Source organism: Quercus lobata, chromosome 2 (genome assembly GCF_001633185.2).
Source record: "Quercus lobata isolate SW786 chromosome 2, ValleyOak3.0 Primary Assembly, whole genome shotgun sequence".
Classification (NCBI taxonomy): Eukaryota; Viridiplantae; Streptophyta; class Magnoliopsida; order Fagales; family Fagaceae; genus Quercus; species Quercus lobata.
Genome location: NC_044905.1, coordinates 95712467 through 95784555, shown reverse-complemented (window position 1 = coordinate 95784555; position 72089 = coordinate 95712467). Strand labels below are relative to the sequence as shown.

The window sequence follows — 72089 nt, the reverse complement described above, 5'->3', positions numbered from 1 at the left end:
AACAACCATATGTATAAATATGAATAGTTATTTTACTACACCTTTTATTTCCTAATAATGAATATTACTATTTCTAACGTAATCTCCATTCAATGTGTCAAATAGCCCTTAGTATTTCACAATCACCTAAGTTCTTTTTTGAGACAAACAACAAAAATTTTATTACTAAGACAAAAGCAAATCTAAGGATAAGGAATAAAAAGAAAAAAAAAATTGCAGTATAAATTGGAACTCTCAAGGACAAACATAAAACCAAATCTGTATTTAAAATAAAAAATAAAAAATAAAAAATAAAAAATAAAATAAAATAAAAAAACCTAAGGAGATTCATCAATACAAATTTAGAAAATAGATAGCCATGTTCTCCACAAGTCTACCACAAAGCCCCCAAAAAAACTTAAGAAAGCAACTAATCTAGGAGAGAGCCCAACCCACAATAGAGGCTTACGTCGAAGCAGAGCTCATAGCAGAGCTGAGAGTCATTCCAAAAATTCGCCAACCAAAACAAGTGAAGGTCAATTACAATTCTTAAAGTATCTAATTAAGAAAAAAAAAAAAAAAAAAACTCTACAACCTTAATGGATCAACCCTCTTAGGAAAAAGTTTACCTTCAAACTGGTTCGAAGAAAACTTCTTCCAACCCATTATATGAAGGATAAAAAGACCATCCACATGTACTTTTAGTCACATGATATTTTTAATAAGTTATGTGACTTATTTATAATACATGTGGATAATTTTATAAATCACCACATATTGATTTGGAAGAGATTCCTTAAAACCGGTTGGGAGGAAAACCTTGTCCATTATCTTATCAACCATTTTATGAAGGTCACCCATCAGCCATCCCTTAAAGCACCAACATGATCCACACAATCTTCTCTACCATCATCGGCTTTTTCAGCTCTACTCCTATTCATTCTCATAATGTCACCACCACATGTAAATTTTGATTGAGTTTGTTGGTGGATATAGAACTTTACCTTAAGTTTTTTTTTAAATTTATTTTTTAATTGATAATTTAATATTACTGATGATGCACAAAAATAGTCAATGAGTTAATCGTTCACGAACGTGCCAATGGGTGTACTTGAAGAACAAAAGAGAAAAACCAAACAGAGAGCACCGGTGAGGTGCCAGCCAAAGGCCCTTCGAAGGTTAAGTTAGTGATGGAAGAATCTCCAAGAACTCAAGAGTGCCAAAGCTAGGGATAAGTCAAGTACCTAAAAAAGGTTAGGGTTTGCTATTTATATAGTAGTGGAGAGCTGACTTGAGTCCCTTGATACAGGGAGATTTTCATTATAGGGAGAAGGATCCCAAGATATTGGGGATCGCCTTTCCATTTAAGGGAGATTTGACTGCGCAGTAGGATCTTTGGTCGTGGTGTGCAAGTTATTTCCATGGATCGTCGAGATGGAGGGTTGGATTGGCATCTGACCAGACCCAACAACCCATGGGGTCGGTCATCCCCTTGAGATTGGTTTAGGCACAAGGCCGAAGATTAGGTGAGAAAGGATCGGCACCCCGTGTCAATTGATCAAAAATTATCATCATCAGTTACAAAAAAGGGAAAAGGGAATCTAAACCTTGGACGTCAATGTTGGAATCACTAGAAATTGATGATTGAGTTACTAGGCTCTTGGCACATTAACCTTAAGTTTAAATATCTTACCTAGATGTTCCTATTTTATTGTTTACTAGTCACATTAATGATTTGTTTTTTTGTTAATTGAAAAATGAAAATAGTAGATGAGACTTATAAGTGTTAGTTCCAAGATCTTCTCAAAATGATGTGATTATTTTCTAACAAAGTATAATTGATAAAATATATTAGATTTTCTAAATTAAGCAATTTATATTTTTTATTTGAAAATGTTTTAAATTATGAAAGTTTTTCTCCTCACAAGGAAACATAATGAATTTTACATTCAATTATTATATAATTTGATATATTTTTTAAATAATGTAATATGTGGTTGAAATTTGTTTCTAGTACTCTTTACATATGCTTCATCATCTATATGTCTTGAATGACATAAAGATGAATCATATATAAATAAATCCATCATTTATATTAGAAAAACAACACAAGACTTTAATAATATAAGAAAAATATAATTTTATAGAGAACCTACCAACATTACACTGAGAAAGTGACATAATTATCAATGAAGCAGTTTATCTTTCGACACAAACCTTTCCTCACAATGCAACTTTGAAGTGGACCAAATGGAGCGAATTAAGAACTTACCAACATTACGTTGAGAATGTGACATAATTGTTAATGAAGCAACTCATCTTTCTACACAAATCTCTCCTCACACATCACTGAAGTGGAGCGAAATGAACTGAAAGGATTGAAGTGGACCGAGTGGACCGAGTGGACCAAAGTGGACCAAATAGACCGAATGGACCAAAGTGGAATGAATGGACCTAAATGAACTGTAGTGGACCAAACTGGACCGCAGTGGACCAAATAAACCAAAGTGGACCAAATGGATTGAAATGCAATAAAATGGAACAAGTGGACTGCAGTGGACTTAATAGACCAAAATGAATCGAAATGGACTGCAATAGACCAAATAAACCAAAATCCTATGCTGATGTAGTGTATCTATACCATTCTCAAATTCTAATATATGGGAATTATTTAGTTTGGAAGAAAAGAATAGCATAGGATATAGTATGAAATTAATCATGTCATCGTATTTTTTTAAAAACCGTTTTAATCTATAACATTTCATATGTATGTATCAATTAGCTAAATTGTTGCATATAAAAATACTCACAAATGTAAGGAGTTGTATAGTAAGTGGCAATCCCCAGTGCAGCATTTGCAACTGAGGTGAGATATATGGTGAAGGGCACTATGATCAAATCACAAATAACCACTCCCATTTTTAATTAGAAAAACTCTATACTGAATTATTGATATTATAACACTTCTACTTTGTGATTCTGTGGTGGAAAGAAGTAGATTTGCCTCCAAATTATAGAACCTAAAAATTTGAACAACAGAAGAGCTAATTAAGTAACTTTAGTCGAGTAAGATCAATGAGTTAGTAAATTATTAAAAATGAAATAAAAACATGCCAAGGAGGAAGATTAGGATTAGAATAATGCATGCTAGATATAGGTTTTTACGTTGTGATGTGTAAAGTTGTGATTTCCAACTATCTTGTGTTGGCTTTAATTCCATGTCAAATTTGATTGTAATTTCTTCAATCATTTTCCTTGTATGTATGTGAGTGTATTTGTAAGGGATGAGTGTGAGAGATCGGTGAAAAATCAAGCTTCAAAAGATGAATTAGTGGAATTCGTGACTAGCTTGCAAGAAGCAACCTGTGAAAAGGTCATGTATGAAGCACATGACTGGAAGCTCAAGAGTCATACTAAGTTGTGAAGTTCACGAGTGTTTTGTGAGAATGGCCATCTTGCGAAGTACCCGTGAAACTCTCTGTTTGGCAAAAAGTTAAGTTGCTTTCCCAAATTCTTTATCCACATTATATATATATATATATATATATATATATATATCCTCATTACCCACGAATTGTAAGGAATGCTTTTCTAAGAGAAAACCCTAGCAAATACACTTGAGAGTTAGAGATTGTTATACCCACAATCATCTACACATTTCCTTATAGTTTTCCTCAAACTCTTACCTCTCCATCACTAGATCCTTGAGCGGTTGTTAGCCCAAACACTTACCACACCCATTCTGAGCGTTAAGTGAGAATTTGGTGCTATTGGGAAGCATTGGAAGGAGCCATTCATTGGCGGATGCAATCGGACTGAATTACGGGATCCGGAAAGTTAGGGTCCGTTTGGAAGGAGGGAATGGAATGGAAAAAAAAAGAATATTTTTAGAATATTCTTCCCTCCTCTTGTTTGGGAGTTTTAACGGAGGGAATGGAAAGTACATTCCCTTGTTTGGGAGTTTAAGTGGGAGGGAATGTTCATTCCTCCCTTTTCCCTCCAAACCTCAAATTTTTGTTCCCCTCAAAATTGGGAGGAATGGGAGGGAATGGGTTTAGGTTTAATGAAATTTTTGTTAAAACCCCTAAAAACCCCTTTAATATCAACCATTCTTTTCTCAATCAACCGTAAGAAAAAAAACATAGCTACACGTTATTGCTTATTTGCTACAAAGTGAAGCTATTGCTGTTTCGTGAGACACCATCTACTGCTGTTTATTCTTTGACTGCTGCAAGTTTTGGTTACTGCTCACAAGTAAGTCTTTCTTTTTCTTATGTTTCTACCGGTTCTGTTATGTTTGCTTCCTACTTCATGTCTTGTCATATATTTTCTATCTTTGTTATGTGTGAGGAACTATTTTTCATTAATGTCTTGGGATTGTGGATTGAGATTGATTCATTAAAAAAAAAAAAATTTCAAAACCCGTAGAAACACGTTATGCCAATGTATACAACTTATTGGATAATCTTATTTTTGGTCTGACCCTTAAAATTCAATTTGCTATTGCTTTTATGTGTTCCAATGAATCATTGATTCTTCTCCACACCCCGTTCCCCAATGAATAATTGATTCTGTGTGCATGTGTTTGGACTTGATAGAAAACAAGATAGGGTGGATGTCTTGGGATTGTGGATTGAGAATGATTCATTAAAAAAAAAAAAATCAAAACCCGTAGAAACATGTCAGTGGTGTAGGAAGATCTATTCTTTATCAAGTCTTTGGAAGATAGAAATTAGTTTAGAGCATGTGGAAACCGAAGTTGCTGGAAGGGATTTTTTTATTTTATTATGGTACTATAAATTAGCCACCGTTTATTTTGTTTTTGTCGGGGACTCTAGACGTGGCATAATCATGGAGACTCAATGGTACGTATATTGTTTTTAGAAGTTAATGTGCTGGCAAGAGTTTTGTGGGCTGGACTTCAAAGCGTAATTAAAATAATTGTTGCTGATAAAGATATAAGCATAACATGTTAGTGAGTAAGAGAGGAAAGGTTTTAGTTAGTTTACAAATTTTACACTCGTTTGGGGCTATCCAAATAGTGCTATTTGCCTTTCATGTTAGGGGATATGCTCTGTTTTTTGGTCAAGAAACAGAGTATTTTTAAGTCAGCCATATTTTCATTAGACGAGGGTGAGGATTAGAGAGAGGGTTTTTGTTAGATGATATTCCTCTCAGGTTAATGAATTTAGTTTAAGCTAATATATGTCCAACACTCATAATACCAGCAATCAAAGAGCACACAACATGTCAATTCAAAGTTAACATGCAATGGGATGAATGTTAAAATCTTCTACCAAACCAAGTTTAAAATTTTCTCACCACTTCAGCTCAAAGCAGTAGGTCTGCAGCCATTGACCCAACGAGTCATTATACAACTTTTCAAATATGTTGTTATATTTTTTACACTTTTTCATTGAGTTAATCTCATAGTTTATTTTGAGTACATTGATTAATTTCTTGAATTGTAAATAAATACACTGATTAATGTCTTCAATTAATTTTTATTTAATATGAATTAATTATCTTTATTTTTTATTTTTTATTATATAGTTTTTTATTTATTGATGCAAACTAATATTTTTTAGATTAATTTTGTTTTCAATCTTATCTTGTAACCTTGCCACCCCGAACTAAAATCCTTACTCATAATTAGTTAGGCTAATAACGTAACTATTTTTTAGAACATGTACCCATTATTTTCTAAGTTGGACTGATAATATAACTATTTTTTTACTTAGATGGACTTGAATGATGAGGTACTTAAGACCATAATTTTTTCGAACTTTATGCGGAAACTAGCCTTGGTTCATGCTGCATGCCGTTATTTGTGTTACATTATCCATCAAAGGCAACGACTAAAAAGAAGTCGTGTTCCCCACATTCCTGCACAATCAACCATAGAAAGACAAAAAGTTCGTGATGAACTAATGTCTCGACTTAGGAATAGTGAAAAATGCTATGATGTAATAAGCATGGGTCCACAAGCTTTTCAAGGTTTGTGTGACATTTTGCGGAGAGACGGTGATCTTCAAGACACACAACGTGCCACGGTTGAAGAGCAAGTTGGGAAGTTTCTTCACATGCTAGCACATAATCAGACGACTCGTACAATGTCCTTCTTTTTTTGTCGTTCTAGTGAGACCATTAGTCGTCATTTTCATAACGTGTTAAGATCAATAATTATGTTAGAGGATCAATTCCTTCGACAACCTGATGGAACCCAAGTGCCACTTGAAATACTACAAAGTAGTAGGTTCAACCCATATTTTAAGGTAAATATATCATGCATATAATTTATATTTGATAGTATTTTAGTACAAATATATTTTAAGGTAAATGTTTTTGGGAGATAATGTTAATCTCAGGATTGTATTGGGGCACTTGATGGAACACATGTTCGTGTCAAGGTGCCTAATGAGGATGCACCAAGATATCGGGGTAGAAAGGGTTACACAACACAAAATGTGTTGGCGGCATGCTCATTTGATTTAAAATTCACATACGTATTACCGGGTTGGGAAGGAACTGCTTCAGATTCAAGAATAATAAAGAATGCTTTAACTAGAAACGATAACTTGAAAATCCCACAAGGTAAATTTAATTCAAATACGTATTAGGGTGTATTCTTTATAATTAAAAAATTTGTAGTATATAATTAATGGTTGTTATTGTTTATTAGGTAAATATTATCTTGTTGATGCGGGATACATGAATAGAAGTCGTCTGATTGCACCTTATAGGGGAGTGCGTTATCATTTAAAAGAGTACTCTGTTCGTCCTCCTGAAAATGCTAAAGAATTGTTTAATTTGCGACATGCGTCATTGCGCACTGCTATTGAAAGAGCATTTGGTGTACTTAAAAAAAGATTTCCTATCATAGCAAGTACTACAGAGCCCAATTATTGTGTTGACACCCAAAATGAAATCATTTTAGCATATTGCATACTTCATAATTATTTAATGGGTGTCGATCCTGATGAAAGTCTTATTGCTGAAGTTGATGAAGAGGTTTTGCATTCTCATCGTGAACGTGTAGCCCCTACTCCAAGAGAAGATGATGAGGATGCTAGGCAAGGAGATATTATAAGAGATTCTATAGCATTAGCCATGTGGCAAAATTATGTCCAAATGTGATAGCTTTTGAGTTTATTGTTGTCATGTCGTTTAAGAATATGCTATGTTTCAATTACTTAGACCTAAATGTTATGCAAATTTCTCTTTTCATTTTAATATTGCTCTCTATCTTTTGATAATTAATATTAATATTTACACAATATTTTACATGTGTTTTTTGTTCTATTAATTATAGTATGGGTAAGATATCAAAAAAGAATGGTGGAGATCCAAGCAAAGAAGTACAATGGAGTAGTGTTATGGATGATGCTTTAGTGGATGCTTTTTTACATCAGGTGATCATAGGTGGTAGAGTTAATGGAACTTTTACCTCTAAGGCATATGATGATATAGTGAAAGAGTTGGTTGAAAAATTTGACATGGAAATTAACAAGGAAAAGGTGAAAAATCGACAGAAGACATTGAAGAAGAATTTTCATGAATGCTATGACATATTTAAAGATGGATTGAGTGGTTTTGGATGGAATGATTCTTTAAATATGTGGACAGCTGAACCAGAAGTTTGGGAGCCACTCATAGCGGTAAATTACCATTTTTTGTGAGTTTAATTTTGTATTTCGTAATTATATCTGTTGTTTAACCATTTGTCTTGGTTTGTAACAGTCTAAACCTGCAGCCAAAAAGTGGATGACAACACCTATACCCAACTACTCTAAGATGGCACAAATTTGGGCTAAAGATAGAGCAAAAGGTGATCATGCTGAAACTGCAAAGGAGAAACGTGCTAGGCATGCTGCATCGACCACTATTGATGAGATTGATAGTTTGATATCTCAAAATGAAGTTTCTTTGGAGAACTTTGAAGTGGAAGATGATCAGAGGTCACCAGAAATTAATGTTGCACGTTCTCGAGTGTCATCACAAGATGCAATGTCTTCTAAAAGCAAGAAAAGACGATTGACAGAAGATGATGAACTCGGAAATGTAATTTCCCAGTCATTTGATAATGTATCAAAGGCAATTGATAGGGCGACTGAGGTTATGGCAAAGTGCTTTTCAAAGTCATATGGAGCAGAAGTTCACGCAGCTTTGGGCCTATTGGACTTAGATCCAATATCAAAGACGGAGGCCTACATATTTTTGATGGAAAATCCAACATATAAGGAGATGTTCTTTGGTTGCCCAGATCATGAGCGCAAATGTGTCTTATTGACACTAATGTCTAGGCCTAAAAATTAAAAAAGTGTGGGATTTTTTGGCCAATCTTAGTTTTGGAATGGATTATATTTTTTTGTTTTGTTTTGGCAAGACTCATTACCGGAGTTTTTTTTTTTTTTTTTTTAAGATATTTGTTTGCATTGTTAGACAATATTTATTTTGTTGAGAATAAATATGTGATGCGTGAATTGCTTTACAATATAGAAATATACATAACTTGTTTTTTAGCTACAACAAAATTTTCTTTTTTCTTTAAAGAAATTGGGAGATAGAGATGTATTAAATTATCAAATCTATTGTAAAGCACACTAGCCAAGAAAGATTCAATCTAAAACTAGCAGCCCCTAAAAAAAATTTTCAAATTGAAATAAAGAAATTGTGCTATTGTCAAATTTTTATGCCTTTATCTTCATTTGTTAAATTATTGATTAGCGTGATTATTTCTATTCACCTTGACAAAACTATATTGTAATTCAATAATCTAATACAGACCCAATTGTGGCTAACTAGTTTCACATCATCCACTAAATACTAAACATTTCAAAACAATTATAAGTTCTCATTGATTATTTTTTATGTTCTTTAAAATGAGGGGTACAATAGTAATGTTATTATAAAATGATTCCATTCCATTCCTTCCAATGTCACTTCCAAACGGTGTTACTTACTTTCCATTCCATTCCATTCCATTCCTTTCCATTCATTTATTTTATAACATCCAAACAAGATTTTTAAATTCCATTCCATTCCATTCATTTCCCTACTAAATCCATTCCATTCCATTCTATTCCATTCCATTCTTTTAATGATCATTCCATTCCATTCCATTCCATTCCATTCCTTTATAAACTCCCAAACGGACCCTTAGAGAAAACAAGATTCCGAGAAGTCCGTTTATGGCAAGAGCTTGGAGGGCTCAAGTACATGGGGTAGACTAGGCTTGAAGGGTTTTTTAGTACTCGTGTACTCAAACTTTATTCTCTAGTGGATCGATTTCGAATTGGAGGGTCGCGGAGAGGTTTTTTGTCGAGTTCTTCGATTTCCTCTTCGATAACATGTCTTGGTGTTATCTTGTGTTTGCATCTCTCTTCCCTACTCTTTAAGCTTTCATTTTATTGTTGATGATGGATGAATATGGCTTAGGGTATTGTTATCGATTCATTACGCTCATTTACTCTTGTTCCACACTTTGTTTAAGTTAGAGTAAAAGCAATCTAGCCGTAACTTTTAATTGGGGATTTGAACACGCTCTTGTATTTTTGCAAAAATCTAAGCTTTCATGATGGAACAATTTCTCGGAATTTAGGCGGTAGAGAAAGATGCAGAATGGTGTTTTTGGGTGAGGCAAGGCTGTTTACCTTATTATTACTGATGTTCTTCTCGTACAAGTCCTCCTTGTTATAGAGCTTATTGGATTGTCTATGCCGAGAGTTTAAGACTAATCTACTAGCCCTTTAGAGGCAGGGCAGAGGATTTGCATGTGTTTAGTGGCTGACTATAGTCCGTTCCCGCATTAGAACCTTAATTAGGCTTGAGTTATATAGTTTTAGCTGTAAGGTGTGTTATTGAATTGGCCAGTGTTAAGGAAAGTTAGGAAGAGAAAGTCAAAGGCACAAAAAAAAAAAAATATCACAACATTTTCACAACACCCTTATTTATGATTATCGTGGATCCAGGTATAATATTTTAGTATTTTATTCAATGGTGAGCTAACGCTTCAGCTTATTGTGAAAATGATATGTAATTTTGTTATGGCCATGAAAGATTTTAATTAAATTAATGTAAATGGCCTTTAAAGGAATAAGGTATAAGCGTTTACTCGATTTTGGACCAATTAATTCTATAAATCAAGATAAATAATAAGGACTTGGTCCTTAGATTTTTTTTTCTATCTCTTTCTTTTTACCTATAATAGGTATTGGTCTTTATCTAGGTTTCGTTTTCTTACTATCACTTGACAAGGTCAAAACTCTTATTTCTAATTATTTTTATAAATAAAATTTTTTTCTGAATAAAATAAAAAATCAAAGAGCAAGACTATACTATAACTAGAATAATATGTTAAAAAAAAAAATTGTACAATTCAAAAATGATTTTATTTTTTTATGGCCCTAAAGGAGTTGTATGAGGTGTGGCATTTATGTTTGTATATAGTAACATTTATACTTTTTATTTTAGTGAAGACCAAATAAAAATATTGATTATTGTAGAAAAACATAGGATCAGAAGAATCAAAGTCTTCTAGGGTTTATAGGAAATTATACTACATAGAATTATTTTAATTTAAATATTTTTTTGACCATAAAAGTTTGAGATTATGTCATGACATTAGCAAACTAAAAAGAACCCCTAAAATATTGGTTTTAATAAGACTTAGGTTAAATTGCAAACTACACTCCTGGAGTTTACGGTTATTTGGATTTTACATCTTGATATTTTAAATTTTGGATTTTAATCCCTAAATTTTAGGAGTATTTGGATTTGATTCTCCAGAATTTGGGGATATAAACTCTAAACACCCCCAAACTTTAGGGGGTAAAATCTAAATTCTGAAATTTCCTGGTATAAAATCTAAACACTCTCAAATTTCAGGGAGTAAAATCTAAATTCTAAAATTTCAAAATGTAAAATCCAAATACCCCCAAATTTTAGAGGTGTAATTTGCAATTTAGCCTAAGACTTAAAACCAGACCATAGCAAAAGCGTTGTTATATATATTGAATGAATTTTGCAAAGAAGAAAGAAGAATTTTTAATGGTTTATAGTTCTGTTCGTTTTAAAAAAGAGTTTTTTCATTTAAAAAAATAATAATAATAAAAGGAAGCCGTAGCAGTCATCCCCTACCCCTCCGATCCTCTTCTTATAACTCTCTTTAAATTGTTTTTATTTATTATATGTAATTAAGTATATTCCTTATATGATAATTAGAATCTCACAACAAAAACTCAACTCTCTGTTGTGTTGTCAGGATGTTCCGTTCTGGTGTTTGCCTCCAATGAAAACAAATCCCACACCCCCCCCCCCCCCTCTCAACAACAGGACCAATTTTGTCTAGCTTTCACTCTCCAGCGACTTTGCCGCCCTTTGCAGACCATTATTGTATTCTAAAAGGCAGGCTTTTAGAAATTTATCATAGCCCAATGATTCTCTGTCTTCAACTGCTTGAGGGCTTTGAGTCAATTAGAAAATAAGTAAGTGTGAGGTCGGTGGAATTTGTGAAAAATAGCACACATTTGAAGTTGGTGTTTACTGGAAACGTTTTATAAATAGTGAAAGGTCAAGACGTTTCTTGCAGGCCAAAGCCAGGGTTATCACTTATCAATTTTGATGGAATTCATAATCAAGTAAAACATGGGGGATATGGTTTGGGACCCTTGAAAGACATGATTTTGTCCTTTAAAAAAAGGGAAGGGCATGATTTTGAAAATGGCCACATCGCAGTCATGCGACCCAATTAATGTCACTTTAAAGGGAATAAGATCTGCACCATCCTACCCAAATGTGTGTTTCACTTAAATTTCACCTAAAAATTATCTTGTTTTTCCAATCACCAAAACAAGTATAAATTACTTCACATACATATACACTTAGTATTAGAGTAGAATTTCTATTTTATATGTAAAAAAAAAAAAAATTACTTCCTCCAAAAAAAAATTTATTAATTACTCAAACTCTTGATGCGTCTGAGAAGTGTTTGTTAGGTTGTTAATTTTTTGTAATTAATGTTGGCTTTATTTTGTGATCAAGTTTGGTTGTATTTCTACTTAAATTCTTGTATTCTTGGGTTTGGTTGTATTTGGGTAGGGCATGTGGCTCATTTTGTAACTTCTCTCTCTCTCAACACCCACGTCCTATCTTTTTCACTCATTTTCAATCAAATTTTAATCCTAAAACAATTCCAAGTAACATCTAATCCTCTTTCTCGTTTGTGGATTAGGGTTTGAAATTGGGGTTTTTGGGTACAAACTTCAATTTCTTCCAACTTTGTTTGATTATTTTGGTTGCATTTCATTATATGATGATTGTGTTGGCCCCTTGTGGCAAAATCCAATGTATTAAGACACATTTTTGGCATGCTATCTCCTAAACCCATGCCTAAATCTCAAGGTTCCTCTTTCTTTTCTAATATGAGCATGAGTAAGTTGAGGAGAATCATGGGGCTGCAAGGCCTTAAAAGAAGAGAAAACCCAAATCTTAAATTCACCATAACCTGTGAGTTCAGAATTCAGATTCAATATGGTGTTAAAAATTGGTGATCAAATGCTAAAGCCACAAAACTACCCCAACACATTTGGTGTGTGGAGATCAAAACCTTCAGGATGGTCTTATAGCTGATCCTAGGACCATGTCAATAAGTTTTCTATTGGGTAGATTCTAGAATCATAAATATGATTTAGATTGTAAACTTAGATTCTATATAGTAAATTTCTTCTTAGGTTAGGGAACCCTTGTAGTGGCTTTTAATCAATTTGCTTTCCACTTTGTTGCCAATATCATGTGTTGTTTGTTTTTATTGGTTATCGCTGTAATTTTACTGACTTGCATGCTCATGGTAATTAACGGGTAACAATTTTATATATATAATTGGTTAATTTGTTAAGTTGATTAATTTCCCTATAAATAACTAAGGTGTCTAAATTTACTTTTCTCATTTGTCAATCAAACTCACAATATAGAAAAGGCTAGAACTGAGAAGAAGAATGCACCCCAATCTGTAGCCATTTCGAGCAACGAGTCCAGGAAGTAAAAGAGAGATAAGGAAAATGATTTTGAGGAATATTCTCTAGTTCCTTGCACACAAGAAAAGATTAATGTCATCATTGACAAATGGATAGCTGATAAATAAAACACCGTATTTCAATCCATTTCATAGGCATGCCTATCATAGCATGACTGATTGCCATTCTCTTTGGAGGATTTTTCATCGAATGTGCGGATCGACATGGAGGTCCGTTACCTAGATCGTAGAAGAGTCCTCTATCACTCTTCTTTGTTAAATGTTCTTCACATATTCGATAGGCCTTTGTTGACACTGGATATTTGTTGAATCTTATCCACGTGAATACTTTAGAAGCTTTTGGAATACACAAACAAAAAAAACATAGGACCCCCTGTGGAAGTAATAGCTTTCTGAATATATTATAGGCCCTATACAACTTGAACTAAGAGCATGGCCGATTCTTGCATTAACGAAATTTCACTCTATTGATTCAATACTTCCTTTTCACACTTTTCTAAGATATCATGTGTTAAATTACCAATTATCCCAAAAACTTAAGCTATTAGGATATGGTAAATTTAATCATTTAACCATATAAATCTAATACACATTTCCTCTCACGCATGGTCCGAACCTATATTTTTAATAAGTGAGGCCTAACACATGGGATTTTGAACCCAATTGCTTCCAACAAGAGGGTTCCTCTTGTTAGCATAAAAATGCATTAACACCTATCAATTCATTATTATATGAACAACAAGGCCAGAGATTAACATTTCATTCTTGAATTAATTTGTCGCTAGCTTTTTCCCAGTTTAACATAGTTTCAAGTAGAAAATAAGATACAAATTAAGATAAAGGCCTTTTCTTATTCAAGTTCAAACATCAATTTTCACACTTTTCTAAGATGTCATGTGTTAAATTACCGATTATCCCAAAAACTTAAACTATTAGGATATGGTAAATTTAATCATTTAACCATATGAATCTAATACACATTTCCTCTTACGTGTGGCCCGAAACTATATTTTTAATAAGTGAGGCCTAACACATGGGATTTTGAACCCAATTGCTTCCAACAAGAGGGCTCCTCTTGTTAGCGTAAAAATGCATTAACACCTATCAATTCATTATTATATGAACAACGAGGCCAGAGATTAACATTTCATTCTTGAATTAATTCGTCGCTAGCTTTTTCCCAGTTTAACATAGTTTCAAGTAGAAAATAAGATACAAATTAAGATAAAGGCCTCTTCTTATTCAAGTTCAAATATCAAGTTGGCAACATGATTGACAATAGAAACATACGAGTTACAATGTCTTGCTTCAAAGAAGATATTTTTTATTTTAATCATGAGCTGCTTATTTAAATATTATCATAACTTCCCATGCTCGAAACATTCAAGTTTCCATCATGAGCTGCTTATTTCATATTAACACAAAGTCGTCATTACGAGGCCATAGTCTAGGAGAACTTCAAACCCTGCAAATAACAAGCACAAAAGCAAACTTGAATTATGTTCTTCTCATAATTTATACACCTTAAGCAGTAGAAACACTAGATTGGGCATTTGGGCTTACTGAGTATACTCAATTTTGATTTTTCCTGCATCTGGATTAGCTATAACAGAGAAAGCCTCTTTAGAGAGATCTATGGTTCCTTGACATCCTGGGGGACAATAATCGACGATTTTAACCACAACGCTGGTACTCTTGCAAGGTTGTGGCACGCCCTGATTGGTAGGCCCAGTGCATCTGACTCTATACATTCTCCCACATGCTGCCCTATTGCCCCATATTGCATCACTTGCCGCAGCTATCATGACACCATTGTTTTGATATCCATAGCACGAAGAGGCTGTCAATAGACAACAAAGATTAAATGCAAGGGTTAGGGTATTTTATTTTCAGGTATTCCTGGTTAGCGTTTTACAATCACCTAAGAGTATTGTAACTCAATTGACATTTTCTGAAATTTCTAGCAAGCATTTAGAGTTCAAATCCCTCTTTTCCATTGAAACTATCAAAATAAATAAATAAATATATATATATATATATAGGACCATGAAAACGGATCAAAATTTTTTTTTTGAGCAGTTCATTAGTGCCACCATTGGCCACTCCTTAAGCACCAATGTCACCACCCATGGCATGATCCATCTGATTTCATTCTCCATCATCCAATTTTCATTTAAAATCTATTTTTCTTACTTTTGAGATGCAATATTACTAATTAAGTTTATTTTTAGGTTTTGCTCACATCTATTTTCCAATTGATAATATAACAAATTCACTTTATTTTCTTGTGACATTAAAAACCTTCATCTTGTAGATATAATCAGAACAATTATTTTCAGTAAAATTTTGTAAATGAACCTTGCATTTGGAAAAAAACAGGTAAAATTTTTATATAATATAAACCCACCCACAACACCTTCTCTTTTTTTTTTTTTTTTTGTATTATAATATTCACATCTATCTCCCTCTTGTTTTTTGTATTATATAATATATAATAATCACATTTGAAAAAAATATATTTTTATATAATACAAACCCACCCCTCCAGCCGCACCTTCTCTTGCTTCACAAACCCACCCACAACACTGTGACCCATCTATCTCACTCTTGTTGGGACCCATCTATCTCACTCATTGTGATTTTCATTATATTTTATGAAATCAAAATGAGTTTATATTATATATTGTAAAATAAATTTTTTTACTAAAAACATTTTTAGTTAGAAATATTTTACGCTTAGAAATTATTTTATGTGGAAACAAACGTCGTAGCATTAATTAATTTTTATATTCCTTTCTCATTTTTTTTTAAATTTTCATATCTAGATTGATATTTTCTTTAGATAATTTATAATTATAAAATATTTACAGATAAAAGAAATATTATCTAAAATAAAAATTTTGTATCTAGAATGCAAAATTCACTTTAAAAGGATTTAGGAGAGATATTTGGTAGGGAGCCTCACCTCCAATTTTTGAAGAGTGTAATTATCCAACTTGAATATAAAATTATAATATGACAAGAATAAAATGATTTCTAGTCCAAAAAAAATAGAATCTAATTTATCAAAGTCACTATTATAACTTTTGATAGTCACCCACCCAACAACCTTAACCTTCCCAAACAAAGATAAATTTAACACATACTTAGATGGAAAAAGATTAATTATATAGGAATAGAATATCATGGTTTCAAACTTTAAAAAATGATTTTTTTTTTTTTTTATAAGCTTTCTATTAGATTGAATTTTCAATGGTCAACAATTTTGAGGGCTTCATGGGTGCAAAGCTTTTCCATGTTTTTTTAAAATAATTTTTTCATTTAAGTTTTATTGCCTCCAAATTTTGGGGGCCTTTTTAAAAAAATGGGTCTTACGTAAAAATAATTGATGTGCCAAATTGTTAACGGTAAGTTAAAAATTGAAGTCAATGAATGGTAGGTTCAGATGAGAACCAATAAAAGTTTGTCAACTTAATAATTGTGAAATTATTTATTTATTTAATATTTGTAGCATTGCTAGATGGTCTAAATGACCAAGCCTAGGAGTTGGCCCTAACTGTGTCCCACCACCACTACATAGATTTTGATTGACAATGTTGATCTATGTAGATATAAAATAAAATTGGCAATAAGTTTTGTTGTTGTTGTTGTTGGTGTTGCTGAAAATTATATAGTTACGTTAGGGGTGGAGGATTTGAATTTTAAATGTGTCTCCATTGAAAATACTAGGAGGTTGCAGTTTAACTACAAAGCTCTTGGCCACCTTAAGTTTTGAACATCATACGTACATGGATGTTTCTATTTTATTATTTACATAGTACATATATCCCTATGATTTTCAAATTCCAACATATTGATAAGGAAAGGCAAGTCCAAATCCTGTAAGAAATCGTGAAACCCAACACAAGAAGAAAAGTACAAAAAAATGTCTAATTTATAGAAACTTAAGGAATGAGTATATGAAAGGTAAGTACTTAGATTAGCAAGAGATATGAAGAACACTGGCGTGGTTGTACACACACAGTCCTTGTTAATAAATACATATAGGTAATATTTTCTTCGTCAACATATAAAAAATAAAAAAATAATAATAATTACCACCATGCACGTTTGGTGCGGTGGTCACTCCATAAGTATAAATGTTTGCGGGGTGTGGTGGGTAAGGGCCGGAGTTCAATTCTCCAGAAGGGAACTTCACATACATATACACTTAGATTAAGCTAGAGTAAAAATTCTATCTTGTAAAAAATAAAAAATAAAATCTATTGTTTGGAAAAAAAGACATATAGTAAGAAATTGATCATGTCATTGTATATTGTTAAATCCATTATATAATCTATAACATTCTTTGTATTTATAAATTAATGAAAAATTTGCATATAAAAATACTCACGAACATAAGGAGGTGTATAGAAAGTGGCAGTCCCCTGCGCAGCATTTGCAACTGAGATGAGACACATTGCCATGGTCACCATGATCAAATCACGAATAATCACTCCCATTTTTGCTTAGAGAAATTCTGTAATAATATTATAGTACTTCTAATTTGTGATGCAAATATGTAAATTTGCCTCCAATTTATAAAGGAGCCATAGCAAACTGTACCTCTTATAATCTACGTCATTTTCCAGACTATGAATGGTTCAAATTTTCCTTCTTAGGTAATTGTCTTGAAGCGTAATTATTATTCTCATTTGGACCACCTCTCTCCTTGACTTTACATTTGGAAAAAAAAAAATTTGTACTCAGCACCTATGAGCATTCACATCACGTTTGTATCACTACTATTACTGTATATTTTAGAATAAAAACCCAGTTCTTTTTATTTTAACTAATTATTTTCAAAACACCTACATCTAATTTTCTAGTATTTATACTCTATTTCATTATAATATCAACCTTTCTTGATTATTTAAAAAATAATAATAATTTCTCCCTATTTACAGAGAATAACCAATGTTTACTCTTTTCCTTTACCCGTGGGTGAAACCAAGAACTAATAAAAAAAAAAATTTACGTTGAGTTCGAATTTGGTAAGGATGTAATGTAAAACTCACGTATGAATTTTACACAATCTAATAAAAGATTATCACATTAGCTTTTTACTCAAAACTTAATACGTTCTATCACACATAATAATATCTCAATAAACTCACAGTTAAATTGGATTTCAAATGGGTATTAGAATTGATTGAATGTGATTGTGCCTATTCTTTAATATGTAATGTGATAATGTGGTATGCTGAGATTGGAGGGGTAAAACTTGAGTTTTACACCACATCCTTATAGAATTTAATCTCTTTTGCATAAGCTACGATTCCTCTTAAATTTGGATGTTAGGTTCTAAAAGTTTAGAACAATTGGTAAATCATGAATACAAACTTGTCTAGATATAAATCTTAGAGTCTATAGGTATTATTAGACAATGCTAAAGGTGATTCAAGCTACAAAAAGAAGATTTCAGAATTTGCTTGGTTCGACCGATCGAAAAACAAGCTCGACCGATTGAAATACATATCTGTAGAATTTTAAGTTTGGCCCAACAGCAATTCAAGCCCAAAAAAGATTAAGGTTTCAAATCTACTTCTTCTAGTATATAAAGAAAACTCTAAGCACGTATTAATATGGCTTTTCAGAAAGAGAAGAGTATGTCTCTTTTGTATCTAGGGTTGTGTACCTAAAAAGCTCTCTCATGACTTCTATCGGTGTTATTCCTTGAAGAATCTCAAAATCTGGTGTTGTAAAAGTTGCTACCTTCTCTAGTCATCAAATATGCTAATGATCTAAACTTTCAAGGGTGATCTTGGAGTTACAAACATGAGAGTTTGTGTTGCTAAACCTTTAAGAGGAGTCTCAAAGTCACAAGTGTTAGTACTTGTGTTGCAAAGGCCAAGGAAAGAAGTAGTCTGTGGACTCGGAACTATCATAGGGTTGTGGTAGTAAGTTCTACATGTAGTAGCAATAGAATGTTAGTGGTCTAAGTTCTTTTGTAAAACTTCAATTCTTTCTAGTGGATTTGGTTTTTACCTTAAGGATAGTTAGGTTAAATCTCCCCCATGTTTTTTACCGATTTGATTTTCCTAAGTTATCATATCATTGTATTATTTACTTTTCTATTACTTTACATGATATGATTGTTTTGTTTTAACCTAGATCTAAATAATAAACCTAAGTATTTACTGGGTTAACTAAATTGTTTTGTTTTAACCTATATCTAAATAATAAACCTAAGTATTCTCTTATTTGATTAATTAGGCTAAACAATTTAATTTACAGGGATCTAAAAACCTAACATTGGACAATTACTATAGCAAGATCTTATTTTGCATAATTAATACATGAGCTAATATAAGTGATTTTTTGAGTTCATTGGGCAAATGTAAGGGCTTATGTTAATTTAACCAAACTAATATAAAAATACATATAATGTTGTTTAAATACTAAAAACTGTTATTTAAACAACAGTAACAAACTACCTACAATTTTTGTGTGTTGAGTTAATATAAAAAGTTGTGTCTATTACCTACAGTTGGCCACTTTAATGAGTTGTGGCCTAATTTGTTTACCCGGCGGCTTAAAATTGTCTACCCGGCGGCTTAGCATTCTCTTTATCTCTACATGTGGAAATTTATCTGTCCTTGGACCTTAGCTAATTATCACATCAAGGTTACGTCATTCCCATATGGAAATTTCTAGATTCCCTGCGCCATATGACCATTGCCAAGGTTACCTAAATTTTATTGAATATGGATGAAAGTTGACTTTTTTTTTTTTTACTTTATACTTGTTTCATCTTCGATAAATTATCATGTTAATAGTTTTGTAGTTAATGGCCGGATATAATATATTTGGCCAATTCTATTTTACTCTTTCTCTCACATTTTAAATCTAAACATATTAATAAGTGACAATGTTTGGTAACCTTTGAGGGTTGTTCAGGTAATACTTAAGACTTCAAAAGATTTATGAGATCTTATGTTTAAAATTCTTAAAAAATTATCACCGCACATTTTTGGTGTAGTGATCACTCTATAAATATAAATTTTTGCAAAGTGTGGGGGTAAAACCCGAGATACAAATTTTCAAAAGATAATTTCATACACATATACACTTATATTATATTACAATAAAATTTTTATCTTGTATAGGAAAAAAAAAAAAATCTTAGGTAATTTTTGGTTCAATTGATCAACATAAACGAAAAGTAAAAGAGAGAGTCAACACAGTCATTAATGACCCAATTATGGTTCGACAATAGGCCAGGCTAGGGTGGGCTAATTTTCTTTATTGTACTCATTAGTCACTCATTTTTTTCTTAAAAAATAAAATGTTGAAATTTGTCAAGTGGTGTAATCTGTTTCCCTAGCTTACATGACATCGTATTTATTAATTGTGGATTGAACCATAACAAGATTCAAATTTTCAGTTGTTTTTGCAAAAGATGGAGAGATATTGCGGGCATTTGTAGGCTCACAACGACATTGTTAGGCACATTCATGGTCAATGAATTTATCCGCCTAATTAATTATTCGGGTTTTGGGGTCTCGTAATTTATATCCATCCAGTACACATGGACCACCTCTCTTGCCATCCTTATCCTTAATTTTGACTTGAGTTATTGACATTTACATAAAAGAATCGAAAATGATGATAATATTATAACGAGGATGTCAAACTCCATGCTCTAACATAACCTAGGTGCCATGGGTATAGAAGATGGGTCCATATTATCTGCTATGCATTGATTTACAATCTGTGTGCGGAAGATAAGGAAATTAATTGGTGCGGAAGACCATGAGTGAGCTTCTTTGAAGAGGGGTTTGGTAGATTTTTGGGGTCGAAAGATTACTCGTGATTATGTGTTGAGAGTTTAGTTGAGTTTATGTTGTGAAAGACTTATTGGGTGCGTTGGGGCTTTGGGTTTGTGAGTTTATGTTGGTTAGGTTTTGTGAGTATTTTTTGTGTGAGTTGTGAGTGTTGATCAATGTCAATATAATCCATATAGTTGATAGTGAATATTTTGGCTGGCGTATGGGCTTAGTTATGGAGTTGGCCAATATTGTTGTCTCATGTTGTTTTATTTTCTTATTCATATGAGTGCACTAGCTCCAAATCATAATAATTGACATTAGAGTTTCCACTATTGCACAAGAAGTGGTTTAATTAATTTTTTTTTTAAATTTGCTAGCTCAATAAAAAAAAATAATAATAATAATGCAACACTAACGAAATCCCAAAAAAGTCTCTTTCCTCTCCCTTAACCCACATTTTATTTATTTATTTGTTATTTGTGTTCACTTTGTTTTCATTTTCTCAATTGAAAATCTCTCCTGGCTAGCCTAACTAACAAGGCTAGCATTGGAGACATGTACCCTACAATTATACTCGCTGCCGTGTGAGCGATGTATCGTCTTTGTCCTGTGTGGTGAGTCTGTTCTCTCTCGAGGCCATGTGATTGAAGGATACACTCATACACCACTATGTTTCATTTAACGCCCTCATGGTCATGGACCAATGTATATATATTAGCATAAATGAGAATATGCCATGAAAGCGTGGACATTGGAAAATTCCATTTAGGTGAAATTTGTGGCGAAGGATTTTCCGCTACAAATTAGTTTAAAAATTTGTCAAAAAAAAAGAAAATTACGTTTAAAAGTTTCATGGAAATTTGAGTTTTCATTTTTAATTTGTAAAACTTGAAATTACGTACAGACAAAAGATATTAAAAATATGAACTCCACCCCGAATTCTAGCTAAAATTACCAATAGTACTCAAATTTATTATTTTCTTTTGAGAAAATAACCTGTAACAAATTTATATTTGCTTTCTCTTTTAGCCATTCAACTGTTTGTAAAGAGTTCTAGAAACATATGTCAACCACACATTACATCATTTACAAAAATATATCTCATTATATAATAGTTGAATGTAAAATATATTATCTTTGCTTTTAAAAAAACAAAACAAAACTTACCGAAGTTAAAATATTTTTAAATAACAAATATAGACAACTTAATTTGAAAAATCTAATATATTGTATCAACTATATTTTATTAGAAATTAATCACATCATTTAAAAAAGGGTTTGAGACTAACATTTTTAAGTCTCATCTACTATTTTTATTTTTCACTTAATAAAAAAAAAATCATCAAAATTTTGCGCGCAATGCACATGTCTGTATTTATTTATTTTTTATTTTTTTTGGCTAAACTCCAAATTCATTAAGAAGAAGAAGAACAAACAACAAAATCTATCTTCCAATCTTCCCTGACAGCAGCTGGGATGGAAGATATCTTACAACCATAAGAAATATTAACACCTAAGGAGTTTCATTCATGAAAATAGTAGGAGATGTTTAACATTAACCTAAGAAGGTTAATGTAATTTATCTATTATAAAAAAAATAAAAATAAAAAATCTTCTAGTATATCCATTTGTACCACAGGTCAATAACATATATAGAGGTTTTTTTCGAGAATTAGGCTATATGGAATACTTAGAATTAGGCCATATGGATATACATTCAATCACATTATGATATTTTATGCTTTGAATGTGGAAAATTGTCACATGCTTATTCGTCCTTGCCTACCTAACTAAAGTGACAAGTCTTATTATGTGGATGGAATCATGGTACATTTTCCTTTTTCTTCATTTCCTATCCGTAATTAATTTTCGTTTACTTGTTATTACAAAACCAGTTTTTTGAGCCGTTCGTGCTAATTTTGGTAGATCTTATAAACTAAAAAGTTAAAAATAAAAATGATCTTATTCTTTTACAGTACTTTCAGAAGATAAGTAATCTGCAAAAGATGTATCGAGCTGAATATTTATCTTCTCACTTAGGTTGGAGATTGAGATTCGAACTTGTGTGGTTTCTTAGGAAGGATTTATAATTTTATAATGTTAAATTAAATTCACAAATTTTTAACAACTTAAGATGTTGGGATAGATGGTAATTTAATATGGTATCATATCTAAGTCATTCAATCTCTTGTCTCCATATGTCTCCACATGTTGGACACTATATGTGAAGGAGAATTGTTACATTAAAGGATTAAACCTTTTTCTAATAGTTTAAGGTTACAGGACAATCGGTGATTTAACAATATAAATTAAAGATTCTTCTATCAAATGAAAGAAATGTGTTACAATACGAACCAAAGGATCCCACGATGTAAAGAAGTACAAAAATTTATATGGCCAGCAAACAGCACACTGCACCCTAATTTTCTATACAAAAATGGAAAAGTTTTATTTTATTTTTTATTGTACAAGAAACAACCAAATCTTTCCATATCTGTCATGTTTTGTTTTTTGTTGGCTTATATTCGTGTCAAAATTGCTTGTAATTATTCAAATACATTGTATTTTTGTGGACTATTTGTAATTGGGTGGAAGTTTAAGAGCTAAAAGTGGAATTGTTGCGAAGTCAGCTTTGCTCGAGCGAAGTTGCATCTTGCTACTGCGAGATGGACACGTGGAAACTAGTTTGAATTTCTATTGAGATAAGATCACAAGATTGTCGTGGGAGTCCTACTCGAGGAAAATGCATGAGAAAAATTAGTTACGTTCCTCTCTGGTGTACTAGCTTATACCCATCATATATATTCATCATTTCCCACAAATTTCAACCCTAATTCCCATCTGAGGGTTGAGACAAAAATACCCATTTGAGATGAAACACTTATCCATTTTATTTAGTGAATTTGTTGATCTAAGGGTTGTTTAGGTTAAATCCTCTCCAGATTTTTTACCTTGAAATTAAACGGTTTCATTGGTTTTCTTGGGTTATCATATCACTTATCTTCTTTACTTTTTCACACTTAATGATATGATTTTTTGTGTTTAACCAAGATTTGTTTAAATGAATTAAGTAACAACTTGATATCTAATTAAGTTAAAAAATCTGAGTATACATGGGTCTAAATAATCTAACAAAATTATAAATAAATAATAAAAAAGTCTATAAAATTAATAAAAAAAATTTATAGATTTTTTATTTGAGAATTTTTTTAAATTTTTTTCATTGGTTAATTGCACACTTAACAACAAATTTTCAACGGAATTTGACAAAAAGCCTTAATTGAATAGATTTAAACTTTAGAGTACTCAATTGAACGAAACTAAAATTAGATAACTAAAATGAATTTTAGTCAAACTTAGAATGTGCAATTTGCATTTTAGGCATCATTTTATCAACCACTTTCCTAGCATTGGCCGCTCCATTAGCACTACCACAATCGACAATTCCACGCTATCACCTCCATGTTCATCTAGTTTTTCAACATTACTTGTATTCACTTGTAGGTATACATGCTTGTAATATTTTCTTCATCAAGACATAAACATAAATGAAATTCTACTGTTTGGAGAAAAAAAAAAAGCAAAATATATAAAAAGAAATTAATCAAGTCATTGTATTTTGTCAAACCCATTTCAATCTATTACATTCTATGGATGTATCAATTAACTAAAATTGTTGCATAAATAAAATTCATTTTGTCTTTTTTGGAAAAAAATATTAGCAAAAGATATAGAAATAAATTAAATATGTCATTTCAACTATAAAAAATCATGTCATTACATCTTCCATGTTACTGTATTAATTAACTAAATAATTGCATAAAAAATACTCACTAACATAAGTATGTGAATAGAAAGTTGCAGTCCCTTCTAGAGCATTTGCAACAAAGGTTAGACATATGGCCATGGTCACCATGAACAAATAACGAATAATAATACCCATTTTTCTTTTTAGAAAAAAAAAATATGCATTGATATTATAACATTTCTACTTTGTGATTTCAATAAGTAGATCTCCCTCCTATTTATAGAAGCACCTTCAATTGTATTATTTTTTTTTTTTTCTAGACTAGGTATGATTCAAGTTTTAATGTCGTAATAATGATACACCTTAACAAAATAACAAATTATGTTGATAATAAGAGTATTGAGGTTCAAACTAATTGAAATATATTTGTGTGTATGTATAATATGGGAAACGTTTAGTACATCTTCTAATTGTTTTCAGACTTTTTTTTTTAATATGAAAATATATATAATATACAGTATAATGCATTTTCTTTTCAAACTATTTATTTCTAACTTTTTGCACTTTTTTTTTCTATTCAACGGGAGCTAATTATTTTATTTTTTAAAAGAGATTTTTAATTTGTAGCGTCCGCTCCTGATGATAACTCTTTATCATCAGAACAAGTTACCAATTGATTTTTTGTGTAAATGAAAATTGAATCTCAGATCTTTTATTCAACCATTAAAAACTTTACCAGTTGAGTTAATAGGAACCTACTGACAATTTATCATTTAAACTTGAAAATTTGTTAAATGGATTTATCAACCATATGATCATTGGCAAGGTAACACCATTCTTATTATATTAAATGCAAATTAAAATTCTTATAAAAATGCAAATTAAAATTTGGCATTGTTTTTATAATCCTTGACTCGTTTCTATTTAATTGATATTACTGTAAAAACCTTAGCAATGTTGTAGCTCCATAAAACATTTGTAGGATCAATAAATAAAGCAAAATATTTTAATTATATATATATATATATATATATATTACTAGTCTATATCATAGCAATGCATGATTGTAGTATTGATATACCATTTTCATAAAAATTTCACAACAAGACCTATGTGGCAAGTTGTTATTGGTTCTCATTTATGTTAAATAATAACATCACCTTTTTTTTTTTTTATATCTACTATTAACAAATTGCCACCCAGATTTTGTTTTGAAATTTTTGAGAAAATATTGTGCACATAGCGTTACTAATTCTTTGTGTTGTTTTATTTTGATTTATCTTTTTTCTAAATATGAAATTTGGTAATTGTGATAGTTATTAATTGAAATTTATTATAATTGATCAAGAATTTTCAAAAAAATAAAATAAAATAAAAATATGCCAAGATTCTAATATGGAGTTTAAATTAGAATATTATGATATTAACAAAAAGTGATACGTTTATAATTTTATATATGATACATATTTGATTAATAAATAAAATAAATAAATTATGGAATTAGTAGAAAATGGCATACATAATTTAATTACAATTTTTTATATAAAATCAAACCTAATCTAATTTAGATTTTTTTGGGTTTTCAAACTAACAACCGACTCTCATTTTATTTAATTATATTGTTTTAACACTATTTGTAACTCTAAAAATAAGTTAAAAACATATATTAGAATGATAACCTACAAAAATGTGGGATTTTAAAGGATTATTTTGAAAACCTTAAAAGTTTTTTTAAAAAAAAAGTCAAAACCTTTTATTTATATAATAGATTAGTCGCTAACTTGTACAATATATATGAATGTTGGAAATTTTTTTATTTTTTATTTTTTATTTTATTTCACATATAATCAAATCATTGAACTGTTAGCTATAGAATGGTTTTACATTATTAAAAAGGTTGTGTAACTTGATCATGTCCAATCAATTAAAGATATATCATATATAAATATTTTTTATGAAGTTTTATGTGCATTGCAAGGATTAATGACTATATATATTGTAAGCCTTTGACTATTTGTTGTCTTTTTCTAATGTTGCCCTATGAGTTAAAAAGCTCTTCTTCTTTTTTTTATTTTTCTTTTTTTTCCCATACCACCATTCTAATATATATTTTATTGGATAGGACCAAGTTAAACACGCCATAACTTTTTATTGGTATCATATTTTAAAATGTCCACAATTTGATTATACGCTCTCATTCTTTTTGGCGCGCAATGTGAATCGTGACCCAAAGGAAATGCTTTTTTATCTATGAGCAAAAGAGTTGGTGTTTAAGCTCTTGGTACTGTGGTGGGCCTCGTGGCTAACTACATAGCGGATCATCAAAAACATGTCCTTTAAAGTCTTTTTTTTTTTTTTTTTTTTTTGAGAAATTAAAGTCTCTTTTTGGAGGTCATAACTCTTCAGTTGCTTTTCATTAATCTATCTAGTTTACCCAAAAAAAAACACGCCTTTTGTTCGTGATAGGCCATACTGTGGGCCTATTTAGTTTGTGGTTTGAATGAGATCGTTTTGTCCCATGGCCCAAGAGGTTGGACCTTTTCCAATTAACAATTGGGACTCAAAAAGGCCTTCTTATGGCATCACAGCCATGAATTGCGTCTTTCCCCCCACACTGATTTTTAATGTCATGTCATGATAATAACCTTTAGGCTTCATTTAGTAAGAGATGGAAAAGTGGAATAATAAAAATGGGGGAGGAAATAGAAAATTCGAGAGATAGAAGAAATTTTAGTTTTTCCTCAATGTTTTTCATTGGCAGATGAAAATGTGAAAGGATGAAAAATTATTTTATTTGATTGAAAAGAAAAATGAAAGGACAAAAATGTAATTTGAATAAATTATTCTCATGCACCTATTACACAATATAAAAATAATTTCTTATAATCATTAAATAAAAAATAATACTTATTATCAATTTAAAATTATTACAATTATATTAAAATTAAAATTAAAATATTATTCAACCCACCATTTGTTTAAAAAAAATTCACCGTCGATGTTAAAAAAATAAATCCACAGTTGATTAATAAATATAAACCAAAACCATTTGTTTGTTAAAAAGACAAACACGTTGACCCAAAAAAAAGTAAAAAAATAAAGAGAAGAGTTTGTTAAAAAAGAAAATACGTTTAAGAAAGAGCAAGAAAAAATTGACAGGTAAAATATATATAAATATGAGAAGTGTTATATCCATAATATTTTCACAATATTTTTACAACAAATTATAGGTGGTTAGTTGTTATTGGTTTTAATTTGATCCTATTGCTGAAATTATTTTTTTACCCCACCAATAACAACCAGTAACAACCTACCACTTAAGATTTTTTGTGAAAATGTTATAAAAATGTTCTGAACATAATATTTCTCTATAGTTAGAGTGTAAGCTTTTGACTAGTTGTTGTCTTTTTGCAATGTTGTCACATGGGCTTCTTTAGTTAAAAGCTCTTTTGTTTTCCATGTCATCTATCTATTATATATTATAGGATAGAAAAGATTTACACATAACATAACTATTTATTGGTATCTTATTTTAAAATTTCTACAATTTAATCATATGTTCTCACTCTTCTTAGCACGCCATGAGAATCATGACCCAAAGTGTTTGCTTCTTTTTTATCTTTTATTTTGTTAAGGTTTCCCCTCAATATGTAAAGATATGGAAGACCAATTGAGATTACAACTTCACTTACATAGGTATTACAATATGATCATCACTAGTGTTGAATGTTTATGTTCATAAGCTCATGTTAATAGCCTATGTGAATAGAGCATTCGCATTAGTCTATCTAAAATTTTATGTCTATTTTAGCATAACCCCTTTTTTTTTTTTTTTTTACACAAACAATTTGCAAATACAACCACATCAGAATATTTATTTTACATCCTCCTTTATTTAAACAATCAAACACTCTTTTCTCTCTCTCTCTCTCTCTCTCTCTCTGTCTCTCTCTCTCTCTCACACCCATGTCCCAAACATAGGTTTTATGGGTTTTTTGTTTTGAGATGAAAGGGGCTACAGATGAAGTGAATGGGTTTTTTGTTATTACTACTACTTCTACTTCTTCTTCTTCGTTTTCTTCTTCTTTTTCCTCTTCTTCTTTCGCAATTTTGGTTATAATTTATATGTGTTTGAAGAGTTTGGGATCTAGATTTATAATGAGTTTGAAGAATTTGATAATTTATATTGATTTGCTTGCTAGATTCAAGAGAAGATAAAGGAGGAAGAGAGTAGGGGATGAGAGAGGAAAGAGAAAATGGGGAAGAGAGAGAATTAGATGAGATAGGAGGGGAGAGAAAAAAATATTAAAATAATCAAATTGAAAGTTACAGTAACCGTGTAAATATACACAGTTGTTGTAGCAAAAATGGATATTGTGGGGCCCAAACGATTTACGGGCCGGGCCCATTTACCTGGGGAAAATCCAAAGGCCCAAGCCGAGGAGGGCTATGGCCCAAACTCGACCAAATAGCCTATGGACATCGCCGAGGACGGCTCAGTCCTCGGCAGACCCAAAGTTCCCCCTCTGAAAGGAGGGCAGAAACGGTATAGGACCGAAACCAGGACAAAAGATCTAAAATATCCAGGGAAAGCTGCTGTTATTGCCATTTAATGCTCTGAACCTGACAGAGCCGCATTCTTTGGCTTTTACAACCATCCCCAACGACTTTGGGGGATAGGCTGATGGGACAAGTATCAATTTTGGAAAGATTGACCCTATACGTGGACGAAGGACAATGAACGCAGGCGAATATAAAAAGGAAAAAGAAGTAACCTAAAAGGGGGTTGGGAAAAATGGCCAGAAACCAGGGCCTCCCAGCCCACCTCCAGGAGAAAGACTCCAGGGGTGTAGGAAAGCTTAAGTTCATACGAACACCGCGAAAAACCCACCGCCTATCGAACAAGGCCTAGCCTTCCAAACCCACGCTCTACAAATGATATTGTTAGGGGCCTTTTCACGTGCGAACCCGACACTGTTACGGTCCGTCACGAATCGCGTCCTTACAGATATGTATAGTGTTATAGATGGATTGATGTTGGTAGGTTTTGAGCAAAAATGTGCAAAATAAAATTGTCCAGTTTTTCTATTTTGCATTGACTAACGCGAGTACTCTTACAAATGTGTTATTTATTATATTTTACATTGATATTGACTTTATTGATTGTTTGATATGGATGAATTATGATTCTAATATATTTTGAATATGATATAATATTTTCAATTCAAAAATATAATATAAGCTTATATGGACAACATAATCAAAGCTTGATAACACAATTATTATTGAAAGATTCCCACACAAAGCTTGTTAATCGGAAATACATTATTCCATAAGATTCTCCTAGTTCATTATTATTTCGAACAACACAAGAGATGCTTATTTAAATAGCATCATGATAATTTCCAAGGCTTGAGACTGAAACATAGATGTTTCCATCATGATCAACTGCTTATATATTCCAAACTTTCATTATGAGATGCCATGCACTATCAACTTCAAGATCTGCAAATAAAAAAGAAAGCATATATGAATTATTATGTTCTTATTCTCGTAAGTTATGCACGCCTTAAGCAAAATAAGTATAAAGTTTGGTGATTTGGGCTTACCGATTAACATCAACATTGATTATTCCTAGATTAAGATCAGCTATTGTGGCAAAAGCATCTGCAGAGAGATTAATAATTGTTGTAGCATTAGGATTATAATCGACGATTTCAACCGTGGTGGACACACTTCCATAGTCGGCGTCGAGGTTGACGACATCGAATAATTGCCCACATACTGCCCCATTGTTACAAAGTACATCACCTACTCCAGCTACCATGTTACCTTTGCCTAGATTTCCGAAGCATGCAGAGGCTGTCAACGGATAATAAAATATTAATTACTTCATGGGAAGCAAACCCATTTCAATCACTCTAATGTTGTAAGAATTGACCAACCTAAAACAAGAGAATCAATTTCAATTAAAATTCCGAAAAAATAAACTTAGCAATTTCATGTAATGGTTATATCTATGTTCTTGAAGTTTGTGGCAACATGGATTGAAAAATCAATTGGGAAAAACTTATTATACAGGGTGTATATAAACAGGTATGTAATATAAACAACCCCAAATCATTGTATCGACCATTTCATCAATGCTGCCATCAGCCTCTTCTTATACTTGTAATATTTTCTTACATTAACCAAATGAAATTCTATTGTTTGGGAGAAAAAACCATTATGAACTATAACATTCCATGGGATGTACCAAGTGACTAAAATTGTTGCGTATAAATATACGCACGAACATAGGGAGGATTGTAGAAATCAGCAAGCCTGACAAAATCACTTTCAACTGAGGTTAGACATATGGCTGTGGTCACAATTAACAAATAATGAATAATTACACCCATATTTCTTTTTAGAAAAAACTTTGCACCGCTATTATAACACTTCTATTTTGTGATTTCAAGAAGTAGAGATTCCTACAATTTATAGCAGCACCTTCAATTGTTATACACCTTTTTTGATAGACTTTGAATGATTCAATTTTTCATTATTACTTGCAATGGGCTCGCGTGATGCATGGATAATGTTATAAGTTGCTATGTGAAAAGATTATATAAAATATTCAAAAAATTTTAAAGTGATAACTAGAAGTAGTGTTGCAAGAATATGATGAGGTTTTTGTTTAATTACTAATGTTATACAAAATTAAAGGGATGAAGAATTTAGACTATAGAGTAAATGTCATATAAATTATAAATTAGTTATTATGTGGTGTAACTAATAAGTTGATTGTTTGTTTACTCATAGTTTTTGTTTCTTCATTGCATTGGAGTTAGTATAAATTTTTTGTAATATCATGTTAATATTTAGTTGGCCTATGGAAATACCATAGAAAATTTATGATGTCAAGTTTATGTTATTGAAGTATGATAGTGGTAGGTTAAACACTTAGTTAAAATAATAAAATCCTACTAATAGAATTTTATTATAATCCAAAATATGTAAAGAAGGTGGGGTGGAAAGTTAAATGAAAAATTAATCTAACAAAGCGTCACATGACAGAACTGCATAATCTCCTACATTAGGTTTTTGTTTACACCTAGTGTAACTCTAAGTAATGTTACATCACCTAATAACTTGTTATTGAATTCATATTTTGAAAATCTAATCGTTGAATCGCGTACATGTTCTATATGTTCGTAACATGCATGCCAATTTTAATGCCAATCAAATATAATTTATTATTCGATCCATAAACTCATATTTTATGCATTATTTTAAATTTAACCAATTGATTGATGATATGACTATTGATCTTTGATCATTGATAAATTTTGAAAATATGGAGAATATATGAAGATAATGTAATCCAACAATGGATTTATGAAAATTCACATCCAATTAAAAAATATTAGGTGGTGTAACTCTAAGCAATATTACACCACCCAATAACTTATTATTGAATTCATATTTTAAAAATTCCATCGTTGGATTACATGTTCTATATGTTCTTAACATACATAACAATATTCATGCCAATTGGTTGTAGCTTACCATTCAATCCATAAACTCATCTTTTATGCATTATTTTAAACTACAAAAACTTGAATTTAAACAGTTGATTGATGACATGACAATCGATATTTAATCATCTTGAAATTTTGCAAGTATGGAGAATGTACGAAGATAATATAATCCAACGACTGATTTGTTAAAATTCACATTCAATTTAAAAATATTGAATAGTGTAACATTGCTGAAAATTACTCCAAGTTTAATTTGAACCCAACCATATGTATGTGTGTGTGTATATATATATATATATATATCAAGTTACACTTGATGTAATTCTAAGTAATGTTACACCACTCAATAAGTTGTTATTGAATTCATATTTTGAAAATCCAATCAGATGTAATTTACAATTAATCCATAAAATCATCTTTTATGCATTATTTTAAACTACAAAAACTTGAATTTAAACAATTAATTAATGACATAGTAACTGATCTTTGATCATCTTCAAATTTTGTAAGCGTGAAGAATATATATATATATATATATGAGTTGGGTTCAAGTTAAATCTAGTGTAATTTTAAATAATATTACACCACCCAATATATTTTTAATTAGATGTGATTTTTGATAAATTCACCGTTGGATTACATTATTTTTGTATATTCTCCTTGCTTAGAAAATTTAAAGATGATCAAATATCAACAACCATGTCATCAATCAATTGTTTGAATTCAATTTTTTGTAGTTTAAAATAATGCATAAAATAGATAGTAAATTACATCTGATTGGCATGAACTTAGCATGCATGTTAAGAATATATAGAACATGTAATTCAACAATTGGATTTTCAAAATATGAATTTAATAACAAGTAATTAGGTAGTGTAACATTACTTACAGTTACAGCAAGTGTAACTTGAATCTAACCCTATGTATGTGTACATATATATATATATATATATATGTTGGGTTAAAATAGATTAGCCCCGATTAATTAATTCAGTTATCCAAGTTAATTAATTAGGTCAAATTACATGCAAATCGTGAAGACACCCACAAATCATCTAATAACTAATATGCAGTGGAAAATAAATAACTCGATGATTTGTTGACGAATGGGGAAAATTTCGCAAGGCAAAAACCCCATTAGGTTAATTTAAAGTCACCACTCCCAAGAATCCACTAATCAATAATGAAGCAATTATAAGTATAAAGAATATTACCACTACCTTAGATTATCCCAAAATACCAACCTATAGTTGAACTATAGGTTTTGGTTCCTAAAATAGTGCTTTATCTTTATTGTTGGTAGATTGTAACTAGGAAAAAAGGCCAAGTAATTCTTTTACTATATTGTAACTATGAAACAAAGCCATGTGTAGTTTCTTTCAACTTGTTGGGAAATTTAGACACTAGTTAATAGAATTAACAAGTTTTAAACTCAAGCTGTTAATTAGATTTATTATGAATAAACCTTATTTAAACAAACAAACATCAATATCATGTCAATATCATACACAGCGGAATAGTAAATAAGAAAAGATATGATGACTCAAGAAAACCAATGAAACAAACTAGTTTCACAGTAAAAAACCTGGAGGGAAATCTTCTTGAAAAAGAAATTCACTATAGTAAAGAGAAGTTTTAGATCTAGTACAAAACCTTTGACCCTAGACTCTACAATCCTTGTAGATGAACTTACAGCAGAAACCTTCTACCACTTCAGAACCTCTGAACTCTTCAATATATGAATGCCACCATTTTACACAAATCCCAATACGTGACTAACTTTAACAACTTGAAGATGTTGTTGGTTGCAAAGTTCTTTAGTTCATCAATAATGAAGATCAAGAAGTACTTGGCTACAAAACATTAAGGCACAAAACACGCAGTAACTTCTTATAGAGAGAATAAGGCAATAGGTCACTTTTTGCATATGTTCTCCATGTATAACGGCCTTTAAAATAAGCCTTATATATGTCTAGAATTGTGAAAAAAGAAACCCTACACATACATGTTAGCTAAGGCCAAAAATCAGATTTGAAAATTCGGATTTCATAGATCTCGATAGATTCAGCTTCTGTCGAGTTTCGTTCTTAAATCTCAATAGATACTGTTTCTGTTGAGGTATTTGTCGAACTTTAATGAACAGCTTTTCTTCACTTGTTTCTTGGTCCAATCTTCATGGTTTTCATACTTGAACTGAACTTTTGTTTCTTAAAGTACTAAACCGATCCTAGATCTACCTAATTACAAGTAAAGTGTATTTTGTCAAAGGATTAACCAATTACATAAAATATGTCCTTAAAAATCTCCCCGTTGGCAATCTGTGACAAAACCACAACAAAACAACTAATCATGAGAGAAATCTTAAATATTTACTTAACTCATAACCACTTGTTGGATTACAAAATAAATCTAACCCTACTACAAACTCTTAAAAAACTTTGCAAGAAGAGAGTTCATGGCACGGTAGACTTTTACAACCATTCTTTTTGAAACACTTAAAAGAAGACTCATCAAGGCATCATGTGTGAAATAGAAATAAAAGTTGCATACATAAAAAAACATGTGTATAAAGAGAGAAAAGAAACAACACATATGGAGGTAGGTGAAGAAAACTTACATCATCATCATATATATAAAAATAAAGTACAATGTATGTAATAAGATGGTCACAAGACTGGTGTACAAGAAACTAAAAGAAGCTCCTATAACAACAAAGGAGGTAAAAACTCCCCCTAACAAGATGAAACACAACTCCCCCTTACAAAGGCATATATTTCTCCCCCTATCATGTAAAATCTTAAAAAGAAAACACATTTTCTCCTCCTTTTTGTCATGATTGACAAAGGGTACAAGAATCTATAAAGTTTCACCCGAGAAACATAAAGATGATCTAAGATGATCAAGGAACACAAGGAATCCATATAAATGCATGAATGTAATGAAACAAGACACTATGGACACAAAGGAAAAATATGCAAAACAAAGAAAAATGAAATGCTCAATTGATCGAGGAGGTGTCGAGAATTTATTGAGAAGAAGCCAACCTCGATGGATCGAGAATTTGTCGAGGATTTGTCGAGCAAACAGAGAGCACAATATTTTGGCTCAATGGATCGACCTATCTGTCGAAAAGCTGTCGAGGTCAAACTTAGAAATCTCGATAGAAGAAGTATTTGTCGAGATTTTGTCGAAAAGCTATCGAGGATGCAAAAAAGAGGTTTTTCAAGGGGGAAAAACACATAAGATTAGAAAGCAACAAGATCGCTACTCAAACAAGCATCCAAGCAACATGTTAAGCACTCAAAGCACACCTCAACTCTAGATTCAAAGCATTCCTAGATCCACAAACACACTAAAAAAGTCTAATAAATTTTATTTTTCAAAAACAAATTAAGACAGTTTAGCAAGCATATATTAATACATGTATCATTTGTGATGGTTAAATAACATTGTACCTGCTCATGTATCAAGAGTAGCAAAGAATTTGCATGTTGTGTGTGAAACAAAGCAAGAGTGCATAAGTGTCTCATATTATGAAAATCTGAGACATGAGAAAATCAAATACACTCACACACAATCATAACTATTTGATGGGAACTATCACCATCAAGGTATATCCTATAACTCTCACATCTCCTAGAAACACGCTTGCAACCATATTAAAAGTATTTTGATTCTTTTTGCTTTTATTTTTCTTTGCATATTTTTCTTTTAAGCATAACATACATAGGTATATAAGAGAGAAAAGAAATACCCAATTTTGTAAGCCAAAACATCACAATTTTGCAAGCCAAAACATCACAATTTTGCTATGCCGAAGCACACAGATGCTATACATGATTGATGGGCTTTAGTGATGAGATAGTTATTTATGCATTTCTCTTAGAATTTTCTAGTCATTCCCATCAAAAGAGTAATATGAGCATGAGATATAAGAGACAATCTTAATCGTACTCATCACAACCACGAGCCATAAAACTCACTTGCTTAGTTGTACATTGAGATGTTCATCTAAACTACAAGAGATACAAAGTTAAGAAAACTTTGTTTCAATGGCCATCCAAGGTACACAAGTATCAACATGTACAAACACACACTATTTTTGTATTTTTCTGGTTTTTTTCCTTTTTTAATTTTGAAAACAAAACAAAATAAAAACTAAACAACCAAACAAAAACAGAAAAACAACATGAAAGTATGAAGATAGATGCAAATGCATGAAAGCATGATTCCAAAAACAAATAAGAAATCAAACAAGAAAGTCCTACTTTAGATAGAAAGAATTAAAGTAGAGGACAGATAAAAAAGACAATTAAGTCTTAGGCTCCTTTCTCACCCACACAACACGAGTCTTTGGCCGTGAAGATGAAAAGGCACGTGTCCTAGTATGTCTACTAAAGGACATAGAAGAATTAGAATTCTCCTGAAATTGAGTTAAAAAGCTCAAAACTTTTAATAACTCTCCAAACAAATGTGTAGTTTCTTGAAAGGAAACCTGTGACCGTTTGGACACTTACTTATGAGGATACAACTTGAAGCAATTAGGATGAATGTGTCCAGAAACACCAAAATGGTAACAAATATAAGTAGTTTTTGAACTACTAAACTTCTTAGAGTGAGGTCTAACAAAGGATTTAGAATTAGCCAAATCAATTTTGGATTTCATACCTTTATCACCTTTTTCAGATTGAGGCATAAAGACAATCTTTGATCCAGAAGCTGTGGAAGAGGAGGGCTAGAGGAAACAGCATATCCTAAGCTAGTCTTATCAGAACTAAGCTTTTGAGCACTCAAAACCTCATCAAGCTTTGCACTAGACATCTTCTCTATTTGAGTTCTAGCTTGACTAAGCTCAACCTCGAGATTCTTGACCTTCTCTTCTAATGAGGTGTTCTCCACAACAAGATTCTTAACTAACCTCATCTAGTTTAACTAACAGTTCAGCTTTGTCAGTTTTTACCTCATTAAGCTATTTTCTACAAAGATGAGAAGTCTTTTCAGATTTTATAAATTCAATACATAGCTTATCATAGGTTTCCTAAAGGGTCAACTTCTTAGGTACTTCATCATCAGAAGAATCCTCACTGTTACTAGCACTCTCCACAATCACCTTATCGATTGTGACAGCAAAAGCCATATAATGACCACATTCATCCTCATACTCATCAGAAAGATCACTCAAGGTAGCAACCAACACTTTACCTTTTGAATTCTTGGTCTTTTCTTTCATAAGATAGTTTGGGCACTCTATCCAGATATGACTAAAACCTTTGCACGCATGGCATTGTATGAAAGGTTTCTCATTTTTGCCCTTCCTAGAGGATTCAAATTTCCTAAGGGCTTTGTTCTTATCTTTTTTTATATATTGGAGAAGCTTGATAATCTCATTAGCTATGAAGGTTAAGTCCTCATCTTCATCCTCATCTTCATCTTCATCTTCAAAGTCATCACTCTTTTCCTCTATACCCTTAAGAGCCATGTTCCTACTCTTTCCACCTTTTTCCATTTTACCTAATCCCATCTCATAGGTTTGAAGGTTTCCTACAAGCTTAGTCAAAGGAATTTGATCAATGTCCTTCACTTCTTCAATGGCAGTGATCTTGGCATGGAATCTTTCGGGTAGGGACCTAAGGATTTTCCTAACAATTTTGGGTTCCACAATAGATTCTCCAAGATTGAATGCAGAATTCACAATATCCTTGAGTTTAGCATAGAACTCATCAAAAGTCTTATCCTCCTTCATCCTTATTTCTTCAAAACTACTGGTGAGTATTTGAAGCTTAACGGTCTTCACTGTCTTGATACCTTCATAGGTGGTCTCAAGAATAGTCCATGCTTCCTTAGCAATTTTCGTGAATGATATTTTCTTGAATTCCTCATTGGTCACACCACTAAATAGAGCATTCAAATCCCTACGGTTGAAATTTGCCGCTTTGATCTTTGCTTCATCCCAATCCATTGGCGCTTCCTTTGGCTTAACCCAGTCGACTTCAACAATTTGCCAAACTTTTTCATCAAGAGCCTGCAAAAAACTTGCATACTAACTTTCTAGTACGCATGGTTAGTACCATCAAACAAAGGAGGAATCAAAAGAGATTGTCCATGATCTATGACAACAGGGGTCAAGGATCACACTCAGGAAATTAATCCAATCAGAGTGTACCTGCTCTGATACCACTTGTTAGGAAATTTAGGCTCCGATTGATAGAATTAACAAGTTCTAAACCCAAGTTTTAATTAGATTTATTATTAAAAAAAAAAAAAAAAAAAAAAAAAACCTTGTTAAAACAACAAACATCAATATCATGCATAGCAGAAAGTAAATAAGACAAGATATTATGACCCAAGAAAACTAATTAAACAAACTAGTTTCACAGTAAAAAAAAAAAAAAAAAAAAAAAAAAAAAAAAAAAAACTGGGGGGAAACCTTCCCGAAAAGCAATTCACTATAGTAAAGAGAAGTTTTAGATCTAGTACAAAACCTTTATCCCTAGACTCTATAATCCTTGTAGATGAACTTATAGCAGAAACTTTCTACCGCTTCAGAACCTCTGAACTCTTCAATATATGAACACCACTCTTTTACATGGATCCCAATACGTGGCTAACTCTAGCAACTTGAAGATGTTGGCTACAAATTTTTTCACTTCATCAACAATAAAGATTAAGAAGTACTTGGTTACAAAATCGTAAGGTGCAAAACACACAGTAACTTCTTGTGGAGAGAATAAGGCACTAGGTTACTTTCTGCATGTGTTCTTCATGTATAACGGCCTTTAAAATAAGTCTTATATATGTCTAGGATTGTGAGAAAAAAAACCCTACACATACATGTCAGCTAGGGCCAAAAATCAAATTTGGAAATTCTGATTTCGTAGATCTCGATAGATTCAGAGCTTCTATCAAGCTTCATTCTTAAATCTCAATAGATACTGTTTCTGTCTAGGTATCTGTCGAGTTTAAATGAACAGTTTTTCTTCACTTATTTCTTGGTCCAATCTTCATGGTTTTAATACTTGATCTGAACTCTTATTTCTTGAAGTACTAAATCCATCCTAGATCTACCCAATTACAAGTAAAGTGCATTTTGTCAAAGGATTAGCCAATTACATTAAATATGCCCTTAACACAACCAATTGTAATTGCTCAGATTAATGAGAACTTGACATCATTCATATAAGTGGTATTTATTTTTAGTGTGGCGACTCCACATAACCCCAAAAGATAGGTGTCAATACCTATCACTTTTTGAGAGCCAAGTTCGGTCTCTCACAAGGAGTTTTAAAGGATTATTATGAACCCATTAGAAGTAAACAAAAAGTAGGAAACCTTTTATTTTACATTATAAATTAGTCACTAACTTGTGCAATGCACCTAAAAGTTGGAAATATATATATATATATATATATATATACACACACATATAATGTGATACATATAATTAAGGTGAAAACCACATTTTTGTCCCGATATTTTCACGCGATTCTCACTTTGCTCCCTATCTTTTATTTTCACCACTTTTAGTCCCTATTTAGAAAAATGCCTTTCATTTTTAGTCCTTTCCATCAGTGCCCTAAAGCAAAGTCCTACGTGGCAAATGAAACTATTAAAATAATAATAAAAATTTTTATTTTGGCATTAAAAAATGCCTCATCAACATCTAAATTAAAAAATATATTTTTATTAATTTTAACTAAATAAAAAAATTAAAAACCAAAAATCACATGAATTGAGATCTAAGTGTGTCTTGAACAAGAATAACAAGAACACAAACCCAGAAATTAAAATCCAAAAATTAAAAATCTCAAAATCACCATTTTCTCAAACCTAGCAAAATCATCAAATCCTAAAACCCTAAAGTACCAAATCAATCCAAAAATACAACATAACCAATCCAAACAAAAAAAATCTCAAACTCAGAAAAACCCGCTTCACACTGACCATATGTTACACAATTCACAATAAAATATTACCAATCCGAAGAAGAAAAAAAATATGTTCTAAGAGTGAGAGTGAGAAAATCAACAAGTAATCTGTTTTCATTTTGTGTGCCAATGATCGTTATTTTCTTTTATGTTTTCTTCCTTTAAAGAACCAAAAATTAAAAAAAGGAATCTTTTTTTACCATGAATGAAGAACCAAGTAATTGACTTGAATATGTGTGTGTGAGAGAGAGAAAATCTCAGGAACACAGATGTAAAGTTAAATCCAGTTTAGGGCTAAAACTAGTCTGAAAAAATTCAAGATCAGTAGAAAACAAAATCGTAGAAATGAGAGAGAGAGAGAGAGAGTGTGTGTGTGTGTGTGTGTGTGTGTGACCTCAAATCTGGTGTTGATGTGGCTAACATCGGCGGCAACACTGTGGGTGCTAGTGATATTGTAGAGGGAGAGCTTAGAGACAAGAAGGTTAAGCTTCATAAGCAAAGCCAGAGGCTGGCCGATCCCACTGGCAGCGCCCAAAACGTAACGGCGACCTTGCGCCCAAGGACAGAGTCCGATGAGTATGCGCAAGCACACACATAAGTACAGCTACTGCTACTTCTAGCTATGGCAGATTGTACGAATCTCTCGATGGAAGTCCTCATTTTTCCACACAAACAAATAGAGAGAGAAAGAGAGAGATGAGACTTTTTTTTGGTTGGCGAAATGAATGTGTTCGCCAACCAAAAATGGATCTCACGTTTTTCATTTTTCATTTTGGGTTCAACTTGCTTGAGATGTGTTTTGTTAAGTTTGAGATTTTTTTTTTGTTTAGATTGGTTGTGTTGTATTTTTTGGATTGATTTGGTACTTTGGGGCTTTACGATTTGATGATTTTTCTAGGTTTGAGACAATGGTGATTTTGAGATTTTTAATTTTTGGATTTTAATTTTTGGGTTTGTGTTCTTATATCTGAGTTTGTGTTCTTGTTGTTCTTATTCAAGACACACTTAGATCTCAATTCACGTGATTTTTAGTTTTTAATTCTGTTTTTAATTTTTTTATTTAGTGAAAATTAATAAATTAATTTTTTTTAATTTAAATGTTGACGTGGTATTTTTTAATGCCAAAATAAAATTTTTATTATTATTTTATTAGTTTCATCTGCCACGTAGGACTTTGCCGTTAGGGCACTGACGGAAATGACTAAAATGAAATGCGTTTTTTTAAATAGGGACTAAAAGCGGTGAAAATAAAAAATAGAGACCAAAGTGGGAATCACGTGAAAATGTAGGGACTAAAATGTGGTTTTTGCCTATAATTAACTCTTTAAACCTTTAAAATATTATACAAATAATAAATTACAGAGTGGCTTAATGTTAATAAAAATTTATGCTAGGCGTAACTTAATTGCACTAAAAAAAATGTAACATAATTCATAATCTAGGAGTTTTTTCTAAGGTTGTCATTAAGAAACTTAAATAATACATAATCTGATAAAAAGAGAACTTCAACATATCAATATCACATGAAGTTTTAAAATCTCCTTCTACTTACAATTTGAAAAGGCAAAAAGGGATTAATGAGAGATTAAATAAGAATTGAGATTGTTGAGATAAGAGTAATAAGTAAGAAAGAGTTTGAAATAATATGAGAGAGAGAGAGAGAGAGAGTAACAGATGATACTTGCTACGATTGCAAGTTGAGTCACTAAGAAGAGCAAAGCTATTGCGGCTGCAAAGTTAAGGACGGCAGAGCTGCCTTTGTCACTAAGGAAAACTCATAACCACAATATCTCTCTTGTAACAGTTTTTTAGGAAAAATAAAATCATGGTTATTTTTATAAAATTCGTTGAACAAGTTGCAAATAATTTGAATAATTAGGACTTTTTATTTATTTATTTTTATTTTTGTTGTTATTTGGGCTAATTTTTAGAGTTATGCTAGGCATACAACAAATTCTCACCACATTTTCACAATAGCTAAGGTGTCAATCCCTCTTAGTTCAAAAGAAAATATTAAACTGGAACCCACTACAATTAAAAATAAGGGTATTGTGAAAAAATTTGTCCAAATAATTTCTATAATTTTATTGTTGTTATTTGGGCTTTATTTTTTTTATTTTTATGGGATTAAGGATTATGTTTGGGAAGATTTTTTTTTTTTTAATCAAAATTTTTGGGATTTCCATATTAAGGTGCTCAATATTTTTTTAGAGTAGACAAAACATGTTAGTATAAAATATTTATATATATACTTTCTTTTTCTTTTTTTGCAAGTTAGGGTGTTCACCCTCACTTGTTACATGTAAAGCCTCCACTGCTAATATTAGAAAGACACGAAGAGATTTTGGTGTAATTATATTTTTTAATATCTTTTATGATAGACAAGGAATCTCATTTGTGCTTAGAAGAGTTGGCGTTTAAGGCTTTAAGCTCTTAACTCAATAGTTACAATGGAGAGAAGGGATTTGAACCTTGAATGATTTGAAAACATTAAGAAATTTCAACCAGTTGATCAACAAGACTTTTGACCATCATAGACGAGTTCAAATTTTCTATCTCATGATTTCTACTTCGCTTTATACTCCACCAATAAGAATTGGACACAAGCCCACCTCTTTTAATTAAATCCTTATTTTATCTTTTTTCTTATACTAGTTTCCTAAAATAAATAAATAAAATAAAAATTCAAACCAACCCCATCACTGGTCACCACCAATGTCCTTCGTTGGCATGGCTAGAAGATGTCTTCGATCATCATCAGCGGCCATACGCCACCACTGGCAGTAACCAAAGATAAATAATAAAGAAAAAACCCCAACAGACACCACCAGACTGGCGGACAACGACAAGTGATATTTTTTAAGATAACAAATTTGAATAAAATACATTTTCCTCATTTTAGTTTAGCCAGTTAGAGCATTTGCAGCAGTGGAGCTATAATGTTATAATGCTAAAATTTAGCTCCTCAAACCCAAAAACCTTGCTGCAGCAGTGGAGCTAAATCTAAAAAATTTAGCTCCATTGCTACAGTGCACATCTATAAATAGATGTGCACTGTTCATAACATCTAAAAGAAAAAATATTATTTTATTAAATTCCTCTCTCCTCTTTTATTAAAAAATTATTTTTTCCTTTTTCTTTTTCTTTTTCTCTCTCTGGTGTCTCTTCGTTCTTCCTCTTTCTTCCTCTTCCAGTCCTCCATTTTAATCAAACCGACCTCAGTCCGTTGCTCCAAAGCCCAACGCCGACCACTCCTCACTGCCTAGCGCCGATCGCCGATCGAAGTTCATCCCAGCGCCGACCACTCCTCGCTGCCCAACGCCGATCGCCGATCGAAGCCCAACCCAGCGCCGACCACTCCTCGCTGCCCAACGCCGATCGTCGATCAAAGCCCAACCTAGCGCCGACCACTCCTCACTGCCCAGCGCCGACCGAGCTCCACCCTCTCTCTGCAAGGCCTAGCGCCGATGTGGGTTTGTGTTTATGTTTTCTGATCTGTTGTGGGTGTGTTTGTGTTTGTGGCAGTGGGCTTGTGCTCGTTGCGGTTTTTTTTTTTTTTTTTAATGCTGTGGACTGCTGGTAGTGGTGGTGGTGGTGGTGGTGTTGTTGGTGGTGGTTGTCTATGGTTGATGGTAGAGGTGGTTGAGGTTGGTGGTGTAATATTTTTTTTGGTAGTAGAATATATTATTTTATTGTAGTAGTTATAATATTTTATTGTGATGTTTATATTATTTTATTATGCTGAAAGCTAAAATAGATCCACTGCTGCAGTATGTGTGTAGGTAAAATAGATAAAGTAACTTTTGATGGAGCTAAATTGCTAAAAATTTAGCTCAACTGCTGTGAATGCTCTTAGCCCTCACTCACTCCCTTGAACTGTCACATGGGGTCTCTATCTCTGCCTCTGCCTCTGTCTCTGCCTCTGCTTTTGGTTTCGCAATCCTTGCAGGCCACCTGTAATGTTAAAAGTATATTTTCCATCCATACAGCCTAGCCTGCGCTTTCTCGTTACACTATCAGACTCTCTCTACCATAACTTAAGCTAAAATACCCATTTCATTATCCATTACATAACATCTATATGAGAATTACATGACCCATCTGGCCAAAACCGTTATCTTTATCAAAATGTATGGAGCTAAATGGATATATATGATCCAAAAAATTGTGGGGATTAAAGGAAATGACTATAATCGTGTACTTGATCTTAGCCACACATTGAATTCAACCACACAAAAAATAAAATCGCGTAGTACTACTGTTTGCTTTACATCCCAATAATTATACCGTAACAACGGCATTAATAATGATAATGACAACTCATTCATCATCCCCTCCCTTAAAGTCAAGGTGTGTAACTATCATCTCCTCCTAAACCACTAAACTCCTGCCTAAACCCTGTCCTACAGATTTAAATCCTAAATAGTAGAATCACACGTGGTCCACACCGACTCTTTCAAGCAAAAAAAAGATATATAGTAACGATATTAATGTATTAATTATTATTATTCCATAAGAGCATCCACAGTAAATATTGCATAAAAAATATTATTTTGACATATCAAAAGTCTATTTTATTATTTTACCACATCATTTTACAATATCCTATTTTTCAGATGTCCTATCATTCAATTCTATACATTAAAATAATATTTACTACACATTAAAGTAATATATTATTTCCTCCCCGTTATCATCAACATCAGCAACAACATCAACGACACAACCACCAACCACCAATATCCACTGCCACAACAACACCTCTACTGCAAACCAACCACCACAATTACTCACCAATATGGCAATATCAGATCAACCCAAATTGCAGCCAAAAAAAAAACCCCACAAATTGAACAGGTTAAAGCAAAAACCCACAGATTGCAACAAAAAAACCCACAAAAAAAAACCCAAATTTCAAGCTCACACTGCCAAGCACCACCTTTAACCACCAAATCCACCAACCACCGGCTGCTGTTAAAACCCACCACTGAAGACTAAACCCATAACCCCCGATGGCAAACTCCCCAACAGTCATGCACTTAGCCCCACCATCCTTCACATCGACACAAGACACAACCCCAACGTGCAGCTCCTTCACTGGCACCGAGCACTCGGACTCGAGCGAGGCGTCAACAACGATGTATTTGGTTTGTGGGAATCTGTGGATTTGAGGTGGATCTCGAAGAATGGGAAGAGAATAGAGCGAAAGAGAAGAGGGAAGAAGAAATAGTATGGGAGAGTGGAGATGGAGGCGGTGAATCTATGGTTGAAGGAGAAGATGAAAGTGATATTTTAATTGGGATGAGAGAGAAAGATGAATAAAAAAAATAATAACCCATATGCCATTGTTTGTCCGTACCATGCCAAAATTGTCAGGGTACTGTAGCATGTTGTAAAAGTTTGATACATTTAGCACATCTGATAAAGCTCCACTTTGTGTTAGGTGTGCCAAATGTGCCAAATATTTGGCATTTGGCACATCTGTTGTAGATGCTCTAATAATACTAATAAAGATAAAGATTGGGATATAGAGGGGTAGCTTGGGATCAAACTAACGTGCAAAAATAGACAATTCAGCAGAGCAAGTTGGCGCCTCTGATCATAAAACTGTTTTAAAACTTGGTTACTGCCAGAGAGATCTTTCTAGCAACACCGGCGAAGGACGTCAGTGGTGACTAGTAGTGGTGGGCTGGTGATGGCGCTATTTTGAATTGAATTTTTATTTTAGGAACTGAAATAAGAAAAATGTTTAATTAAAAGAGGTGGATATGTGTCCGATTTTTATTGGTAGAGTACAAAGTGAAGTAGAAATCGCGAGATAGAAGATTTTGACTCAATTTAATTAGGATTTATTTGGTAATGGATTATTTTATACAAAAAGACAACACTAGCACCCTTGCATCTGAGTCGGTACATTCTCCTACATGCTGTCCTATTTCCACATATTTTTTTATTAAAAAAGACAACAAGATTCTTTTTTTAAAAAAAATTATATAGTTCAACACTGTTTGTAACTCTAAAAAATTAATTAAAAATATATATTAAATTGATAACCTATAAAAGTGCAGGGTTTTAAAAGAATATTTTGAAAACCTTAGAAGTTAGCAAAATGTCAAAAAAAAATTATTTTATATTATAGATTAGTCATTAACTTGTGCATTACATATGAATGTTGAATAAAGTTTTTATATATACATATACTCAAATCGTTGAAGTGTTAAAATATTGTACCAATAATAATTTATAGAACAGTCTTAAATGACTAAAAAGTTATACCAAGTGTAACTTGATCTATTGATCATGTCTAATTAATTAAAGATGTCTCATATATAAATATTTTTTGATGGACTTTTACGTGCATTGCTAATATTAATGACTAGTAATATATATCAGGGACAGACCTAGAGGCAAAAGAAAAAAATAATTGGGCCCCCCCTAGCCCAAAGAAAAAAAAATTAATGGTTATTTTTTTTATTTCTAGCCTCACTCTTCCAAAAACTTAGACACCCCCCCCCCCCCCCCCCCATTTAATTAGCCTAGTCTAACTAACAATTACCCAACTCAAAAACTTAACAAAAACAAAATTTTTAAATAAAAAATAAAAAATCTTAGTCAACCCAATATTAGAGTACTAGCATTAGGTGTTCTATATAACCTTAAATTCCCTAAACTCAATTTAGTATTAAAAATTCTCAAAGTATTGTGATGTGATATATATTCCTCCCTCTCACAAAACAAATGTGTCCCATTAATTAAATTCATGATAAAAACCACCATTCATCTAAAATGAGGCATTATGCAATACTAACCACCATTCCAGTTAACTCAATTGGTAAAGTCTCTAACGGTTGAATAAGAGATCTGGGGTTCAATCCCCGCCTACACCAAAAATCGATTGGTATCTTGGTCTGATAATAAAAAACTATCATCAGGAGTGGACGCCATAAGTTGAAATTTTCTCCACCAAAAGAAGAGTACCAATACTATTCAATACTATGTTTGCAAGTTATTTGTGATTTTATGGGGGGGGGAGGGGGAGGGTGTTCGTGTATGTGTTATTTATGTAATTGTTTATTGGACAATAGAATTCTAGTTATAGTACTTGATGGTAAAATTGTCGAGGATAGCTAATGTGTTTTGAAAAGAGTTTTCTACACCAATTTGGATGAAACTACCTCTAATTTCATGACAACTCAAAAGACTATATATATATATACTTTTAGTCACATAACCTACTTATTAGTTATATGACTTGTATAAATGATTTAATGAACCCTATGATTTAATATATATTATATTTGGTTGGTCTTATAAGCCGCTACATTATAAATAATAAATTTGAGGAGATTCCTTCAACCTAGTTTATAATAAAAAAATTTCTTCTCAAAAAAAAAAAAAATAGTTTGAAATAATTTTTTTTGTGTTGTATAAATATGAAGCAACACACCTGTTTGAGCTAGTAGAGTATTAGGTAGTACCGTAGTATACCTGGTTGTAAAGATAGAGTCTACTCACCTTTTTTTTTTTTTTTTTCTTTCATTCTGTTTTAATACCAATTTTTTTTAATAATAAAAATAAAAAAAAAAAAAAAAAAAAAACCTAAAAAACACATACTCTAAATACTAGCAAATGGACCAATGAGCAATGACAGGCCTGGGGCTATTTAAGAACACATGGGCCTCGTCGGCTGCCAAGTTCACCCAGCTACCCCATTATCATTATGGACCCAACAATCTGGGTAATTAAAAGCACCTTCCTGATCAGGTCAGGGAGCCAAGCCGGAGTTCGGAAAAACAAAGTTGCTCAAACCTGATACAACACAGTTTTTGTTGGCAAAGCTATAAGATACCCCTATAATTTTTTTAAAAAAATAATAATACTCTCTCCGTCCCACTTTATTTGTCTTCTATTCTATTTTAAGATATCCCAAAATATTGTCCTGTTTCTAAAAATAAAAGTCATTAATTTACTAATGTTCCTATTATACCCCTATTTTATTAATAATTCAAATTTTTGATAAACTTATTTAATGGTAGTTTTGAAAACTTATATATTTTTAAAAGGTAGACAAAACAATAAATGATATTCCCTTAAAAAGTTTGACTTTTCAAACATGACAAACAAAGTGGAACGGATGGAGTAATATTTACCTTTAGAATATTATACTCTCTATTTTATTACAAAAATGACTATCTTATTAGTATGATAGTCAACGAACGTCATTAGTTCAAATCCTACATTATTTATAATGATAATTGGACATGATAATAAATAAGTAGACATTCCAGAACCTTGTAAGTTGTAACTATTGTCTAGTCTCTCTATTTCTCAACAACAACCAAAAAAAAAACTTTTCTATTCTTTCTCATTGGGTGAACCTGGGTTTTATTCCAATGACAAAACCAAAAATGTTTTCTTCGGAATCCGAATAATGATATACTCAATTTATTTATATATATACATTTTTTTTATTTGTGTGTGCTTTTTTTTCTTTCTTTTTTTTTTTATATTTAAAAAAATTTTTTAGTTAAAAACTATTGTTTAGGGGGTTACCTACCCCTCATTTTTTTGTGAAGGCCACCAATTCATTTGGCAGTTTTTTTTCTTTTTAAGGGGTTCATAGTTCAAAATTTTGAATTCTTTGGGAGGTGTCAGTCAAAATTTTGAATGTACAAATTGTAAAAAAAACTTTTAAAAATACATATGTTATAATAAAATTTTCAAAATTGTGAGGGTCACATGACTCCTTCACTGATTCACCATATTAAGATGACAAAATACATCTATTTCATTGCCTCTTGTATAGATTTTTCTTCCGCTTCAAAAACGAGATGAGATAGGTAGATAATAATAATCTGACGTACCACTCCAATATTGCAATCCATTCACGTAGCTAACCCCAAATACTTGTGTAGGGACCGGCCCAAAATAACAGGCTGGGCCCTAGGCCCGTCCGAGGACACAGCCCATCCGAGGAGCCAGCGTGACTCAAGCAATCCTTATTCAGACCCACTGGGGCAAAGAAAACATGTCTGAGGAGTAATTTCTCCTCGGAGACTGAAAATCCGGAGTAAAGGTATATCCAAACCACTACAACCCATCTTCTAAATATGTAAAAATGAAGTAAACCCGAAATATCTCAGCAAAGGCTGCCACCACCATATTAAATGCATTACAACTACTCTCCTGGCCGCATTAATGTGGAGAAAACCCCTGAACAGTGCTACCTTGGCTACCGCAACTCACAAAGAACTGAGGGAGGTGTCTGATGGGACAAGTGCTCAAGTGGGGGTTTGGATGATTAACAAGTGTAAAACCTAGATGATTAAAAAGGGCCTATATAATATGTAGAAGTCCCCCAAGAGAAGGGGACAAGAAAAACAAGGAGAATACTGTAGCATTAAGAGGAATCCTATTGCACTGATCTGTATCCATTAATCAAGTTTTGAGCCCTGTCATTCCGGGGGATCTTTCGACGCAGTGGCATTTGTTCTTGTTGGTATATTCTTTTAACCCATGCAACAAACTGTTTAAACTTACTTAAACCGAGTTCTTTGGCCCATACTCTACAAGAATTCATTGTGTTGGACTTTTTGGACCAAGACTTGAACAACAAGGACCGGGTCACCAAATTGTTCCCTCACAACTTGGAAATTAAAGATTTACCATGAAAAAGCTCATCTCCAACCGATGCTCTATTGACAAAATTCTCTATAATTTAGAAAGTAAAACCCATAAAATACTCCTTCAATGGCCATCATAAATGTGAGGACATATGTGATTCACTTGTTAGGAACATATGTTACTATTTTATATAATTGGCTAATTCTTTGACAAAACGCATTTTACTTGTATTTGGGTAGATCTAGAATTTGTTTAATACTTCAAGAAACTGTGTTTCAAGATCAAGTGTTGAAGCCATGCAAGTCTGTCCAAGATTCAAGCTAAAAAGTGCAAGTTCATTAAAACTTGACAGCTAGCTATCTATTGAGCTTGAAGAGCTATTCCAGCCTCGTGACTCGACAGTAACTCGACAGAAAGGGTATCTATCGAGGTTTAAGAAAAACAGATTTTATGTTCTGTTTTCTTCCAATCCGTGATTATATGTTTGGGTTTTCTTTTCTCACAATCCTAAACATATAAAAGGATTATTTTAAGGGCCATCAAAGGTAACACAAATTGCACCAAGTGTTGAGCAAAGTTTGTTCAAGCAAATTGTGTCCGAAGACAGAATTTGCCCTAGTTCATCGTTCTTATGTAGAAGTTATTGTGTTTGTACACCGTAGGGTTTTGTGACCAAGCATCTTCTCGATCTTCATCGTCTGGATGAATTGAAGAACTTTCTTTAGTTGGTGATTGAAATCACGTACTGGGATCCGCGCAATTGGTTAGTCACGTATTGGGAGTCGTGCATTATAATGAGAGATCTTCATCATTTAGATGAATTGAAGAACTTTGTAGCCAACAACCTTTTCTAGTTGGTAATTGAAGTCATGTACTGAGATTCGCACAATTAGTTAGTCACATATTAGGAGTCGTGCATTACAATGAGAGATTGTCACTACAGAACAAGTCCAATTGGGTAAGGGTTCAACTGTAAGTTGAAATAAGGTACTGAGATTCATTTACTTGTAACCGCTTGTTGTGATAATAATGAATTCTCGAGAGTGATGACCTTAAAATCACCCAGTAGGGTTTTTGCCGTGTTGGTTTTCCCCATTCGTAAATAAATCACCGTGTCAATTTATTTTCCGCTGCACTTAGTTCAATTGGTGATTTGTTTGTGCTACCACGCGTTTGTATGTTCATTTGATTAATTAATAAACTTGGCTAATTAATCAATTAATTTATCACAAGGGATCAATATGTTTTTGGTCTATCAATAAATGAATAAAAGAGTTAAAATATAGTTTCTCTTTCTGCATTCTCTTTCTTTTTCACAAAATAATAATAATAATAATAAAAAAAAGAAGAAGAAGGAAGATTGAAAAAATAATAATATTCAAATGGGATATAAAAAATGATATAGAGTCAATTAGAAGGTGTTAGAAGATGTATTTTTTTAAATAGGTAATAAAAGAAAAAAAACTACATTTTTTATTCTCCAAATGGATAAAAATATGTCTTATTTGTTGGAGATGCTAGCCTAGCCTAGCCTAATCATATGAGAGGGCAATCATAGACTTCAGTTTGTGCATGTACAAGTACAAGTGAACAAATGCAAGAAAGTGAATGGGCCGTTGTGGGTATTTAAGGTGGCAAGAGACTCTATCTAGGGCAACAACTCTCTTCTTCTGTTTTATTCTTTTCTTCTTCTTTTTTTGCTTTGTGAATTCCTGTTTTATTCTTTTCAATACATTGGTTTTTAAGTAATTTTCATAATTTAATGAGTAGAGAACATTAAAGGGCTAGGTGCCATACCACAAATTATTCAAGACAGCGGCGTCCAACCATACCCGTGACCTTTATTAAACATCAACCATTAATGTTTTAGTCCCTCAATACACACCAGTCTTTACAGATAAAAATTTTGCCTGTATATTAAATGCACCAGCCTGTAACCAGAGTGACCTTGCTTGGGAGCCATTGGCAGCAATTTCAGCTAAAAATTGATGGACAACTACGAGTAAAGTTGTGTTCAATTCGGATTTGAATTCCCAACTTTACATTTATTGTGCTACTAGATCCAGATGACCATCTAAAAATTGACGGAGAAGTAAGAGTAAAGTTGCGTTCAATTCGGATTTGAATTCCCAACTTTACATTTATTGTGCTACTAGATGCAGATGACCATCTAAAAATTGAGAATCTAACTACTTCCTATCACAATCAATGAGAAACTTATAACATGCTTTACATGAAAAAAAATTAGAGAAAAACTTAGCTACACACCTTATACGGTATTGTTGATTCGGTATATTAAGTTTTTCAATTAAATTCAAACACTGCCAGGAGTACATGCACATCTATTGGTCTGAAGTATAATGTAAACTCAAAATTTTCAAGTTCAGTCCACCACACCATCGGTCCATAAGACCTCCAAGGTATTTCATGGGCATAAAGTAAAAGATTAGGACACCACATCTTTATACATGTGTGTATAGATATAGATAGGAAAACTGATAGTACAATGTAAACTAATAATATTCCTCTATAAGATAAAAATAGTGTTGCCTTTTCTAAATATCATCAAATTCAATATAGTTATACTTTTGAATTTAATTAGAGAGCCTAATGTGCTACACCTAAAGTTCTGTACTTAAGTATTATCCCAAAAATTAAACAACCTATAAAGCTCACAAGTTTAATTTCATTAAATAAATCACATATTGTTTTAGAGATGAGCGAAATTACAAAATCACATTCCATGGTAGAAAATGAAAGAATTTGCTTCTCTTTTTACAAGCATAGAGTAGACACACATGATTGTCAAGTATGTAGTTAAATACCTGTTTGACAGAGTTTATTTTAAGTTTCTTTAATTTATGTACAAGTTTTTAAAATTTTACTTTTTTACATACAATTATATTATACACGGTTTTTTTTTTTTTTTTTTTCAATAATACACAGTTTTGACTTTTTGTTAAGCTTAACAAGTCAATAAATATAAACTCTTCCAAACAAAAACAAAGTTTTAAAACCAACATTGAAATATATGTGAAAAACAATATTTCCAAAAAAAACAAAAGAGAGACAAATTGCCAGGTAAAATTCAAACTTGTTGCCCTTGGACTAGGGGAAGGTACAATCACAAGGTGACAAAAAGAACGACATTTTTTTTTTTTTTTTTTTGATGAATGACAAAAAGAACGACATGAGCAAAAAATAGATCACCAAAGTATTAAAAAATATATTTCTAAAGTTACCCAAAATTGAAAACCCCCTGCCCATCGGCCCATAGCCATATAAAGTAGGGAAAAAAAAGGTACTAATCAAAACCTCTACCCAGAGGCAGAGGATACTATAATATAAATGAAAAGTTGAAAACACATAATTCTAAACTAAACAGCAAAATTTTTTAGAATGTGAAAACAAGAAGGGCAAAATTAATTGATCTAATATGATACTTCTAGTCCTAATTTTTTAACTAGTTTCATTTCGTTGACTAGAAACATGTATTTTACTATTTTGCAGTGAAATGCACAAACCTTGCAATCAGATCTCTTTCACACTTCAAATTGTTTTCTTTCTATTCTCTACTACAGATCTTTCACATTTAAGGAATCAAAGTGATAATTTATCTAAGAACTAAAAAAAGAAAAAAAAATCAAAGAAAAGAATTAGAAAGAAACTAAACATTGGGATCTGTGGATGAGTGAACAACCTTATTCTGTTTTCCTCCCATAAGCCAAAGCAATGTCCTCCTTGCAAAAGATGGCGCATTTGGTTGAGAATCCAAACTGTTACAGCTCTGCCTTTCCTCCTCACAATCCAATTCACTCCCTCCATGCTTCCACCTCTCAATGTCAATTTCAGATAGAGCCCTCCTTGAACCACTGTTCACATTCTTGCCCTTCAAATCTTCACCAGCTACAACATTGTGGTGCAATGGAAACCGAAGAGAAACGGCTCGCCTTGATGCATCAGCAGCTGCATTAGGCTTCTCTTGCTTTCCCCTTAGCCAAATCTTTGATATAGAAAAGCTCTCTCTTTTGCTCCTCCCAATAGCATTGCTATTGCCATTAATATTGCTAATGCTAGCACTTCCATGATTTTCAAAACTTTTGATTGATTCAAGCCCATTGAACCTGAATTCTCTTCTGGATTCACAGTCACATTCAGACATTGCTGCTCTATGGCCAGGTGTTAATGGCAAATTAGGCTTCTTACTTGACTGCTTCTTCATTGGGGTGCTTCTAATGGGCACTTGCAATGAAGAATTGTCATCCATTACATACGCAAATGACCCCATAGAGAAGCACCTTCTTGCATCCACATTGTTGTTGCTACTAGTACTGCCTTCACCACCATCCACATTCCTGAACTTGCCAAGCTTAACTGGCACTACTTTTTCCCCTGAATCCACTATTACTGTTGGGCTATCATTGGCATCCTCTTTTGTTTCAAATTCACAGGATTTGTCGATTCTGGTAGACCCCAAATGATCATTGTCACAACGAAAAGACATATGGGGATTGGTTACTCCAAGTGAGCTGGTTCTGCCAAGACCAGCCTCTGAGACAATCTCTCTGGAGCTCTCACTTCCAGATTCAAGAACAAGTACAATGGGAGAGCAATTGTGGTTTGGAGAGAAATCAGGGAGCAAGCTAGCTCTACAGAGTGGGCAAGTGGAGTGGGACAAGAGCCATGTGTCTATACACTCCATGTGAAAGGCATGACTACATTTTGGCAACAATCTGAGCTTATCTTCAGGCTCAAACTCACACAGACAGACAGCACAGTCAAATGGGTTCTTCAATCCTATAATGGCTTTGTAATGAAACACAGGGAGAGTGTCTATGAAGGACTGGTCAACCCCAGCATCATGAAGATGAAAGAGTTGCTGTAGTTGGCCTTGAAGAGCAGTCACACTCTCCAAATCATCTGGGTCTCTATTTGTTGGTCTCATAAGGAATCTAACAAGAAGGTGAAGCAAACCAGAAAGAAAGAAAATGATAGCAAGAATTATAATGATGAGGAGTATACTTGGACTGACCTTGTTGTTCAAATTGAAAGGATCAGATTGAGTATTGGGTGTTGTTGGAGGTTGGAGTGTCTCATAAGGGTAATAGTGTTGTGAGGGTGCAAGGAAGCTCCTTTCTTTGATTTCTAAGAAAACCCTGTCCATATTTTCTTAGGAAAGGTTGAGAAAAAAAAAACACACACACCAAGATTGCAGCTTTCAGAATGAATCAAATAGTAAGAAGAATTCCATGTGTAACCAACAAACAAATCCAAGACCAAGACCAAGACCAAAAGGAGAAGCCCAGAAAGATTTTTAGGCTTGATGGATTGTGGGTTTTGTTGCATATAATAAGTATTTTGATGGAGACCATAGAAGTCTACCTCTTTTTGTTTTCACTGTTAAATGGTCCTCCTGGGAGTCAAATGGAGAGAGAGAGAATTCAATGCGAGTTTTAAATGGTAGAAATAAATGGTGCCAGGAGGAGAAAATTCAAAAAGAGTAACTAATAAAACTAACGAAGGTGCAAAATTTACTACAAGGTCAATAATCAGTGTCTGTGTTCTGATTATTTTGGTAGGTACAACTTTTTCATAGTTTCAAAAAAAAAAAAAAAAAAAAAAAAAAACTTTTTCATAGACCTTTTCGTTTTGTATAGTAAAATTTTTTTTAATTTTTTTTTTCAAAAATAATTATAAAAAAAATACCAAACCAAGTATTTAAATTTAATACTACAATTCAGTGGTAAAAAGAAAAAGGTTAAAAAAAAAAAAAACAGGAGATGATAACACACGCTGTGATGATTTCATCAGATGCAAGGCAGAGGCTCTTATTTGACTTCAAAGGAACCTTCGCATCAACTTCAACGCACATTTAATACCCCAAGTAAAATAAAAAATAAAAAATAATTATCTTGAGAAGAAAAATACACTTTTTTATATGGTTTTGAAATGTGCACTCAAATGTAATTCTTTTTTGAGCTTTTTTACCAATTTTTTTCAGCCTGATCACAATCTTTTTAGTCCTTCTATTCCACTTCCAATCTGTATGTCTGTACCAGAGATCACTTTCCCTTGTGTGTGGGACAAAAAAATGGTTAAAAGTCACAAAGTCTAAAGAGAGAGAGAGAGAATATTTGGAAGGAGTAGAAGAGGAAGCATAGGATACGGTGTTCTTTGTGATTGAAAAAAAAAAAAGAGGCAATGTTAATGGGAGTTCTCTGGACCCCATAGCCTAGGAAGTGGAACTCTTTGAACCTTTTTTCTCATGGATTTTTGGTACGGATTGTTTGTTGCTAGTCAGTGATAGATAGAGCCAAACACCCACGTAGAAGAAGAAGGTTCTCCACTCTATCATGTTTTCTTGTTAAGTATTATTACTTTGGCTTTAAATTTAATAAATTAAATATGTGCCTAGAGCATTCTCATCAACAATTGTAAATGCTATAAATGCTATTTTTTAGCATTTGAAATCCAAAAAAATCCACTCCATCAAAACTTGTATATGCTATAAAATTTGCAATCTTGCTACAGTACACTCTCATTTTTTAGAGTGCACTATAGTAAGATTGTATAATATTTTATTATTTCTAATTCTCTCTCTCGCCTCAGACTCTCCCTCTCATTCTCTGATTCTCCCTCACAACCCAGGCATCATCTCCCTTCCCTTTTCATCACGCTGTCTCCGTTCTGAAACTCATCTGCTTTTCGTTAAGCTTCAAGGGTTTGTGGTCATGATTTGGTGGGTTTTGTAGGTTTGATTTGGTGGGTATCGGTGGTGCTCGACGACAATTTTGATGGGGTTGAGATCAAGGTGGTGGGTTTTGGTTGGGGTTGAGAATGAGGTGGGTGGGTGGTGGTGGGTTTTGTGGTGGCGGTGATGGAGGTTTCCTTTTCTTTTTTCTTTTTTTTCGCTATGGTTTGTGGTAGTGGTTTTGGTTCGGCATAGTGTTTGGCCGTGGGTGTGGTTTTGGTGATGGGTTTTTTGGCCGTGGATGGTGATGGGTCATGGGTTTGGTTGGGTTAAGTTGGGTATGGGTGGTGGTGGGTTTTGGTTGGGGTTGAGATTAGAGTGGGTGGGTGGTTTTGTTGTGGTTGTTGTGGCTGTTGATATTGGGGTGAGGCTAGGTTGCAGTGGTGGTTGGCAGTAGCTAGCCTTGGGTGTGGGTTGTGCCGTGGGTTGAGAAAGATGGTGAGACAGTGGGAGAGAGAGACAGAGGGAGAGTGAGAAATAATTAAAAAAAATGAATAAAAATATTAAAGAAAGAATATTTAAATGAAGTTGTAAAAAAAAAAAAATAGAATGTTTGATGTTTGGTATATTGTAAAATGAGGTGTTAAAATTGTAAAAGTAGTGTTTTGAGATTGTAAATGCTAAAATTTTTACAATTGTTGATGAGAATGCTCTATTATTGTTTGAGTGTCATTTCTCTTTTATAGGAGTAATTGATAAGAAGAAATAAAGGTCTCAAGTAACGTAATTTACTAGTAGATGTTATTTTACAAAGTTAAGATAAAGGAAATGATTCATACATAAATACAAATATTTTTCAATTTAAATGTGAGAGACCCAAACTTTTTGCCTTCTTCTAAAATTAAATTATGTGTGTAAAATTAGGTATTTACAGTGAGAATTTAGAGTCCGGTTTTGTACCATTATATTTTAACCATTTTTTTTTTTTAAAAAAAAAGGGCATTCACACCCGATACTGTAAATTAGAGTATTTTTTTTGTTATAGAGGATGTTGCAGTCTTGCAGATAAAGAGTGAGGGAAAAAACAATACTACATTTAGTCATGCATTTTGACAAAAAGTATATACAAACGCTATTATGGCCTTCTAAATATACAAGATCACCTTAGCTTTTATATACCATTTAAACCCAAATTTTATTCCACCCTTATTAAAATAATAATTTCTCTCTATCACTCTCTCACATTGAAGAAAATAAATCAATCTCAAAACCTCTTCCTCCACTCACTCCCACGCGTACGTGGCGAAGTTGAAGTCAGGGATGTTGAACGTTGTAGTTGTGTGGCGACGATGAGTTTGTGAACAGTAGTGTGGCGACGATTTGGAGGTCGCTGTAGTGTCGTAATATTGATGATTTGGAGGTTGTTGATTTGGATATTTTATTTTGGTATTGGGTTTCCATTTTTGGTGGTGGGTCCATCTTAATTCGACACCACATGAGTTTGTACATTGGAAACTAAGCTAAATAAAATTTATAAAATTAATTTAATTAAATGTAGATAATGAAATATAAGATACATTCTAAAAGTGATCGATGAAGTCAGTGATGCTGAACATTGTAGTTGTGTGGCGACGATGAGTTTGTGAACAATAGTGTGGCAATGATTTGGAGGTCACTGTAGTGTCGTAATATTGATAATTTGGTGGCTGTTGATTTGGATATTTTATTTTGGCATAGGGTTTCCATTTTGGTGGTGGGTCTATCTTAATTTGACACCACATGAGTTTGTATGTTGGAATTTAAGCTAATTAAAATTTATAAAATTAATTTAATTAAATGTAGATAATGAAATATAAGATTATTTCTAAAAGTGATCGATGAAGTCAGTAATGTTGAACGTTGTAGTTGTGTGGCGACATAAGTTTGTGAACGGTAGTGTGGCGACAATTTGGAGGTCACTATAGTATCGTAATATTGATAATTTGGTGGTTGTTGATTTGGATATTTTATTTTGGTATTGGGTTTCCATTTTGGTGGTGGGCGTGGGTCTATCTTAATTCGACACCACATGAGTTTGTATGTTGGAAATTAAGCTAAATAAAATTTATAAAATTAATTTAATTAAATGCACATAATGAAATATAAAATACGTTCTAAAAGTGATCGATTTGTATTTAAAAAAAAAAAAAAAAAAAAAAGACTTTTTGAAAATGCAAAATAGAGAAACTATACAAAACCCAATGGGATAACTCTAAGCAAACAACAAAAAAGGTGTTTCCTAACACAATAATCAATTAGAGGATTGAACTTGTCCTCCAGTCATCATGTTCGAATGTTTGTTATGATGTTATGACTTCTCTTGAGTTTGCAACTATCCATTAGTTTTGTACCACTTTTTTTCTCAAATTACTATACATGAGTTGAATATTGCATTTTCAATGAAGTAGCTCATTTTCTTTCTTTTTCCTACACCAACCTTTGAACCTTAATCTTGGGGTTAGAAAAAACTCTCAGCTAACCAACAAGTCAAGCAAGGTTGGCGATGAAGCAGCTCGATGAGCTCGACGTCACTAGTAGTAATTAAGTGGCCTAAACGTATATTATTTAATAATTTTCATGTGGCTTGATTAAGAACAACTAATGTGGGACACGAGGAACTCAAACCCCAGCTCCTGCATCTCTTGCCCATGGACAACCTCCATTTCTATGAATTTTATAGTACTTGTCAGTCTAGTAATGTCAACCTGTGTGCATCGAATAGTGAGTTTGAAATGTTTTAATGCTACTTCTACAAAAATATTTCATAATACTTCTACAAATTTTTATTAGTTTTTGTTTGAGTTCAATACTAATAATCTGTCACCGGTTATGAAATTTTGTGTCTATAAACTTTCTCTTCCAATAAAGATAAGGGACTATGCAATTGGGATTTATATGAGGCCTATGCCTAACAAGGCAATTAATATCTCCTCTCTCTCTCTCTCTCTCTCTCTCTCTCTCTCTCTCTCTATATATATATATATATATATATACTGTATTCCGATTTTCTTTCATTGACATATCTGAATGCACCAAAAAATGCTGCATACAAGGATGCCCCAAGTGCATGACAATCTACCTATTCTTGTATTAGAAAAAGAAGAAAAAAAAAATCTACCTATTCTTGTATATTTGCAAGTTGTGTAGATTCCAGACTGGTAATTGTCTTTTCATTATTTCTCTTTTTTTCACCAAACACCAGAAGATTTTGACAAGTTGAAGGTAGACCATAGACTCCCTCCCATAGGCCCGACCATGCCTAACATTGACAATTCTGTGACCAATCACAATATTAAGTAAGGAAAGAAGGAAAATAGAACAGGAAAATACTAAGAATAATGATAGGAATACTACTAAGGAAAAAAGAACTTATAATTTTTTTTTTTGGTAAAAAAAAAAACCTATAAATTGATATGTCAATGAAAGTGATTGATGCCACTTTAATTAACAATATAAAAAATAAATGTTTTAATTATTTTTTTTGTGATTGTTGATATATAAGATTGTAATGTTTATGTAATAAATTTGTGATGGCTTTAATATTACTTATAAAGAAAATATATATAAAAAATTAAAATAATGTTACAAAAAAAAATTCCTATTTGGAGTAATACTAATGTAACAACAGCTTTATTAAGGTTGGAGCCTTTAGATTGCACGTTGAGCTTGATTAGATCAAGCTCAACTCAATGAAAAATCAGTAATCCCCTACATATACAACATTTTGCACTACGAACTATACTATTGATTTTTACATGACCATATCATTAACACCACTTTATTTTTTACCATTCATAACTTGCTACCTCATTAACAGTGGGAAAAATTAAATGAAAAAAGTTGTGTAGCTAAACTTATTGATAAAAATAACTTGTGACTTCTAAATAGTTGGGCTTAAAAGTTAGACCTTCACTTTTTCTTTTCTTTTCTTTTTTCAAACTAAAATTTGAGCCTATAAATATGGACAATTCGATACGAACTTTGACTATCAATTACATATATGCAACATTTCTTTCATATTGTGTGAATTTTATTTACTTAACAATGGGACCACACAATATATATTAAAAAAAAAAATGTTATATGTATCTGATACATAAGACCAGGGGCGGAGCCAGGTGGGGTCGAGGGGGGGCAACTGCCCCCCCTGACCTTCCCCCAAACAGTCTAACGCTTATTTTCCTCCCCCCCCCCCCGCCAGATTTTTAGATTAGTTTGCTCTTTTTAACCAAGAGTCAAGAGACAAGTATTACAATTTATTTTGCTAAGAAAAGATAAGTTTTACATTTTATTTGAAAAAAAGAAAAGAAAAAAAAAAAAAAAAAGCAAACTCATAACTTAATTATAGACTCACGATAGGTTTTTTTTTTTTTTTTTTTTTTTTTTTTTTTTTTTTTTTTTTTTCTTTTTTTTCTTTTCTGATAATTATTAGAAGTCTTACGGCACTTTTGGTGTTTTACAATAATTGAAAATCAATATTTTTAAGGGAATATCGATCAGCTAATCCATGGGTTTTATGAGTCAACAAGTTGCTATTGCTGCAAAGTTTCAAAAGGTGGGAAACACACTCTGTTTTAAAGTCATGAAATAGGGGAGTTTCACTCTAGCTCCCTTGGCTCTCTAAAGTTTTGAATTTAAAGTGTCTAGAGGAAATCCTTACTTGTTTTTAAGATGTGTTTAAAGTCACATCATTTCCAAAGGTGTTTTGTAACTTTTGTTTGTTCTAACCAAAGTCATCTATAGCCAAGGTTCATTTTGACGTTTTTGCATTTATAATTCAAAATCATGAACACAATTTCAGCTATGTTTTGTACACATACTATGTAACTATCGCTATTCTTTTTAATCTTGCCCCCCCTAAACTAAAATCCTAGCTCCGCCATTGCATAAGACACCACCTCTTATGATTGCTTAGAGTTTCACTCATTTGTCTTAAAATAAGCCAAGCCAAATCAAGGAGTTGACCAAAATTTGATTGAGTCCCACATGAAATTAAAGGTTTGACTCATTTAATTACATCCAAGAGAGGGCACCTCGTTAATTATTATAATTTTTTTCGACAAGTGGTGGAGGGGAACTAGAATTCATGTTCTCTTGTGTAATGGGAAGAATGAGAATCACACATTATCACAAAATCACAAGACTCCCGGTGATGAGAGAGCACTTGATGATGGAAAATGACGAAGAGCTATCACAAAAACATATAAATTTTGTTTCCAATGATTTGGCAAACAAGATACCGAATTACATGGAAGTATTAAGAAGAGTTTGTATGCTTTTGCAATATAGTAATACTAATAAGAAGTGTTGTATGCTTTTGAAGAATGACAATTTGACAAAGTTTTATTTTTATTTTTTTATACTAGTACTAGCTTATAGACTATAAATTATAGTACTCATTAAACGAAGCCTTGTTGTTCGCAAAATTACAAATAACTCTTGATTGTGTGCATGTGTGCTTCTCACAGTGCCCAAAGTGAATAAAAGTCTCCATGACCTTCATTTCTTTTTCTTTTTTTTGAAAGTCTAAAAGATAATGTTATATATTTAAAAATATAATTAACGAAAACAAAAGTACAAAGAAAGTAGATGGATACTACCGTATACCCTTTTTTTCCTCCTTAATCGTCGCTTCGTTAATTCGTGAGAGAGATAAGACAAAGTTTGTTGTTTCCTAATTTTTTATTATTATTATTTTAAAGCTGTATTTTGTTCATAAAAAAAAAGTCAATGAACCACCAGGCCTTGTGCCTAAGTGGTACCCGGGCTTGTAGCCTTGTTAAGCTCGGGTTCGATCCCCCTTAATAACAAATTACTCAGCAAAAAAAAAAAAAAAAAAAGTCAATAAATCTCAGGTTTCTTACTGAAGCAATACCTGTCGTGATGCAATCTGGAGTAATATTGTTTATGAATTTGTTGGCATGCACCGCCTCATCATGCAGAAATCTATAAAATAACAAATATAAAACGCATGCAAATTACAAATGAAGATAAATCTATAAGACAAACAACGCATATATGCAAATGAAAATTGTCTATTTTGATGCTATAAATTAAAGGAAATAGTTTAACTTGTGTGGAGGATAAGGAAATCAGATAACGTGCATATTGACCAATGACCATGCAGGCTTAGATCGTACTACATGACAAGAAGTCATGACATCTCGTAATTAAGATTCATCATATTTTGTCAAACCATTTTTTGATCAGATGGGTGACACCACATTGCTATAAGCAGCTTCTTCTGTTTGTACATACATGAGATCATTAATTATTGATGCAGCTATATTTTGCAATATGTACAGATAAATAATCTCTTTATTAAGAAGAGATTTGACTTCAGCTGGCACTGGCGGCTCCACGTTAGAGGCAGGGTGGTGATAGGGCCTGATAGGACCACTCTGGCTTTGAAAAAAAATTATTATTATATATAAAATTTAAAAATTTTATGATTTTATTACCTTAAAAAAAATGTGTGATCATCTTAAATTTTTTTTAAGTCCAATATAATTAAACTTTGGATAAAGTTTAGCAACAAACTTGGTTGTAGATTAAGACTACAACTCCATTCAATATTTTTTTATTTGATATGAATTTTAACAATTCCACAATTAGATTATATTTTTTTTTCTTATAAGCTCTATGCTTGCAAAACTTCAAGAAAATTAAAAATAAATAGCTTATGTCATCAATCAAATGTTTAATTTTCAAGTTTTTGTAATCTAAAATTATACACAAAAAATAAGTTTATGGATCAAATAGTAAATAACATCCGATTAACATGAAACTTGACATATGTTTTGAGAACATAAAAAAAACATACAATTCAACAGTTAGATTTTCAAAATATGTAGTCATGTTAATTTGTTTAGTGAAAGTTGTAGTCTTAGACTACAATAAGTTTGTAGTCAAACTTTGGCCTTTTTAGTTTTTAACAATATATTGAGCATTTACAAACAAAAAGAAAAATCTAAAAAAAAAAATTATCTAACTAAAATTTTAAAAGAGATATAACTTACGGCATTGATAATAAGATATAACTATCTTTTTTATTAAATATGGTATGATTTAAATTTTTCAATGACCATCCCGAAAAAAAATTTTGGAGCCACCACTGTCAGCTGGGGTGATATTGATAGTTAGTTAAAACATCTATTGAATAGGACAAAAATATGAGATAAGTTTAAAAGGTAGAGTTGAGGACCGAGACTTTTTTATAACACAAACTTAAAAATATAAGGACTAAAATTAAATTAAATATTTTAAAGTGTATGATCATTTTAAAATATTGAACAAATATTAAGAACTAAAGGTGTAAAAGCTGATCATTGCCTAGCTAAATGGGGTTTGATGAAAAAAGAGTTTCCCTCTTTTGCTAAAATGGTTTCGGATATAAGGATGAATGCATTGTATCTGTTTAAGTTAATGATATCACTTTACTTTAAGGGAAAGAAAAAAAAAATTGAGAACTCGAAATTTCAAGATATTATAATCCCAAACATAGATAGAAACTCTGTTAGGGTAGCGATCACAAATGTATCAATATGATTCATTAAATCAATGGTTTATTGAAGAATTGAGACATGTTTAATTATCACTGAGAGGCATGAGTGTGTCTGTAAATAGATGGTCATTCATTTGTTATGATTTTGTAGACATATTTCTCCGCTTGTGATCACCACCAAATAAGCTGTCATTCATGTTTGAGACTAACAAGATTGAACAACCCTAGAAAAAAATGAAAGGGTGAGTAAGAAAAATAGAACATATACAATCTCTTATATTGACTAACGCAATGTTAGTTTTTTTTTTTTTTTTTAATTATTCAATAGTTGTGCATGGTGGAATTTAACCTTGATTGTCTTCAGTGAAAATACTAAAAAGTGCTCACCAATTGAGCTTATATGTCAATGAACTAACAAAATTTTCCTCACTCCATATTTGAAAAGGAAAATTTAATAAAAAGTTGGAATAATTTAATCCGCCACACGCTATTAACATAAACAAACGCTCAATCATTTGCAACTTTTCAACTCACACTTTTTCATTAATCAATTGTCCAAAAAGGCTGTTATTTAGATTTCAAATTCAAAGGGAAATCATAGACTAAAGCTTCCTACTTTTGTCGGTGCCTGGAAAATTTCATATTTAATGTCAAATTAAGTAAAAAATTAGGTAAAATCCGTAAAGACAAATTATATCCTTAAGCTCTTAACTAATCCATTTCACTAACATCATATTGTTAACTACTCTTTTGTCCCGTATGGTTTACAATGTCAAACGTTGGTTCTCATATCTTACCAAAACAAGAAAAAATATGATACTGAAAAATACAAAGGAAACACAACAAAATTGAAAATGATTTTGAAGTTTGAACACAAAAGGAGTGAGTTGTTACATGTAATAATAAGTCAACTGAGGAGTTTTTGAGGGATCTCAGGGCCCAATTGATATCTCCTCCTCTCACCTTCCCATGCACATGTAGACTTATTTTCTCTTGTCTAATACTTAAGCCTAATAACGTTAACTTATTACACTTACAAATAAATAAAAAGCCTCTCTCATTATCAATATGGACTTAAATATTTTTACAAAACACACTAACTTCAACCAAGGGCTTTATAGCTGAATTAACATCTCTGCGTACACAAAGTAATTGGGGGTCTAAGAGAGAAAGCATTTGAGGTGCAGGATTAGCAGTATATTGTAATTATCTCTTAAAAAAACACTAATTAACTTCTCACTTAAAAGTCATTAACCACATATAATTCACACATTTTCTCATTTAGGATTTGTTTGGGATTCGCTTATTTTGCTAAAACTAAAAACCTTTTGCTGAAAGTATTGTAGATAAAGATAAAAGTTAACTGAAATAATATAGTGAGACTCATGAATACTAGCAAAAATAAGCTGAATAGTAAAATAAGCTGGCTTTTTAATTTGGAACCAAATGCATACTTAGTTTACTAATTATTATTTAATTAAATTTTAATATTAAAATATTTCAACAAAATAAAATGTCAAACTTTGGAAAACAATTAAAATTAGGTCCATAAAAAGCAGGAAAATAAATATGGAAAAAAAATTTATATATCAATATGGACATTTATCCTGAACAAGATAAATATTGTATGAAATGATAGTGAAGGTGTGGTCATTAAAGAGAGATGAGACACTCTCTTGTGCATATGAAGCAGACTTTAAGTCCCACCCATTGCCTTTTACGTTATTGGTTTCTAAAATGGCTGTCAACTTTTGTAGTTGAAGATCTCGATGATTTCGAAGACATTAGCTATCCTAAGCTATAATAAAACCAATTAAAAAAATTTCCACGTTCTTTTTTTTTTTCGGTAAACAATTTCCACGTTCTTCGGATCTTAACAATGTGTTTCTCATCATTTTTTTTTTTTAAAGGAAAATTCTAAAACACCGGAAACACCTGTGGTCACAGTTTCACATGACAGTAGAGTGCCTTTTGACTTTTGATTTTTAATTTTCAAAGTAGGGTACCTTGTCCTTATGATAATGATAATAACCCCATTCTCCATTCATGTATAATGATTGATTTTCATAACAAACTTTGTTCATTCAATAAATTAAAGAGGTTATTCAAATAAATATAAAAAAGTTAAATTAAATATTTCTTCACATAAAAAAAAATGTGTACTTTTTGTTTGAATCACTATTCAAGGTTCAAATCACTTCAAATGATAATTTTTTTTTTTTAAAGAAGAAAAAAAATCATTTGGTTACTTTAATTCAAGAAAAAAAATTAAAAGCTCAACCATTTTATTTAGGTTGTGTTCGGTTGACAAAAATTCGAAGTTGAAAATTTTTAAATTCTCAAGTGATACCAAAATTAGGTGTTTGATGAACTAATATTGTTGATCTTTGAAAATCTCAAGATATGATCAATTCCAACAATTGATGGGATTTTAAAGTCTCACCAAAAAGTTGGAAATCTCAATCTTCCAAGTCCAACACTTTAATCAGAGTTGTAACAAATCGTGCCTAAAGGCTAAAAGTAGTTTATATTATCTATCAAGTCTCACATACCATTACCATATTGTCACGTGGGTTATTTTTTAAAAAAACTAAGTTCTTAGAACCTGCCAAACATTGAGATCTAATTTCTCATGAATTCAAACAGAATTTAAATTCACATGGATCTTAATTTTTTTTCGTAATAAAAAAATCCTACCAATTAAACAAACCTTTCTAGATTTAGTTTAGCTTTAGAAATTTGAATCTTTTAAAGTTTCTAAGACAACTCTATGTTATAAAGTTTTAAGTTTATATAATGTTATCATCTATGCCAAATTAAAGTTTTGATTTGACTATCTACGAATAAAAATCGGATCTCAATTGAGCAAGATATAGGAGTACTCGGTAAAAGTTTCTCTCTACTAGTGAAGGGTGGGTTCCCATCTCCTCCTAGAGTGTAGAATAGTTGTCCCTTCTCTTGAAGGTGTCTCTGTCCCTCAAGGTAACAGGTTTACCTTGAGGCTTCGTTGGTTTTTTATTCGGGGATCTTAGGGAAACAGATATTAGTATAGGATGGAGGAGCTTACAAAAACTTGGAACAGTCTAACCCTCTCGGAATGTGAATGTTCAAATTTTCGCATCAAGGAAGACCAGGCGAAGATTGAGTTTATTATAGCAGCTAAGTTCTTGACTAAGCGAGCTCTTAACATAGACTCTATTGCAAAAACTTTCACACCCATTTGGAGATCAAGAAATGGCTTCAAAATTCAAAAGGAGAGCAGTCATGTGGTATTGTTTACATTTGATGATAAAAATGAGATGGAGAAGGTCATGGCAACTGAACCTTGGAGCTTTGACAAGCGTCTAATGGTTTTGCAACGGTTTGGGAAGGAAATGGACTTGAAAGATATGGAGTTCAACAAAGTAACATTTTGGGTGCAAGTACATGACCTTCCAATCAGATTTCAGACAAGGAGGATAGCCGAACAATTGTGTGAGGCGATTGGGAAGGTGAATGTCGGAACTGATGAAGATGAAACAGAGGGCGACAACTTCTTAAGAGTCCGAGTTACCATTGATATCTCCCAACCACTATACAGGGGGCGAGTTATCTTGCTTGACAGTGGAAAAGAAATGTGGGTGCCTTTCAAATATGAAAGGCTTCCAAGTCTATGTTTCTGGTGCGGATGCCTAACGCACGATGATCGTGATTGCGAACTTTGGGCTGAAAGTGAAGGTAGCCTCACACCAGAGTCCCAAGAATTCGGTCCATGGCTTAAGGCTGCCCCGTTTATGCCGTCAAGATGCTATATGGTTAAAGTTCCTGGATTTTTTACCGGGAAGAAAGCTGGAACGTCATCGGAAAAACCCAGTGTAGTGAAGAAAGCGCCGATGGTGGTGGTGCGCTCTGTGAATCAAGTGCTGGAGATATTCAGGACTGAAATGGAAAGCTTAGAAACCCATATAGAAAGCAATATGGAATCGGTCCTTCAGGATGTAAGTCCGCATAAGCCAAAGCTGCCAACTGACGAAGGAAGTAAGGAGGATGGGATGTTACACCAAGCTGAAACATTAGAGGAAAAAGTGTCAGGTGAAGCTTTTAAGGAGGAAATTAGGGAGCTTGATGAGGAAATAAAGAAATATGATAAAGCTACCACAGTGCCACCCAGTCTTGGAGTTTACATGGGAAAGGAAAATATTGAGAGTCAACCTTGCATTAATGAGCCAAAGATGCCGTGTCCCACAGCCCATGTAGCAAAGAGGTGGTGGTCTAGTATTATTTTGGAAAAATTCTATTAACATTGAGGTTGTGGACTCACACAAGTATTATATTGATACGATCATCAATGGGAATACTGAGGATGCATGGTGATTCACTGGTTTTTATGGAGAGCCCGAAACTCATCGGAGGAGTGAAGCATGGAGTAAATTGAGAAGCTTAAATTCTAGGATGAATATTCCTTGGATTTGTGGTGGAGATTTTAATGAAATCGTTCGTCAAGAGGAAAAATGGGGTGGCGCTCTTAGAGATCATAATCAAATGCAATTATTCCAAGATATGATCGATGAATGTAGTTTCATGGATTTAGGATATGTGGATCCGAGGTTCACGTGGACAAAACATTATGTTGATGGGCATTCCATAAGAATAAGGTTGGATTGGTGCATGGCTACAAACTCTTGGTTTCAAAAATTTCCAGGAACTAGGGCACATCACCTTAGCTGTATGTCATCGGATCATTCTCCTCTAATGATTAATTTGTCGGGATTGCCGGAACTTAGGAGGAAGAGGTGTTTCAGATTTGAAGAAATGTGGTTATCTGATCCATGTTGTGGTGAAACGGTAGAGGAAGTGTGGAATAGTACAAGGGAGCTAAATCCAAGTCTAGCCATTCTGGAAAAAGTGGCTAAATGTGAAAAAGAATTATCTTGGTGGAGCAAGCACAAATTTGGGCATGTGAGGAGGGAATTATTAATTAAAAAAGGTCAATTTGCATTGGCCAAAAGTATGGCTATGGTGAGTGGGGACAATACTCGGATTAGGAGCTTACGAATGGAAATTAATTTGTTACAAGATCGGGAATCAAGGATGTGGTATCAAAGATCTAGGGTGCTGTGGCTAAGTAAAGGTGACAATAATACAGCTTTCTTCCACAATAAGGCTACAAGGAGACTTAGGAAGAATTTGATCAGAGGAATAAGAGATGGGAATGGAGCTTGGTTGACTGATCAAGATGATATTGGACAAGTGATGGAGAATTACTACAAGGAACTCTTCTCTTCCGCCAACCCGAATTTAGAAGTTGATTCTCTTGAGAAAATACCATGCATGGTGACCAATGAGATGAATGTTGATTTGGTGAAGGAATTTACCGAATCGAAAGTAAAGGAAGCCTTGAATTAGATGGCACCTCTAAAAGAGCCGGGTCCAAATGGCATGCCTCCCTTGTTCTACCAACACTTTTGGGCAACGATGCAGCATGATGTTACTTCAGCCATACTCTCATGGTTGAACTCAGGTATTCTACCCGAACCCATCAACCATACACTCATTACTCTTGTTCCGAAAATAGATAATCCTGCATTGGTGTCTGATTTTCGATCTATTAGTCTTTGTAATGTCCTATATAAGATCTACTCTAAGGTTTTAGCTAATAGGTTGAAGAAATTTTTACCCTCCTTAATTACGGAACATCAATCTGCCCTTTGCGAAGGAAAGACTTATCTCTGATAATATTTTGGTTGCATTTGAGACCTTTCATCATATGAAACAACATAACTCAGGAAAACATGGTTTTATGGCTATCAAATTAAACATGAGTAAAGCCTACGATCGGGTGGAATGGGTGTATTTGGAGAAGCTCATGGAAAGAATGGGTTTTTGTGCTAGATGGGTTGCTCTTATGATGAGTTGTGTGAAAACGGTGTCATACTCTATAATGGTGAATGGGGAGCCCATTGGAATGATCCATCCTAAAAGAGGAATTAGACAAGGAGATCCCCTATCTCCTTTCCTTTTCCTTTTATGCACAGAAGGCCTTCATGCTCTCATTAAGCACTCGACGAGGAATGGGGATATTCAGGGTTTTTCCTTATGCAAACGAGGCCCTAAACTAACCCACTTGTTTTTTGCAGATAATAGCTTACTTTTCTACAGGTCAATCACTGATGACTGCAATAATGTCTTGAAGATGTTGGGTGAATATGAATCTTGGTCAGGGCAAAAGATCAACAAAGATAAGACTGCAATCTTCTTTAGTAAGTCCACCTCGAATGAAGCAAAATCATGCATAAAGAATGTCTTCCAAGTTCAAGAAGTGAAGTCTTATGAGAAATATTTGGGGCTTCCCTCCCTTGTGGGTAGGGGGAAAAATGCTAGCTTCAACTATATAAAAGAGAGAGTTTGGTGAAAACTCCAAGGTTGGGAGGAAAAATTGCTTTCACAAACCAGGAGAGAGGTCCTAATCAAATCCGTCATCCAAGCTATCCCTACATATGCTATGGACTGTTTTAAATTGCCATTGGGACTCTGTGATGACATCGAGGCAATGATAAAGAAGTTTTGGTGAGGGGAAAGGGGCAATAAAAGGAAAATTCATTGGATCCGTTGGGGTGAATTGACTAAGTCCAAATTGGTTGGTGGTATGGGTTTTCGTGATTTGGCTCATTTTAATGATGCTCTTTTAGCGAAACAAGCTTGGCGACTCTTGCAAAATAAGAAAACTCTCTTCTATAAAGTCTTTAAGGCTAAGTTTTTCCCAAACCACTCTATCCTAGAAGCTAAGGATTCTAGTTCTAGGTCTTACGCTTGGAAGAGTATCTTACAAGGCTGTGATGTCATCCTAGATGGGGTGTGTTGGAGGGTAGGGGATGGAAAATCAATAAAAATTTGGCAACATCATTGGTTGCCCCGGAAACATCCAACCAAGGTACTTTCCCCAATGGTGGAAACAATGGAAGAAGCCACAGTTGATTGCTTAATTGACAAGGGTACTCGAACATGGAATGCAACAATGGTGGATGGGATGTTTGTTCCACAAGAAGCTGAAGAAATAAAAAATATTCCGTTGGCCAGAAAACAAACGGAGGACACGCTATATTGGCCATTGGAGCAAGATGGGAGATATAGTTGCAAAACGAGTTATCGGTTCTTGAAGGAGGAAGAGGTGGGCTTTCAGGTAACAGAGCGTCAAGACCACGAGAAAGATATGTGGAAGAAGATTTGGGCTCTTGAATGCCCTAATAAAGTAAGAAATCTAATTTGGAGGGCTTGCCGTAATTCTCTCCCCTCAAAGTGCAACCTTATGCGTCAAACAATTATTACCGAGCAGAGGTGTGAGCGTTGCAAGGAAGAAAATGAAGACATTGTGCATGCGGTTTGGAGTTGCAAGGGGCCGGACGGAGTGTGGGGAATGGATCATATTTGGAGTGTTAGGAACCAAAGAAGCTTCTCTAGTTTTAGTGAGCTACTGAGCTAGGTATTTGAGTTCCATAAGAAACCGATACTGTTTGCCTTCACTGTGTGGTCCATTTGGCACCAAAGGAACCTGATTCGTACCCAGCAAAGTCACCGACCAGTAAATCAACTTTTCCAATGGGCTCAAGACAGCTATTTGGAGTACAAAGCACTGAAAATAGTACCGGTTCCTAGCAGGATAGTGAGGAGAATGAGGTGAAAGCCACCTAAATCGGGTTCATACAAAGTTAACTTCGACGGAGCTACGTTCGCTGAAGAAAAATGCTCCGGCTTGGGTGTCATAGTTCGAGACATGGAGGGCTTGGTTATTGCAGCCATGGCTACTCGGATTCCTCAACTTCTATAGGCGATAGAGATTGAAGCTTTGGCTGCCAACAAAGCTCTTGAGTTTGCACAAGAGATGGACTTAACAGACGTGGTGCTGGAGGGTGATTCGTCTCTAGTGATGGCAGCTTTGAACTCTAAGAATCTTGGTTTGGCTCCTTATGGTTTGTTGATTCAGGACTCTTTATCTTTATCTTCAGCTTTTCCCAAATTGTCCTACTCTCACACTAAGAGAGAGGGCAACACAGTTGCACACAACTTGGCTCAGTTCGCTGTTAATTTACCAAATTGTGTAATATGGATGGAAGATGTTCCATCTGATATACTATCCTCTTACCAAGTTGACTTAGCTGGTATTCCCTAATTAATTTGAATCACTATGCTGTTTCTCAAAAAAAAAAAAAAAAAAAAAAAATTCAGCAAGATATTG

General features: G+C 32.8%; 2 protein-coding genes and 1 long non-coding RNA gene across 3 annotated transcripts; all 3 read right to left on the bottom strand.

Moving 5' to 3' along the window:
* Window positions 1-14231: 14231 nt before the first annotated feature.
* Window positions 14232-17576, bottom strand: LOC115960606 (EG45-like domain containing protein). The gene is made up of 3 exons (XM_031079548.1): window positions 17406-17576; window positions 14576-14852; window positions 14232-14477 (listed from the first exon to the last, which is right to left on the bottom strand). The coding sequence occupies exons 1-3, from the start codon at window positions 17512-17514 to the stop codon at window positions 14471-14473; spliced, it is 393 nt and encodes a 130-aa protein (XP_030935408.1). The 5' UTR covers window positions 17515-17576; the 3' UTR covers window positions 14232-14470.
* Window positions 17577-53115: 35539 nt separating this feature from the next.
* LOC115977348 (RING-H2 finger protein ATL13) lies at window positions 53116-55143 on the bottom strand. Its single transcript, XM_031099168.1, has one exon. The coding sequence runs from the start codon at window positions 54805-54807 to the stop codon at window positions 53311-53313; it is 1497 nt and encodes a 498-aa protein (XP_030955028.1). The 5' UTR covers window positions 54808-55143; the 3' UTR covers window positions 53116-53310.
* Window positions 55144-59377: 4234 nt separating this feature from the next.
* LOC115977349 lies at window positions 59378-62376 on the bottom strand. The gene is made up of 2 exons (XR_004088531.1): window positions 62249-62376; window positions 59378-59647 (listed from the first exon to the last, which is right to left on the bottom strand). It is a non-coding gene; the product is annotated as an uncharacterized LOC115977349 (long non-coding RNA).
* Between the last annotated feature and the right edge of the window lie 9713 nt (window positions 62377-72089).

Coding starts and splice junctions, on each gene's coding strand:
- LOC115960606 (XM_031079548.1), bottom strand. CDS start 17,514: ATGGGAGTGATTATTCGTGATTTGATCATGGTGACCATGGCAATGTGT. Junction 14,853..17,405: donor CTATACACCTCCTTATGTTC/GTGAGTATTTTT, acceptor GTCTATTGACAG/CCTCTTCGTGCTATGGATAT.
- LOC115977348 (XM_031099168.1), bottom strand. CDS start 54,807: ATGGACAGGGTTTTCTTAGAAATCAAAGAAAGGAGCTTCCTTGCACCC.